A 72,089-nucleotide genomic window follows, 5' to 3' on the forward strand; every position below is an offset into this window, starting at 1 on the left:
GAGTGGCACTAGATGACCAATATGCAAACAAGTTTGCCCCTCTTGATAGTACGACCATCTATCCTAAACCCGATCACAAATACACACCTATGACCGATGAAATGAAATGCCCTAGGTTATACCTTTGCCTTGCGCATTCCATTCCATCTCCTCTAATGTCGATGCAACACATGCAACAACACGATCAACAATGATATGATCCACTTCATATCATCACGTGATCATATTGGTTCATCGATCTTGACTTCACTTGCTTTTCACCGTTTCCTTCGTCCATTGGCGCCAAGTCTTGCTCAAGCTTCACCGCCACGCGGTCCATTGCTCCAAAGCCTCTGACTTACCCTTCACGCTTGCAATCGATCCATCAAGCCAAGTCTTGTCTTGATCTTCTCCGCCTTGATCACATGACTCAATGTCATGTCTCATGTGCAATAAGCTCCTTCATCATCACATGTGTGAACTTTGCAACATCTCCAAACCATTTTCACCTTCACGGCATATGTTGCTCACACATATGTACCTGTGGACTAATCACCTGTGTATCTCATATAAACACAATTAGTCCACCTAGGTTTTCACTCAATTACCAAAACCACAAAAGGACCTTTCAGTCATGCTTCGCACGACGTTGTCTTGTAGGTTGGGCCTCCACTAGTGGCGTGACCCATGCATAGTTTTATGGGCTGGACCTCCCCTAGCGGCTCGACCTATGTACAACCCTGCTGGTATTGGGGGTTATACCCCCACAGCTAGTCCCCGAGCGCCTTGTATCCGTTGAGCAACACCGTCTTGAGCTTGTCCGAGCTGTTGAGCTTGCATCTGAGCTACTTAACATGTAGTCCAATCTGTTTGAGCATGCGTCCGAGCTGTTCGTCTAGTTGCTAGAGCCGAGCACACTCAAAGCTAAGGTTTGTCAGAATGATGTAAGGAGCTCAAGTAAAAAAATTCAAAGTCTCCATCTTTGGTGAAGTGTGCCCACTTAGGTTCTGGGCGTCGAAGTTGGTCGTGTGGCGTCCTTGACTTAGTTAGCATTAAAGAACTTAGCCGCTTTGAAGAGATCTAAGTCAAAGAAATAAGCACATTCACCGCATGGTGAAGTGTGCCCACTTAGTCCCCGAGCCTGGCACTAGGTGAAGTAGTCTCGTGGTGCTAGGGTCCAAAGTAGTAGTCTTCAGGTGCTGAATCAGTTCCCAACTTAGCTGAGAAAAATAGTACAATCATCGCTAGATGACATGTACACACATAGTCCCCGAGACTGCTAGAAGATTACAAAGAAAACTTGTAGTAGGGCCATAGAAACAAAATATCGTGTCGTACCAACGCTCAGCGTTGAATATCAATCCGCATTTGACACAGTTTGACGCGGCGGCCCACCAGGCCCACTCAGTGGACCAGCGGTGTGTGGAGATGTCGGGAGAGAATGTGGCACAGTGGGCGCGGTTTCCCAAACCTTGAGAAGCGGAGGGTCAGGGGTTGAACCGTTATAAGAGCGCCGCAACCCTGGCGCACATTCCCCACTTTCTCTCCGCCAGTTCATCTTCTTCCTCGTGCCCACACCGCTTTGCCCGACAACTGCAAGCGCGCAGTCTCCTCCAGGCCACGAATCTGTTAGATGGCGCCCAAAAGAAACCACGACGGTTCGAGTAGAGCATCACGCGAGCTCAATCGCGCCGAGGAATGGGTGGAGTTCGTCAGCAACGAGGCGGTGCTTAATCGGTTGGTGGAGGACGACGTGCTGCCCGATAGGGTGACGACAGGATGGTGTCTGGCCCACGGTGAGAGCTTTCTGACTCCTCGTGGCGATGAATTAGTAGTTTTTGAAGATTATTTCTATCGTGGATTTGGTGTTCCAATCCATCCATTCCTCCATGGATTGATTGACTATTATGAGATTAGTCTTTGCAATTTGGGGCCAAATTCCATCCTCCATGTCTGTGTCTTTATCCATTTCTATGAAGCTTATCTTGGCATTCTTTCGCATTTTGATCTCTTCCGCCACTTTTTTGTTTGAAAGCCCAAGGGGGATCTGGATCTAGGATCATAGGCAGCGTGTACTTGTAGCTTCGGTAGGGGATGGTTGGCCAATACATCGCCACCCCATTGAACACAAATGTGAAGTATTGGGCGCAGCGATGGTTCTACATGCCATAGGGGGAACACTATGTGGCATGCGACATTGATCACATTCCCGTGAGCAACGCCAAGTGGTCGGAGAGACCTGGTGTCAATGGGATGGAGCAAGTGACAGAGTTGTTGGCACTGATTGACCGAAGAAATTTAGTTTTCGGCGATGCTAGCCTAGCAAGAAGAGAGCACATCCCGGATATGGATTTTGAGGAGATACTGATGGGACCCGTGAGGTGCCCGAGCTGATTGACCTAGATGAAGTCATGCGGTGAATTGGATTGTTGTTTAACCTCGCGGGGCGTCGTAGGATCAACGATCAGTAGAGGGCCTTCAGTGTAGGGACCCTCCCACCATGGGTAAGAGTCTTATCTTTAGTTTTGCTTGATCCCTTATCTGTTGCAATATACTCATTCGTTTTCCTGAAGATTCATGGGCAGGATCGGGCGGTATACTTCTTAGTGGTGCCGTCAGCTGACTGGCCAAGGGGTGTTGATGCCCGTCCGAGCAGTCCTCAGCGTCAAACTAGCCCGGAGGTTGGTGGGGATAGCTCAGCCGATCTTGACGACAGAGATGAAGACGAGCTGACGTCGTATGTCCGCGAGAAGCTCTGGGGGAAGCGGCCAGCTGGTGAGGAGCCATCCCTGAAAAGAAGAAAAATAGCCAGAACGTCTCGCCATGAGGAGAGGCCGATAAGCATTGGAGCATCTGCCCAGCTTCGAAGACGACGGGTGGTGCTGTCGAGCTCGTCGGACGACAATGGACAAGCGGCCTCTCCTTCACCGAGGGTCGTGACGCCCCGCCGTCTGCACCGGCTGGGGTGGAGACGCACGAGAGGCGGCGGACGTGGGAGGCTGCAGCGACAATGCCCGACAGCACGCGGACGACACCAGCAACAGCAGCTCGGGTGGCGCCATCAACGACAGCCTGGATGGCTACCGCGGTCCCTGAGACCACGCGGACGACTCTAGCGGCGGTAGCGCAGGCGACCACCGCAATCCCCGAGACCATGCGGGTGACTCCGGTGGGGGCGATGGAGACGCCGGGCGGTTCGGCTGCTGGGCAGACCGGTTCTAGGCAGGGACGCAGGTTCCGAGCTATGTAGCGTCCTAGTTGTAAGAGCCTTATTTATTTGCCGTATTTCTTCGGCACAATGGTTTGCTTCTTGACGAATTTTTTGCTTGTTGTAGTGCGGAGTCGACGGAGGTCCTGCAGCCATCGGCTGCTGATGACGGAAGACACACGGAGGAGCCGGCAGCTCCCCCACGCCGAGCAAGTACAAGCAAGGGCGGATCCGGTTGCCCCCACTGTGGAGCAACCGATGGTTGCGGAACCGACTGCCCCTACTATGGAGGAGCCCTCAACAACTGGACCGACCTCGCCTGGTGGCGGATTGCATGACGAGGGCGATCCTGGTGTAGAGGAGGCATGGGATGCTGCAGCGACGTCGAGTGGCCTTGCCGAAGCAGGTACGGAGCCTGCGGTGGACGTGCCGAGCAGTGCGGCGTAAGGTCCACCCGTGGTTGCTGAACAAGCGTCATCTGCAGCGGCGTCAACGGCGGGAGTGGCCCTCGGATGCTCTATCCGAGCACGGCAGCAGCCAAGGAGGGCACCTTTGCCGGCGGCCGCCGTAGAGGTCGAAGAGATAGTACGGGAGCCCACCCCGCCTCCCCAACTCCTCCACACGGCCGTTCAGCGCGGCGAAGAGTTTGAGATGCTGGAGGAGGGGGAGGCGAGCTCGGAGATAAAGAAGCTGAGGGCTGATCTGACATCGATAATGGGCCGTATTGAGGTAAGCCTGAAGAGATCTTCTTTGTCCTTTAAAGGGCGCGGTCTGTTAATCTGAAACCTCAATCTATGCGTGCTTGGAAAAATAGAAGCATCCACGCGTAAAGATACGTTGGAGATGCATCTAATCCTTGGATTGCTCTGCTTTTTTACCTTAACCTCTTTGTGATTGTTATTAAGCTGCATGAGAAAGCAAGTGATGCTGCAAGCAAAGAATCTGACAAGTGATGACTATGCTTTGCAAAAAAGCAAATAAAGCAAACAGAGGAAGCAAGGAACGAAAACACACCTTGTAATGCATACGCTGCACCTGCACTCATTCTAGTGGCGCTTCTTCTACTATACACGCCAACCCATTTGTAAGCATGGCATAACTAATTCCAGATAGGCAGCACATGCATATGCTCTGTCCCAGAGCGAGCCTGTTTTCTCGTCGTGATCCAGGTAATTTACTAGTAAATTCTGTCTTCTTCTCCCATGCAAGTTCATGTGGTTAATTATAGTCATTACGTGTTTTTACTAAGCTTTGAACGCGAGGGAGATCAGGATTATAAAGGAATGCATGTTGTTGTCCAGCTTGAACTAGTACTCTGCATATCCAGGATTAATGTTAGTTTACTATTTCTGTCTGCTTCTCCAATGCAAGTTCATCTATCTATCTATCTATCTATCTATCTATCTATCTATCTATCTATCTATCTATCTATCTATCTATCTATCTATCCAGGACTGCTTACTTTGTATGAGTACTACTAGTATCGCGCAGAACTTTGTTGATTAAATTGCAACTTTGATCTATCAACACGGGCCAAAGCTGAATATATACTGTGTGCAGGAGATATCGATTTGCTGGAGTGAAGTCTGGAGGAGGAAATCTGGTGCTTCGATGCTGCTATGCATACATTTCTGACGTCAAAATCTAGAGCTGCAGATTCAGATGGAGCTCCTGGCCTAGCTTGTAGAGCTAGCTAGCCCAAGAGGCAGGCGACAGACCAATTCATAGTGCCAACAGAGGTAAATCAATAAGTGACTACTTCTCCACGTACATACTGGTGTCTTAATTTGCACCGATTAAATTCCTCTGTTTTTTGGGCAATTAGTTTTTGTATAGGTCATGTTCAGTTTTGACCAAAAATAAAATTTATTGATTTTAATTTTTCATGTGACATATATCAACAGTTATATTTATATCTTGTTTCTGAAATGGATTTAAGTGCAGCATGCGACTTTTTCCTGTACTACTGCAAAATTTAACACACATAGTGTACTATCCATCTCAAATTATAAGACATCTTTTCTACAATCTTGATTCCGGGTACGGGGTTGTATATAATATAGAGTTAAATGCACCAGAGGTCTATTAACTTGTGAGAGGTTTCGGTTAGGTCCATCAACTTTTAAAGTGGTTTTTTGAGTCCATAAACTTTGTATGCCGTATCACTTAGGTCCATATCCCGCCACGCGGGCTTTTCATGTTGACGTGGCCTGCTGACATGTCCTTCTGAAGCAGTTCTTGGCAATGCATTTTGTCAAACAGCGTGTGGACGACGGCGACAACTGACTATAGGCGCACGAGCAGGCACCGCCGTCGCTGCTGCGGGCGCGCTGGCGAGCCGCTGCCGTGCCCATGCGGGCCCAACCATCCGCTCGCTTATCAGCGCCCTCCTCCACCCGCCGCTCTTCCTCCTCGCCGTGACGCACCAGTGCGCGGCCGCGGCGCCCGCTGGCCGAAGCCGCCCGCGCCGCACTCCCGCGACCCCGTCGACGCCACCACCTGGAGCCCCCTCGTCCCCGTCAGGCCGCCGCACCGTCGGCTTCACCCGCAAGCTTGCGGCGGCCTCGTCACCAATCCATGCCGATAGGAGCCCGCGAGTCGTGATCTCGTCTCGGCTTTGCAAACACCGAAGATCGCGACGACGCAGCTACGGTCCCGCGTCACAGCCCCGAACCCCTTGTTGGGGTTTAGTCCCACATCGTGTAGCGATGGTGGGGGCACAACATATAAGGCGGGAGAACCTCCACCTATCAGGCTAGTCTTTTGGGTTGAGTAAGGCCCAAAGGCCTTATATGTCTGAGACCTGTGGCAGCGTAGGCTCGTGGTAACGAGCTGGGCCGGCTGTAAGCCAGCTCCAAGATCGTGAACTCGGTGGTCACCACTCATTCCAACAATTGGTATCAGAGACCATGGTAAAAAAAAACTAAACCCGATAAAAAAATCTCGAGCATCACATATGGCGGGGGCACCCCGGTGTGTGACTAAGGAGGAGATTGTTGGGGTTTAGTCCCACATCGTGTAGCGATGGTGGGAGAGCACAACATATAAGGCGGGAGAACCCCTACCTATCAGGCTAGTCTTTTGGGTTGAGTAAGGCCCAAAAGCCTTATATGTTGTAGCTCCGATGGACCTAGGACCTGTGGGAGTGCAGGCTCGTGGTAACGAGCCGTGCCGGCTGTAAGCCAGCTCCAAGATCGTGAACTCGATGGTCACCACCGGTTCCAACAATAGAACCCTCACCTAATTGTTGGGGTTTAGTCCCATATCGTGTAGCGATGGTGGGGGAGCACAACGTATAAGGCGGGAGAACCCCCACCTATCAGGCTAGTCTTTTGGGTTGAGTAAGGCCCAAAAGCCTTATATATTGTAGCTCCAATGGACCTGGGACCTATGGGAGTGCAGGCTCGTGGTAACGAGCCGGGCCGGCTGTAAGCCAGCTCCAAGATCATGAACTCGGTGGTCACCACTGGTTCCAACAATAGAACCCTCACCTAATTATTGGGGTTTAGTCCCATATCGTGTAGCGATGGTGAGGGAGCACAACATATAAGACGGGAGAACCCCCACCTATCAGGCTAGTCTTTTGGGTTGAGTAAGGCCCAAAAGCCTTATATGTTGTAGTTCCGGTGGACCTGTGATCTGTGGGAGTGCAGGCTCGTGATAACGAGCCGGGCCGGCTGTAAACCAGCTCCGAACTCGGTGGTCACCACCGGTTCAACACCCCTGGTGAGCGTTCTCCATCCAAAAGCTTCGGTCTTGTCCCCTGAACAACGCCCTTGCATACCTGACGGTCTTGGTGCCGATGCCTGCAGCCTCACCGACGGCCCCCACGTTCATCGAACCACCGTCGAAGTCGCCCTCGCCGGTACGCCTGTGACCATGGCCCATTCCTCGACACAACGGCGACCCCTACACAGCCTCGACCCCGCCTGCACCGCGTGCACTGGTAGAGAATAGAGCTTTACTCCTGGTGGGGAACCCCCTCTAGTCCCAGTTCCCCACCCGGGAGCAAGCATTTGGGACTAAAGAGGGGTCCTTTAGTCCCGGGTCAGGAACCGGGACTAAAGGAGGACCTTTAGTCCCGGTGGGTAACATTAACCGGGACTAAAGGTGCCTCCTGACATGCCACGATGGCCGGCACCTTTAGTCCCGGTTGGTAATACGAACCGGGACTAAAGGTTTTTTCCTTTTTTCTTTTCTTTTCATTTTTTTGTTTTCTTTTCAAAATAGGTTTTCGAAGTCGTATTGTACGCTGCTAATTATACATTTATACGCGCGTATAGTATGTTTCGGTTCAAGCACAATGAACGTATTAAATCACACAATTCAAGCATAGAAATATATATATATATATATATATATATATATATATATATATATATATATATATATATATATATATATATATATATATATACATGCATGCATGCATATGTGTATTTTACATTATATTATTTCATGTGCATATATTATAAAAGATTGCATTACAGTTATTGTGATATAACAATTTCCTCTCATCCTCTAGCTTGGCTTCAAAGGCAGTGTTGGGTCGAAGTAGAACTCGTCCTTGGAATCGATGACCTGCTCATTAAAAAATCCGACTATAGACTCTTCAATTGCTTTGATTTGGTCTTGCTGTATGACCTTTTCCTCCAACCATCGAGCCTACAGGTTTGAATTAAAGGAAAATAAATTAATATATAAAGACATAGTAACACAATCAATAATAATAATTAAATGAATATATAGTGTATTTTTAATGTACTTTGAGTCTCTCTGTAGGAGTTCTTTGGGAGATCACCTCGATAAACTTGCAAACATAGTAACCACAGTAGTTGTTCCCCTGTTCCTGCCTCAGACACCACTTTATGAGAAAAAGATTTGTCATCCAATCTGGTGATCCGGTGAAAGCTATATGTTTAATTAATAAAGATGATGCGATTTAGGGGACTTACTTTCAAAGGGATTACATTCAGTGGCGCTTTGTATTTTTCCATGTGTTGCTTCTTAATAAAGGTTTTCCAAACACTGTCCAATAAAAAAATTGCCACGTCATCAGATATAGTTAATCATCATATTTGTGTGTATATATAGTTGCTAGAGATACTAAAATTACCTCTGGATAATATCTATCATATCTTGGTAGTCTTGTTGTGGTTTTCTCATCAAGTCATAGATTATCAAGTGACTTTTCACCAGATCGATGTCCATCAATATCCAGTGATTGCTGCATGTGTTTATAGGATATAACGCATAACACTCATTAATTAACTAGAATCAACATATGAGCCATTATGGATGATCGATATTATTAACACTCACTTGAAGTTGTAGGGAAAGAGTATATCCTTCTTGTGGCGTTGGTTCACTAAGAAGTTCATGAGGTTACTCTCTGACTGAGACTTCCAATTAGTCTTTGGAGTAACTGGGTCTTTGAATACTATATGGGGATCAACAAAACCAATTTCATTGCAGCCTTCCTTTCTGAGCTCTATCATTGTAAATATGTATATATATAGTACTTGTTAGGATAATTTATATGCATATACACACATATGATGAGTTTAATAATAGATCGAAAGAATTATTACTTACAGGCAATAGCAGCTAATGATAACTTTGTCCAGAGAGGTCAGGTGGCATAGTTGATGAAATTCTACAAAGTCAACATACATAACATCATCGTCACGGAACCAATGTTCGTCTCTAATTCTGACACCAACGCAGAAGTCTTCACCGGTAGATGCCTGCATGTACCACTTGTTTAGTAGGTACATTTGTGTCCCCAGATCACATAAGGCTTGAGGGTTGTATAGACTCTAGCCTAGTACAAATTTTTTCTTCCAAATATCAACCTTCGCCGCACTCTCAATGTTTCCATCACCAAATATCTGGTAAAGGTCGAGACCAGTCTCCTGAATAAATTCACCAAGGTGATCCAAATCGACATCCGGAGGTATGTTTGCCTGATGCATTAATCCTAAATTCGAACCATATTCATTACCAACAACTAGTGCGGAGACTGATTGGTGCAATTGTTGTCCGAGTTGTGCAACTCCTTTCCCTGTCCGCTTCTTTTTCTGTGCCGCCTCAATTGACTTGGTGAGAGTGCGGTCATAGTCCGTTAACGTTGATTTGGATGGCTTACGAGATTCCCGCTGTTGTTGCTGGTAAGAAGCCATCTTTTTTTTAGAATATCTGGAGCTACAAAGAAGTACGGTTTCTCTGGGTTTCTCCTTGCTTCTTGACCCTTTTTAAGTTTGTCATAGAATCTGGACATATCTTTTTTATATGCATCAGTTACTTCTTCCTTCTCTTCAGAAACTATTTTGGGAATAGCCCTTGGTTTCACGGTGGCTTTCTTTGCCGGCTGGGACTGGTTCTTCGTTTGTGAGGCTGGCCTCTTGCTAGTACTTGGCTTCTTGGTAGGCGGGGGTGGGGGAGGCGTTGGAGACCTCCTTGGAGGTGGTGGCAGCGGCGTTGGAGACCTCCTTGGAGGTGGCGGCTGCGGTGTTGGAGACCTCCTTGGAGATGGTGTGGATGCAGCCTCACCTTCCAACACATTGTCATCGTACAGAGCACTATGATGATCTGGCGATTGAACAATTGGATTTAGGTTGGGGGAGGATCTGCTACAAAAAAAGGAATGACATATTATTATGAGCAGATTGTTAATTATTTAAGCCAATATAAATTAATGATGTAGTGTTTTCATCCGCACCTATGGTGAGGTAGTTTAGGAGGATGTGGAGCCGACATCCCGGGAATGATGATGTAGCACTTGCGCCATAGAATGAATGTCTTCTCTGCTTCTCCGAGAGTCTTCTCGCCATCACCTCCAGGAATGTCAAGAGGCAAATCACTAAAACCTTTTTTAGCTTTATCTACCGAGATGGTAGCATGTTGTTCTTGGATTATATTCCCATGAATCCTTGGTGTCTTGGTTCGGTCGATAGGATTAACAAGACCGATAGCCACCTTGATTGTGGAATTCCCCTTTGGAATGTGTAGCTCACACGATGTACAAGGTTCAGTGACGTCATCCACAGGGAAGCGTAGTCCTATGTCCCCTTGATTTGGTATCTCCATGGAAGCGTAGCTGCTTTTCAACTGAACAGATTGGCTAATGTTGATTCCTGGCTCTGATGCCTGCTTGCTTGCACTCACTGCTATTTACACTTGTCTTCTGATTTCCTCCTGCATTCTCGCTTCAAGGTTTTTTTCTCGCTCCTGTGCTTCACGCACCGCTTCCTCCAACCTCTAGAGCCGCTGTGCCTCTTCTTCCTTCTTTCTCTGGCAGCTTCTGTAGGAAGGTCTGTCTTGAGGGAATCCATGCTCCCATGAGACACTTCCTTTGCCTCTAGTTCGGCCACCATGTTCAATAGTCCCGATGGCGTATGTCAGTTCATCCTTCTCTCTGTTGGCCCTGAACACACCACTAGCAGTAGCACTCTGAGCATAAAACAATCTTTCTGCTACTTCTTGCAGTCTTGCGCCATAAACGCACTTTCCTGTCTCCTGGTCCAGTGTTCCCCCATGAGCGAAAAACCAATTCTTTGCACGCTCTCCCCACTCGAGTGAATCTGGTGTGATACCCTTGGCAAGAAGGCCTGCTTCCATTTTGTTCCACTTCTTAATGGCAGTCGGGTAGCCACCTGATCCCAAGTTATGGTGGTATGTTTTCTGTTGGGCATTACGTTGGTTCTTTATCACCCGACTCGCACCCTCTTCCGAATTCTTGTACTGTACAAACTCATCCCAATAGGGCCTCTGCTTTGAGATCGGGCTTGGGACAGTGAAATTTGGTGCTATGTTCTTCTTGACATATGTCGTGTATAGGTGTTTCTTCCAAGTCTAAAACTGGGTGGCCATCTTCTTCATTGCCCAATCCCTAACTCGCTCCTTCAATTCATCACCATCTATTATATCATCATAACCATCTGTTTGGAGCGTGAAATGTACCAAGACATCTTTCCAAATTAACGTCTTGTCACGATCGGAGACAAAACTGATATGAGGAGCATTGGTCTTCTTCTTCCATTCGTGGGTACTGATCGGGAGCCGATCCCGTACAAGGTAACCACAATGGTGCACGAATTTCGTTTTATTTGCCCCCCCCGGTTCGCCTGTATCCACATTGAACTCTGAGATGATGAAGCGGCCCTCCAATGGCTTTTTGGGACCTCGAACATTTTTACTCTTCGTTGTAGTTGTTGATGTCGATCCAGAGGGCTACAAAACATAAACATTATTTTTAATGTAATGAGCATACATAAGACATATGATAATATATATAGCTAATAATAAAAAATATATACTTGGCCAATATGTTGTTGCTCATTTTGTTCAAGAGCTAAGTATTGACTCCCGTCATCTGCATCCTCTTGCACGTTATTTTTAGCACCATCATCGCCGTCAACTTGAGTGCCAGTGTTGATCAAATTCATCATCAACTCCTCCTCATCCATGTTTCTCGGGTCGGCCATCTAGCTTCAAAAAATAAAACCAATATATAGTACGTCAAATCTTTGCTTACATGCGTAAAATCTACGAACAATATGCATTATTAAATCTTGCCCCTCGGTCACGGACGCAATTCGCCACACTAGGGCGAACTGCGTCGGTACTAGGGCGAATTAGGGCTATACATAAACGGTCGAGGGTGAATTGCGTTGGTGACTAGGGCGAACCACGTCGGTGACATCAACAATGCGGTTCGCCCTAGTCACCGACGCAATTCGCCCTGGTGTGATTGTTTAGCGTTAACGATAACGATAATACGAATGTTGATCGACTAGGCCGCGAGAGAGGGCGGTGTGACAAGAGTGGCGGTGCTCCACTCCGTCGTATATATGTTTGTACACATGGGTGAACGAGGGCGGCGGTGCTCCGCCGTATACATAGAAACGCATGGGCGAACGAGGGCGGCGGTGCTCCACGACGTATATATACATGCATATGAATACAAATGACGTATATATACGTGTCGGCGTGGTGGCCGGTGTGCTGACGACGACGACATGAGGCGGGTTGGCGTGCTGACGACGACGACGTGAGGCGGGCCAGGGCGGTGTCGGTGCGTGATGTTGTTATCCTATGTACCATGTGAACCATGTAGTCATTCATCATATATCTTAAACTAAACATAGTCACTTTATTAACTATAATATATCTTATGCCGACACTTAATACGAATGTTGATCGACTAGGCCGAGAGAGAGGGCGGTGTGATGAGAGTGGCGGTGCTCCACTCTGCCATATATATGTTTGTACACATGGGTGAACGAGGGCGGCGGTGCTCCGCCGTATACATAGAAACGCATAGGCGAACGAGGGCGGCGGTGCTCCGCGACGTATATATACATGCATATGAATACAAATGACGTATATATACGTGTTGGCGCGGTGGCCGGTGTGCTGACGATGACGACGTGAGGCGGGCCGGTGTGCTGATGACGACGACATGAGGCGGGCCAGGGCGGTGTCGTCGGTGCATGATGTCGTGATGTTGCAAGTTTCAGCTAGCTAAGTTACGTCTACCACTGCTTCGAACAAGACCTCGACATCCACCAGGGCTACGCCACACTGCCGGAACGCATTGTCCACGATGGCCGAGCCTTAGAGCTCCGCCGGAAGGCATCGCGAGATTCGCCACCGTGTGACTTCTGGAGACAACAAGGGCCGCTGGCCGGAGGTTCTGGGCGTACAGGTACCACATCCACTTGGACGGCAAGGCTGTTGACTTGCACGTGGCGTGCTTCAAGGAAATGATTTGCCGCAACCATGGCATGCCGTTGCCCCAAGACGCCATTGTTGAAACTGACAACCAAGGCATGCCCCGCCCCCCAAGACGACGGCAGCAGCTAATGGCTCCTCCGCTATGGACGACAAGTAGCAAAAGACCCCAACCATGCACGGGCCCTCACTGACGCCATTTCACCATGCACGACGAAAGCCGAGAGAACTCTCACCTCAGGCGGGCGCGGTGGAGGGGGCCATGGGCACGCGCGGTGGAGGCCGGGCCGCACGAGGTCGTCGGCGCGAGGTCGTCGGCAGTGGAGGGCCGCACGAGGCGAGGCGCGGGCTCCGGTGTCATGGGGGCGGGCTGATGCGAAGGGGAAGACGAATCGGCGGTGGCGCGAGGAAGAAGAGAAAGGGCGGCGGTGTTCGACGAGGAAGAAGAGGAGGGGATTGATCTGCGCCTGGTACTGGCGGTTATATACCTAGGAGATTTACTCCCGGTGCCAGCCACCAGCCGGGAGTAAAGGTCCCTTTACTCCCGGTGCGTATCACCAACCGGGAGTAAAGGTCCCTTTACTCCCGGTGCGTGTTACCAACCGGGAGTAACCTTTACTCCCGGTTGGTAACACGCACCGGGAGTAAAGGGTTTTTTTTGGCGGGCCACGAAACTGCAGCCCACCTTTACTCCCGGGTGGGCTTCCCACCCGGGAGTAAAGGTGGGCTGCAGTTTCGTTTCCCGCCTGTTTTGAGCAAATTTTTTTAATAGAAATATGGATTTTCTTGTTAAATACATAGTAAATTAAATAAAAGGCATAAAATTATTTTGTTAAAAATATGGATTTTCTTTTTCTTTATTGCACATAGGAAAAATCTATAACCTAACTTTTTTATTTTTTGTTATAATTATAAACATAATGTAACTAATATTTATTATTTTATTAATGCAAAAATGTAGTGTTTAATTAAAATTATTAAAACTATTGTTTTGGACAGGAAATTTGTTTTCACATTATTTTAACGTTAATATTTTAATTTTTCATCACTCAATATCCTAATTTAACTTTTCGAGAGAGAAATCCCACCAAATCAAACATTGATTTAATTTGAAACACGACATAATAAACATCTGAATTCACAATTATTACATAATATCTCAAACACACACTGCATTAAATCACTATATCATCAAGTGGGCACAGCAGTGAACTTCTTCTTTATGTATGTCCCTTGGTTATGATCGCGTCGTAACCATGGAGTGTCCTCATCATTTACCAAGATGCTAGGGTCTTTGTTCACCTTGAAGGGCGGAATTCAATTATACTTTTCATAATCTTCTGACATGTCTGACTTGTCCTCAATTCTCACGATGACTCTTTTCCCTGAAAGAACTATGTGGCGCTTTGGCTCTTTGGTTGAGTCATTATCGTTTTCCCTCTTTTTGGTTTGGTAGACATATCATTGACATAGAACACCTAATTCATATCCTTGGTAAGGACGAATGGTTCGTCTTTGTACCCAATATTACTAAGGTCTACTGTTGTCATTCCATACTCGTTGTCTACTATTACCCCACCTCCGATCACCTTGACCCATTGGCACTTGAACAATGGGATCTTCAAAGTAGGTGCATATTCTAGTTCCCATATTTCATCTATGCGGCCATAATATGTCTGCTTATTCCCATTCGGGTCTATGGCATCTATGCGGACACCACTATTTTGGTTGGTACTCCTTTTATCTTGGGCTATTGTGTAGAATATGTTCCCATTTATCTCGTACCCTTTGTATGTTACGATATGCCATGATGGTTGCATAGCCAATAAATATAGTTGCTCATGGATGCTCTCATCACCTTGACATTTTTTTTGCAACCAGCCGCCAAAAGTTTCCATGTGCTTACGCGTAATCCAAGCTTTAGTCTTCCCTGGAAACTTGGATCGTAAGAGATCCATGTGTGTCTCAATATACGGATCTACCAAAGAGGAGTTCTGTAGAACTGTGTAGTGCGCTTTATTGAAATAATCATCCTCCATACCAATATATGTTTTCCTCCCTAGTGTCCCCTTTCCGCTTAGTCTCCCCTCATGTCTCGATTCAGGAACACTAATCGAGTCAACGTCAGGAATAAAGTCAACACAGAACTCAATGACCTCTTCTGTTCCATAGCCCTTGGCGATGCTTCCTTCTGGGTGAGCACGGTTGTGAACATATTTCTTCAGGACTCCCATGAATCTCTCTAAGGGGAACATGTTGTGTAGGAACACAGGATCGAGAATGAAAATCTCCTTGACTAGGTGAACTAGGAGGTGTGTCATGATATCAAAGAAGGAAGGAGGGAACACCAATTCAAAGCTAACGAGACATTGAACCACATCATTCTGTAGTTTAGCTAGATCAGTTGGATCAATTGCCTTCTGAGAAATTGCATTGAGGAATGCACATAGCTTCACGGTGGCTAGACGTACATTTGGAGGTAGAATTCCTCTTAATGCAACTAGAAGTAATTACGTCATGAGAACGTGATAGTCATGGGACTTTAAGTTACAGAATTTCTTCTCTGGCACATTTATAATACCCTTTATATTCGAGGAGAATCCAGATGGTACCTTGATGTTGTTTAAGCATTCAAACATGATTTCCTTCTCCTCTTTGCTTAGAGTGTAGCTGGCAGGATGTAAGTAATGGCGTCCATCATCTATCTTTTCTGGATGCAGGTTGTCTCTTTCTCTCAAACAACGCAGGTTCTGTCGTGCTTCAAATGTGTCCTTAGGCTTTCCATACACACCCATGAAGCCTAGCAGGTTCACACAAAGATTCTTTGTCAGGTGCATCACATTGATCGAGCTGCGGACCTCTAGGACTTGCCAATAGGGTAGGTCCCAAAATATGGACTTCTTCTTCCACATGGGTGCGTGACCGTTAGCGTCGTTCGGAACAGGTTGGCTGCCATGTCCTTTTCCAAAGATGACTTTCACATCATTGACCATATCGAGTACATCCTCACCGGTTCGGTTGCGAGGCTTGGTCAGGTGGTCTGCCTTCCCTTTAAAATGCTTGCCTTTCTTTCTTACGGGGTGATTTGCAGGAAGAAATCGACGATGGCCAAGGTACATGACCTTTCGACATTTTTTCAAGAATACACCTCTAATATCACCGAAGCAGTGTGTGCATGCATTATATCCCTTGTTTGACTGTCCTGAAAGATTACTTAGAGCAGGCCAATCATTGATTGTTACGAACAACAATGCTCGCAGATCAAAGTGTTCCTGTTTATACTCATCCCACACACGTACACCTTCTTTATTCCACAAAATGAGAAGTTCGTCAATAAGTGGTCTCAGGTACACATTGATGTCATTGCCAGGTTGCTTCGGGCCTTGGATGAGCACAGGCATTATAATGAACTTTCGCTTTATGCATAACCAAGGAGGAAGGTTGTAGATACTTAGAGTAACAGGCCAAGTGCTATGACTACTGTTCTGCTCTCCAAAAGGATTGATACCATCTGTACTTAAAGCAAACCTTAAGTTTCTTGCGTCATTTGCAAACTCCGGGAATTCTCTGTCGATTGCTCTCCACTGGGACCCATCAGCAGGGTGTCTCAACATATTGTCTACCTTACGGTCTTCTTTGTGCCATCGCAACAATTTTGCATGTTCTTTGTTTCTGAATAGACGTTTCAAGCGTGGTATTATAGGAGCATACCACATAACCTTAGCAGGGATTTTCTTCCGCGGACGTTCGCCCTCAACATCATCAGGGTTATCTCGCCTGATCTTATACCGCGATGCATGGCATACCGGGCATGCATCCAATTTCTCGTACTCTTTGCCACGGTACAGGATGCAGTCATTAGGACATGCATGTATCTTCTCGATTTCTAGCCCCATAGGACAGACAACTTGTTTTGCTTCGTAGGTAGTGGCGGGCAATTCATTGTCCTTTGGAAGCATCTTCTTTTGGATTTTTAGTAACTCTCCAAATCCCTTGTCAGATACACCATTCTTTGCCTTCCATTGCAGCAATTCTAGTGTGGTTCCCAACTTTTTCTGCCCTGCATCACAAGTTGGGTACAACAATTTGTTGTGATCTTCTAGCATCCGCTCGAACTTGATCTTCTCCTTTTCACTTTCACATTCTCTTTGTGCATCACGAATGACCTGACAAAGATCATCAGCAGGCTCATCTTCTGTGGCTACCTCTTCTTCAGCTTCTCCCATTGCAGTATCATTGAAGCACGCACCATCGGGAATAATATCATTGTCGTCCCATTGTTCTTCTTCACCTTCTTCCATTACAACGCCGGTTTCTCCGTGCTTCGTCCAACAAATATAGTTTGGCATGAAACATGACTTGAACAAGTGTGAATGAAGAGTCCTTGAGCAAGGATATTCCACCGTATTCTTACATATGGCACATGGGCAGCACATGAAACCATCGTGTTTGTTTGCCTCGGCCGCACGTAACAAAGAATGCACGCCGTCAATGAACTCTTGGGAGCAGCGATCAGCATTGTACATCCAATGCCGGCTCATCTGCATTACATGACATAAATACCATATTAAAACCTAGATCATAATTAATTATTTATACAACATGTGTGCCACCACAAAAGGTACAAATTTATGAAAGCATCGCTACAATATAGACAATCCCAACTACCACTAAAAGAACTAAAGCTAAAATACATTTCAGGAGCACAAGGATTTCGCGACCAATCTTAACTAAAACAGATAGATCCCCCGATTGTGCAACATCTTTAGGCTTCTTCGCCTGGATCACTGCCTCATTAGCCGCCGTATCTGCCTGTTGTGCAAGATAATTTTGCATGAGTTCAACATACTCTTCCTCCCAGTAGAAGCCTGAACATCGTCCACTGCCATCCCACTGAAATTAAAACAAAAAAATTAGAACTTTAATCACAACCATCATGAAAATAGGTATAAACTAACCGTAATCATTAAATACGATAAAATAACTCACATTACGATCCGGACACTTGTAGAAGATACGATCCTTGTTGGGACCCTCCTTCTTCACTCGGTACTCCATCACAATCTTCGTCTCATCACGACACTTGCCATATGGAATGAGAGGGAGGTCCGGCCTAAGTCGCTTTGGAAACCCATGAGAGGCCGAGGACCCGGAAGCAGTTGCCATCTACTCTCTATACTCATTTTTTAATACACTATAAATTTCTTATTTTATAAACAAATAAAATTAAGAAACTATAAAATTATCTATATCTCTAAACAATGATATTTTTAATGGTCATTGTGTTCTCGTCTTTTACTGCGGCAGGTAAGTAATTCACATGATATTTCCGCAAATTAACAGAAGAATGGGAGTGTACACACATAACAATCGATTATTGTTCATATTTATATATATACTACGTTTGGGTACGGTGATTGACAGACTACTACGACGATATCGGGACATGTGAATAAATAACCATCAGTACTAGTTAATCTTGCTTACGTGATCATCTCGGCGAGCATTTCTCTACCGGACGGCACCGTACTTGGCCACGAAAGAGCTCCGATTCTACGAGGAAGGGAACACGGTCTTCCACGACCGTTGCCGCTCTCCCTCATAGAATCAAAGCTCCTCCTTGACGTCCGTTACCGCTCGGCAGAGAACATGCTCGCCGAGATGAACACGGTCCGCTAGTTCAACTAGCCACTTTAACCTTCCTTCATGTAAATATGCAAGCTTGAAGTGATTTTGAGCTCAAATTGCTTACAAATGAAAAAAACCACAATAAAGAACCATATATATATATAGTGAACAAAATGGGATAAGACAATGATGAAACATGAGAGTATGAAGTTGGTAACCTTTAGAACCGAAGAATCGACGGAGGAATCGAATAAATCAATGGAGGAATCGAAGAATGGATGGAGAAAGAGCAAGAACACTGCTTAAATTTGAACTTAAGCTCTCGGGCGGGCTCGGGAAGGAAGAAGACGGCCAGTAGGATTTATAGCTCAAAAACATGTTTTAATAAATAACCATCTGTACTAGTTGACCTTGCTTACGTGATCATATCGGCGAGCATTTCTCCACCGGACGGCACCGTACTTGGTCAAGGAAGAGCTCCGATTCTACGAGGAAGGGAACACGGTCTTCCACGACCGTTGCCGCTCTCTCTCGTAGAATCAAAGCTCCTCCTTGATGTCTGTTACCGCTCGGCAGAGAACATGCTCGCCGAGATGAACATGGTCCGCAAGTTCAACTAGTACGGATTTTCTATAATTTTCTAACTATTTTCTAAGTTTTTCATTTCATAAAAAGTTAAAATAAAATGTTTAGTCGCGGAGTCCATAGAAATGACCATATTTTGACCTAGCAACGCATTGTCAATTGTCATTGCGTTGCATTGCACCCTGGACCGGACTCCGAACAATAAAATACTATGGTCGATCGATGCCGTTCTTTGTCGTACAGTCGCACGGCGACGGCCGACGGACCCGTTCAACCACCAAATCTGTTAGGCCCGGCTATTCGGGCGTATCGTCAAAAGAGAACGGATTTGCTTTCTATTGCACGGCCTTGCATTACATCTGTCATACCAGTCAGAGGCACTAGTCCCTATACTCATTTTTAATACACTATAAATTTCTCATTTTATAAACAAATAAAATTAAAAAACTCTAAAATTCTCTATATCTCTAAACAATGAAGTGTGCTATGCATGCTACAAATGAACGGTGAATACTAGTTTTTAATAGCTACTTTAACCTTCCTTCATGTAAATATGCAAGCTTGAAGTGATTTTGAGCTCAAATTGCTTACAAATGAAAAAAACCACAATAAAGAACCATATATATATATACAGTGAACAAAATAAGATAAGACAATGGTGAAAAATGAGAGTATGAGATTGGTAACCTTTACAACTGAAGAATCGACGGAGGAATCGAAGAAATCGACGGAGGAATTGAAGAATGGATAGAGGAACAATGGAGGGAGGAAGAACACTAGTGCAGTGAGCTTCAAAATGTGCTGAGCTCGGGCTCGGGGAGGAAGAAGGAGACGGCCGATATATAAAGGGGGACTAAAGGTCCCTCCCAACGGCTCCTGCGGTGGCAGAGACCTTTAGTCCCGGTTGGAGCCACCAACCGGGAGTAAAAGTCTACCTTTAGTCCCGGTTGGTGGTTTCAACCGGGACTAAAGGTCCCTGCTACCTCTGTCTGGCGCAGTAACTGTTGGGAGAAAACTTTAGTCCCGATTGGATCCACCAACCAGGACTAAAGGTATCTCTAGTCCCGAGCGTAAAAAATACCAGGACTAGAGCCCATTTTAACCGAGGATCAAAGATCTGTTCTCTACTAGTGGTGGTCGTCCGCCAGCTAGCCGCCGGTGAGCACCCCAGCCTCAAAGCCCAACCTTTTGTGCGTTGCCTGTCCCGGTCATCGACACCGGCTGCTCTTGGGTGCTCGCATCGGTCACACGCCCCGCCTTGGCACCTGTGCGCCCGCAGTCGCGCAGCACGCTGCCACACGCTCATGCATCGCGGACTCGCTGCCCAGCTCCTTCGAGCTTTCGGACTCGCCACACGAACATGCACGCTGCCGTGGCCTTCGCTAACCTGTCCGGCCCGCTGCCGCCGGAGCTCGGCGAGCTCGCACGGCTCGAGAAGCTGTTCCTGTTCAAGAACCGGCTCGCCGGTGCCGTACCGCCGCGGTGGTCCCGCCTCTGCGCTCTGCAGGCTCTCGACCTGTTGGACAACCTGCTCGCCGGCGCCATCCCGTCGGGCTCGGGGATCTCGCCAACCTCACGACGCTGAACCTGTCGGGGGCTGCAGTGGCGCGAGGACGGGGGCTGCAGTGGCGCGAGGACAACCTGCAGTGGCGCCATCCCGTCGGGGTAGTCAGTAAGTATGTATACACCCGTGCTAGCTACTGCTACACCATATCGATCCTTATCCTCTAGCAAGGGTAGTCAGTATGTAGTCACGAGGCACGTGACAAGCGTATGCATGGCACCGCGCCCATATGCATGCCTGGCAGTTTAATTTGGCCAAGAGCACTCGTCGAGAAACTAACACCTAGACGCCTCCTTTATCTGGCAGCTACACTAACCATGCCATGCACGTAGGAGTAAGAGGGAGGAGGAGAAGATGGTGACTATCAGTGTCACAGCTACACTAACCATGCCATGCAATTTTACGTGTATAAGATGGGGGGACTGAGACGGTGAGACCTGTCCACCGTAGCCACAAAACTAAGCCTCCTCCTCCTAGGCTCTTGCTATTACCAGTACCAGTGTTGCTCGATCTCCACACTCGCTCCGCTACCTCACCGTACGTGCTAGAGACATGTCTCGTGCTGCTACGCTCGCTGCCGCTGCCGCTGCCGCTGCCGCGGTGGCCGTCGTCCTCATCTGCTTCTCCTCAACGGCTACCGCGGCGGACGGCAACGGCAACTCGAGGCAGCCGCCGCTGGCCTCGGGCCTGTCCTTCGACTTCTACAACCGGACCTGCCCCAAGGCGGAGTCCATCGTGCGGAGCTTCGTGCAGGACGCCGTGCGCAGGGACGTCGGCCTCGCCGCCGGCCTCCTGCGCCTCCACTTCCACGACTTCTTCGTCCAGGGCTGCGACGCCTCCGCCACCGGGCCGGGCGAGCAGCAGGCGCCGCCCAACCTCACGTTGCGCCCCACCGCGTTCAAGGCCATCAACGACATCCACGACCGCCTCCAGAAGGAGTGCGGCGGCGCCGTCGTCTCCTGCTCCGACGTCCTCGCGCTCGCCGCCCCGACTCCGTCGTCGTGGTAAGTCAACTACATACGCGTGCATGCATGCACAAAAAATTCTTTTGTTAACCACCCCACCACATACCTGCATGTATCCATATGCAGTCCGGCGGGCCCACCTACAAGGTGCCCCTGGGTCGTCGCGACAGCGTGAGCTTCGCGACGCAGCAGGACGTCCTGAGCGGGCCGCCGCCGCCGACGGCCGCGGTGCCGGCGCTGCTGGCCGTGCTGTCCAAGATCAACCTGGACGCGACCGACCTGGTGGCGCTGTCAGGCGGCCACACCATCGGGCTCGGCCACTGCACGTCCTTCGAGGACCGGCTGTTCCCGCGCCCGGACCCGACGCTGAACGCCACCTTCGCCAGCCATCTCCGGCGGACCTGCCCGGCGAGTCACGGCGAGGAGGAAGAGCGGCTGGAGGAGGACCGTGGCTGCGTCGTCGCGGTGTTCGGCGTTTGCAAAGCCGAGACGAGATCACGACTCGCGGGCTCCTATTGGCACGGATTGGTGACGAGGCCGCCGCGAGCTTGCGGGTGAAGCCGACGGTGCGGCGGCCTGATGGGGACGAGGGGGCTCCAGGTGGTGGCGTCGACGGGGTTGCGGGAGTGCGGCGTGGGCGGCTTCGGCCAGCGGGCACCGCGGCCGCGCACTGGCGCGCCACGGCGAGGAGGAAGAGCGGCGGCTGGAGGAGGGCGCTGGTAAGCGAGCGGCCGGTTGGGCACGCATGGGCACGACGGCCGCAGCAGCGACGGCGGTGCCTGCTCGTGCGCCTGTAGTCAGCTGTCGCCGTCGCCCACAAGCTGTTTGTCAAAATACGTTGTCAAGAGCTGCTTTAGAAGGACATGTCAGCAGGCCACGTCAGCATGAGAAGCCCGCGTGGCGGGATATGGACCTATGTGATACGGTATACAAAGTTTATGGATCCAAAAAGCCACTTTAAAAGTTGATGGACCTAACCAAAACCTCATCGCAAGTTAATAGACCTCTGGTGTATTTAACTCTATAATATAATATACTACATCCGGCCCCTTAGTAACATACAGAACAGTATACGCCAGGCTTTCTGAAATTAACCAGTAGTAATTATTGCAGAGGATCAGATTCATAGCGGATACCATAGATGACGCAGCAGAGCAGATCATTCATCTTTTGGAGGCTGCGGACAATCGAAGAGATGTAATATACTGCCAGGGCTGGTTTGGGTGGGGAGCATCTGCCGTACTCACAAACACTCCATAGACAAAGATGCACCTGATGGGTCCGCGGTCATAGTGAGAGGGAGAGAGGGTGCTGGAGAACGCTCCCACGGCGACCACGCGCCCCTGCGGTGCTGGAGCTTTGCCGGCCAGTGGGGAGGATCGCGCTATCATAGGGGACTCGAAATAATGCGTATGATGGTAACATCCAGCGCATATCAAATTGACTAATTTTCGACACCCAATAAATAAATCTATATAGTTTAAATATGGTTAAACAGCCAATAACCGTGTAGAGGAGCCAGCTTGGTATATAATCAATGTAACTATATAGTTTAATCCAGGGGGAAATAACTGATTTAAGGACCCTCCATATCCCTAGATATGGGATCCCGGGCGAACTATCTCCTCCACCACCGTCCCCTCCCCAATTCAATAGGGCAATTATGGTTTCATACCAATCTTTGATTTTACTCGTACCCCTAGTATTGCTAATTTTATCCTTTGCTTCCTCCCGATCTATCGGACCTTGAGTGCTTGATTGATCTGAATCCGTGCTTGATTGATCACTATCTGTGCTTGATAGATCACTATCTGAGCTTGATTGATCATCACCTACTTCAAATATTATATCAGCCATGAGAAAAGGATCTTGTTCGAAAGATTTATGAATTTGTTTGATGGTCTCATGGAAACCATTCAAATGCTCTGCATTATCGCTAATACGTCTCTTAAGATTGGTAAAGAAGTGAGTAGCCTGTGTGAGACTAATGTGGAAATTCATATTCATGATAATATATTTATTCTTATATAGTTAGTATTTCGGCGAATGTCGGGATTTTATTCAAAAGTTGCCTTTACCCGTGTGGTATGAGCCACCCTCTATGCAATTGCGAAGAGGCAGACAACGTTGTGCTAATTTATTAGCATTCTATGATGTTTAATGTATAAAATATTAGTAGCATTATATGTCTCGCCCCTTTAAGGGAAAAACAAAATAAAGGTGCCAGCTTTTTATGCATCCCTTAGGTTAGTGCAAGGTTGAGTGTTTCCTCCCCTTAAGATTGTTCACTTACGTGGGTGTCCCCCACCTCAGTAGTGAGCATATGCGTATAAATTAGCACAACATTGTCTGCCTCTTCGCAATTGCATAGAGGGTGGCTCATACCACACGGGTAAAGGCAACTTTTGAATAAAATCCCGACATTCGCCGAAATACTAACTATATAAGAATAAATATATTATCATGAATATGAATATCCACATTAGCCTCACACAGGCTACTCACTTCTTTACCAATCTTAAGAGACGTATTAGCGATAATGCAGAGCATTTGAATGGTTTCCATGAGACCATCAAACAAATTCATAAATCTTTCGAACAAGATCCTTTTCGATTGGCGTTTTCACCAATTTGGAATCAAGATTTTGGCTTTGGTAGCATTGAATCTGTTCCTACTACACAACTTATCAGGAATCTTTTTCCTAAGGAGGGGTATATAAAACTATTGTAAGTCCAGACAAATTAGAGATAATATCGAATAAATCATTTTTTTACAATCCACGAACCGGTACTTTGGATGGGGGCATTCCAATGGTTGAAGTCAGCCCAGCTATTATGGAAAATCATTCCATGATGATGGAATTTATAAATAGAAATTTGGGGATTACTCCCATGAGTAATGAGCTAATAAGTTCACAAGGAACTATGTGGAAAGCCCTAAACAATGCGGCGGAATCACTAATTAATGGGTTCATGACAGAATTAGGAGGACTCGAGGCCCACTGCGCTGGAATCATAGGCTATGATGCCTCAGATTGTGTGTTACATATACTCATGTCCCAATAAACCCCTGACAGCATAAGCTTCATTTATGGCAATCTATTTACCATTGTGAAATTAGGTGGTTCGTTTAGAAAACTATGGATGAATTACCATATTTGGGATGGTTTGTCTGTGTTTTTACATACTAGTGTGGTACCAGACTCCATACAGGATTTGGTAAAGGGACTTTATGAATTGGATAAAATAGAAGGTCATCATATCATTAAGTTCCGTGAGGCTCTCAGGTATGAGTTTCAATCCTCTAGCATCTTTCAGTCGTCTGACATCCTTGAACGGGTGGGCCCGACCGCCCTAGGCCTAAAGGGAATAGTTCCAAATCCGGTAGGAGGGGTAATATGATGTATACTGATAGAATGATGGGCTTTCTTATTAGAACAATAACTATTTATCGGATATTTTCAACAGGTAAAACAACACCGTTAACGACCTCATGTAATGATGGAAATAAGTTGATGCTTTTATCAGCAATTGAGTCTATCTATAACGATGAATGGAGGGAAAGAGGGGTGCTACCTTTCAGGATGGAGCGTTTGCAAACGGAATTGCTTGTAAAAGACAACTTCCTTTTAAGTCCAATTGATTATTATCAATATAGGAAATCGGAAATTCCTTCTTTCCTCTATGATATGCTTTTCACGCAAGCATCACTGGGGTATTTATGGATGAATGAATGGGTTCAGGATGGAGATGAAATGATCGGGGTGTATCAGTGTAGAGAACCAACTGATTTATTCCTAATGACGGCGTTATCCCGGGTATTAATAAGAAGAATAGGTTCAGAAAATATTTCACCTATTACCACTAACGTTGAAACATTGAATGATGTCAAGTGCATGCACTACGCTTTCTTGAATAGACAGCAAAATGTCGACAAACTAGTCTTGATAGACTTGTCACCTTGTATGAATCAAGCAAGGAACTCTCGTATATTGAAATGTTTTGATAATGTAACGAGCAAAGGGGTCGTTTTGAATTTACTTAAACAGATTCTCTTTCTATCAATCTATGATATGAATAGTAAGAAGATTATACCGTTCAATCTAATCCCTCCAATAGGTGAAATCACCAATGTGATTTTCCATCTTTTCTATCAAAGAAAGTTCGATACAGTGATAGAGGAGAAGTATCCTGGAATAACATATACCCGATGGGGTCATGAAGTGATTATAGCAATCAAGAAGAATGATTCATTTACATTCGAAGATGAGACTGTTATTACTCTATTAGATGAAATCGATCTAGATGGGGATTTTGAGTTCTTATCTTCAGAAGACTATGGCTGCTTGCCGGCATGTAACGGAGAAAAGGCGATATTACTACACGAGGATGGGCGTGTTTCGGTATGGAGATACGAGGATTTGTAATCCAATTTGACAACTCAACGGTTGGTCCACGTTGTGCCCGTCCCTATTTTATCCGGGGAGCTCCCCCATTGAGAAGGGCGCATAAGTGTTTTGACAGGTTTTGTCCTTATGAAGGAGAAAGTATGGAGGGGCACCTCGAGCTGCTTTCGAGCTAAAGTTTCGTCCGCTAGCCCTCTTCCGGATTCAAATCAAAAGAGCATCGATAGGAAATACTTACCCGATAGGAAAAACTTATCTGCTTGTAAATTCATTGTGTAAAATAACTCGTAAATTCATTGTGCAAGAAATGGCGACAGTTCTCTTAGGCCACAACTGATCGCGGGGATTCGGCCCCCACGATTTATCCCTAAACTCCACACAGTTGTTCTGGACTTTCTACAGTCCTAACTTATAGGTGTTTACTATGGTTTCTTCTCCCCGGTGTTATTCTCGGTATCCCCCGGTGTCATATCACCCTGTTTGGCGGTGTTATGACCAACACTGCTAGAATTGATATTTCTTAATTCACTAATTAGTCACTTGTTTTCTTCCAAAACAGCGGTTATAGCCAGATGGGGGGTAGGCCCCAAGTTTTTGAACTCATCTGTACCAACATGTATTGGTTTTGTTCCTACTAACCGACCCTCACTGTTAAGGATATGTCTCCGCTTCTTACTGTTTAGTCCAATAGTGATTTGGAAATCTCTACATTGAACTAATAGTTCAGGCCAATTTCGATGGAACTTTTTTTCATAAATGAATGTCTTTTTCAGCTCTGGGGCCTCCAGCATGGATTCGAACCAATTCTGAGTAGCCATTGCTTTACCCAATCCCTTATGCTTGATAATTTCTGCTTCACTAGCACTCGGGTAAACATAATACGCTTTAGGCGCCAAAAAGATACCTTTCGGAACAAACTTCTCTAGTTTGAACTTCCCAATCTCCGTAGGAGAGACATCTTCCTCTGGAAGAGGGGATTTGATGATGATACTATCAGTATCCGTGTAGTAGCAATCCTCCCTGCTAATATATGGATACATTTGAATTCGGGCATAGGCTGTTATAGCTGCCGATATATGAACAGCGGAATTGGATGGGGGTTTCCATTCTCCATCCTGAGATGGTTTTGACTTGTACGATATAGTGCATTTTTTATTCCCGAGAATTTCATAGTTTATGAATCCTGGCATCGTCATAGACGCCTTGATGGCTTCATCCTCTGAAACAATTTTGCTTATGGTGCTTTCCGGAGATATACCGAAACGACCAAAAAGACTATTCATGCTCGTTTTGAGAATGAAAGCTTTAGCATTCTCCCCCTTTTTCTTGGCCTCAAGCCTTTTTTGGTATATATCACTCACAAATCCCTTGAAGGGGGTTTCCATTCTAGTAAAGAGATACCCAGAGAGGGGGTAGACCCTGTACCCTAAGGAAACAGCATACTTCAACTCCTCGCTAAAGTAGACCCCGTCAAACGTTCCCGTAGGGAAAAAGAGAGTTTTCTCATCCCCTCTATAAGGTAGAAATGGCCTTTGCATGTCGTCAGGACATACAACCAAGGCTTTAATGAAGCCAAACATTTCATGTAATTTCATCCCAGATGTCTTTTCAGAGAGATCACTATGCCAAAGGGGTTCGCCACCCGGCATATCATTAGATTCCATGACACTCGGATAAAGTGAGTTAATGTCGTAGATGTACAAACCCTCCCCATAGGGAATATACATATCGGCATGCCCTCCGTAGAACCCACAACGAATGAAATTGTCAGCGTTTTCATTCGGAATGAAAATTCGATGATTGAGGTCATCATAATAATTTGTTCTAAATATGGTCATAGCAAATGAGGATATTGTCATCATACTGACTATATCAATGTTGTACTCTGCAATATTAATTGACTGAGCCTTTTGCATAATATGGCCTAGTAATAGTATATCTTGATCCATATATTCAAGATATTCTTCCCTCTTTTTACCCAGCGTGTCAAGAGTGACACTATCGTGTTCGATCTTCCCCTTTCCTTTTTCATTTGGGCAAAAGCTAACAGCGAGTTCCTCTAAAGTTCCAGGCAAAACCATGCAGGAATCTAGGATTCTGATCATCAGTCTCTTTCTCTGTTTCACTCCAGATATGGAATAGATTGAAATCTCGTATATCCTAGAGTTTTTGCATATCTGTTCAATATGCAGATCATTATGAAATAAGGCCAAATGGCGCAATAGTACTATACCATCGAACTTTGCCATGTTATGGAAGTATAGGGTTATAGAGCTACGATGCTTTCTTCTATAAGATAAGATGCTTTCTATCATATCTGATAGGAGCTTCCCGCTCTTTTCCAGTGGATCAAGCAAAATGGGTTTATAGTCTTCGGCGTAGTACCGATTTATGTCCCCCTTAACAGGTTTTCGACCAGGTGTAACAACCATATAGCCTGCAGCATAAGCTAGATGGGAGTCTATCCCGTCTTTCCCCATTGGATAGCGTAAGGTCTCAATATCGCCAACCATGAAGACATTGAATTTCTTATTATTTCGTGGTGGCTTTCTCTTTTTTATGTAAGGGGCCTTCCCCAGTTTATCACTCGAAGGGGTACATTTCATGTTCTGGATAGAATTATATCTAAGGATAATATCAAAAAGTGATTGATCAGACTCATCCAATGATGGTCTTTCCACCTCACCAGGTGGTTTGAAATTGGTGCTAAACGCTCTTATAGTAACTCCAGTTATAACAGCTATTTTGTAATTTTCCATAAAAACATTGATTATATCTATTATTTCCTTATAAACGATCTCCTTTGGTTCTAGTAAAGGCGTTTCCTCCCCATAAGGGTCATATGTTAATTTAACAGCATGCGATATTGCTATAGTGAGAGAAGCCCCTTCAAAGATGCATTCTACAATAGGGGTGAATTTAGTGAAGCCTGTTATTACTGGATATACACCCTGTATCAATAGATCCAAGCTCTCAAATTTTACAAATTTTGCGATTGTAAAATTTGGTGATGGAATTCTATGCGCAGAATTCCTAATGGCCTTATCCTGGATTTCCTATTCCCTCCTCTCCTTCTCAAACCAATGCTTTACTAGGAAATCCATACCTTCTTTCCCCCCCTATACCTATAGTATAGGGAGCTTCCCGGTATGGAGCCAGCGTCGTCGTAGGTATACCTCGCCCCCCTGCCCAGTTGCTAATTGTTAGGGTCCTTTCGAACCCTGGCCAGGCACCCTCCCGGTAGTGCCAGGGGACAACCACTTCTAATGGGTCTCATCTGTGAGTGGGAATCCCATTAGTAGCAGCTGGTGACCGCCTTCTTGTCGCCCATCTCTTAAACTCTTGTAGTAAACCTCGGGCTAATGGCTTCTCGGTCTTCCCTCCTAAGTAGAGTCCAATGTCCGCAATTTCTTAGGAAGTAGGACCTGCCCTCCGTTTGATCCAAGAGCTGATTTCTTTATTTCACCCGTCTGCCTGTCCTGATATTCTCCTTAGTAAACTGTCCGAAACCAAGTTCTCAATCTACCTTCCCCCTCGCTTCAGCTCTAGCTAACGTCCGATAGTCTGTTCTCACCTGCCCGGCGGGGATATCCCCAAAAGTCGACAGACTAGCCGTGGTGTGGACGTGCAACCCAACCTATCTCTAGGTTGGGCTTGAAGTACCCTCTTCCTTCAAAGAGCCAGTGCCCATCTTCCCTTCCATCAGGGCTGACTCAGCTCAGACAGTATCTGGCTAGTCACTTTAGTGATCACACTTTAGAAAGCATCCTTTGGGCAAAGATCGTTGAATGTGGGTCAAGCACCAGCTTACGTGATCCCATCATATACTTGGAAGTATCATTGCTCAACACTGCCTTTGCCATCCTAATACCCGAGACTGCAAGGATAATAGGTTATGGTGCCGTCGTCCCCTGGGGCGCCTGGCTGGTAGGCAAGTATTAGGAAAAGCAATGCTAAACAATGAAAGCTACGGGTAGCAGCTTCCAAGTACCCAATCATTTGTCTTAAATTCTGCTTATCCTAGGTTGTGATCGTAGATATTTACCCTGGTAGAAGCAACGTCCCCCGACGTACTATTGGCTTCCGATTAGATTTATCGAATACCTTTTGAGCTGGCTCCCATCGCCAAGAAATCTAGTTCGTAAGTCTAGTTTCCGCATTCGATTGAAATAGAGATTTCCAATGGGTGATCTCGATCACCATTATATGTAATATCCGATGGATATCTTTTTTTATAAACCTCCCAATCTTGATACCTGCCAATCAACTTATTTAGGGTTGACCGAAGGGAATAACCTAAAGAAGAAGATAAAATAGTATCCGACCAAAGGGAGAAATTCCAATTAATAGGAAAGCAATAGGAAGGACCCAACCTGCCAGGTTGGGAAGAGATAAGGGAGATCTTCCCCTTGGGAAGACGACCGACCTTAGGGAAAGTAAACCCTGCCTAAGCGCTACCCTGAGATTGGACTCGAAGGGTAGTAAGACAACCATCTCTCCAGGAGGTGAAGTTAGTAAATATAAATAATAGTATAGACAGGGATCTATACTTTTATTTATATGGGTTATACCCTAACCTAAATTCTATTTAGTTATAAATAAACAATAGAATTATATGCCCATCCTCTGCTTCACCTCCCGGGAAGGTATGGAAATCCGAAAAAGCAATGGAGTGAACGGAGAAGAACCTTCCTCGATTTACCCGAGAGGGGGGTTCGGCGAAGAGAGCGGGATCGAGTCCCCGTTTCTAGGGAAGGAGTAGGCTTGTCTTTTCCGTTAAGGGAGCGGTTTATCAGTTGTGACCTATGTTTATCCCTTAACGGAGTAGGCTATTTATGTCATAGTAGTGCACCTAACCACTGAATTAAATCAGATAAAGATAGGTGCACTGTTCCATCTATTTTTGGAAAGGGGGTTCAGGGGAAAACCTTTTATAAGGGGTTTGCCCGAATCACCTTTCCAAGCTCTCAAATTTTACAAATTTTGTGATTGTAAAATTTGGTGATGGAATTCTATGCGCATAATTCCTAATGGCCTTAGCCTGGATTTCCTATTCCCTCCTCTCCTTCTCAAACCAATGCTTTACTAGGAAATCCATACCTTCTTTCCCCCCCTATACCTATAGTATAGGGAGCTTCCTGGTATGGAGCCAGCGTCATCGTAGGTATACCTCGCCCCCCCTGCCCAGTTGCTAACTATTAGGGTCCTTTCGAACCCCGGCCAGGCACCCTCCCGGTAGTGCCAGGGGACAACCACTTCTAATGGGTCTCATCTGTGAGTGGGAATCCCATTAGTAGTAGCTGGTGACCGCCTTCTTGTCGCCCATCTCTTAAACTCTTGTAGTAAACCTCGGGCTAATGGCTTCTTGGTCTTCCCTCCTAAGTAGAGTCCAATGTCCGTAATTTCTTAGGAGCTGATTTCTTTATTTCACCCGTTTGCATGTCCTGATATTCTCCTTGGTAAACTGTCTGAAACCAAGTTCTCAATATACCTTCCCCCTCACTTCAGCTCTAGCTAACGTCCGATAGTCTGTTCTCACCTGCCCGGCGGGGATATCCCCAAAAGTTGACAGACTAGCCGTGGTGTGGACGCGCAACCCAACCTATCTCTAGGTTGGGCTTGAAGTACCCTCTTCCTTCAAAGAGCCAGTGCCCATCTTCCCTTCCATAAGGGCTGACTCAGCTCAGACAGTATATGCCATGATGCCGTGGTCTGGGAAATTACCACAGCCAAGGGAGTCGCCGACGATGACCCTTGGGGATTGTGCAGTAAAGATCAAGCGTGGAAAACATCAGGTGATGAGGGGTACGTTGTCTGCAGTTCTTCGTTCTTCGCCGCTACCGGTGTCGTTGAAGATGGTAGAGTCCCACGGGATCACGCGATTGGTGATTCAAAATCAATTTGCAGGCGATCCGGTTTCCACGTTCTGATCCATTTCAACCGCACTGGCCGGTGGGCCTTCCGATGGGGTCCAAAGTGGGCCTTGCAGACCGATCGAAATTAGATGAAGGAGGTGTCACTTAGGGAAACTTGCGCCGTGGTTTCTGCTCCACACCTGCGATCTTGACGCAATCAACAAAAGAACCCTAGCCGCCACTCCCTATTCGTTTTCTCCTTCGTACGTCTAGGCGGTACGTGGAGGCATGGCAGCGGCGGGTGCGGGTGGTGCGGGGGGCAACATCATCGGCAATAAGGGTGCTGGCACTGGAGGAAGGGCGTATGGAGCGGGTCGCGGTGGTGGACGCAGTGGCGGCGCGCGTGGTGGTCGTCATGGCTACGGTACCGGCTATGGAGCTAGATACGGCTACAATCATCACGAGGACGACGGCGCTCTCTTCAACAGTCAGCACTTCAATCCTAACCTCAGGATTCATCCACCTAATTATGGCCTCGGGTGGGAGTATGAGCAAGGACAATGAGGTAGGCACGGAGGCAATGGAGCTCGTAGATGGAATGGCGGGTACCGACAGAGTCGCGGTTATCAACGGCAGCGGGTGCCACCTCAAGGACTGCCGCAGCAAGTGCTGGCTCCCCACCAGGTACCGATTCAGCAACGACAGACTCATGGGCAAACGCATTAGCATGGACAACAACAACAACATGTGATGCAGCAAGGACAACAACGACAGCAGATATCGACTCATGGGCAACCGCAGCAGCATGGACAACCGCAACAACATGTGATGCATCATGGGCTGATTCAGAATCAATAGCAGCATATACCTCAGATCCAACCAGTAGCTTCAGGGATGATGGTTCAGTCTTCAGTGCCACAACCAGGGCTGGATTTACAGGAGCAGCAAGCCATCAATGTCGATCAGCAGCAACTACCAAGGAAAGGGGCAGCAGGGACTGAACATAGTGTGGTTAGAACTGAAAACATACAAGAATCTCAAATTTTGCAGGGCTCCTCGTCGGCTGCAGGAATAGGTGAGGTACATGTTGAGAACTCGGTGATTGGTATGACTACTGCTGGTGCTACGGGTGTGATCCAGAGGACAACCACTACTAAAATGTGCAGACGGTGTGGAGTGAAGGGACACCTAATGTTCGATTGCACGGCGTCAATGTTTTGTGATATTTGCAGAAGCACTGAGCATGCCATGAGTCGGTGCCCGATTCTCAAACAACCGAAACCGGTAGCCCAGTTGGTTGGTCAGTTTGCTAATGCACTTGCCGGTTTTCATATTCCGCATTCACCAATTCAACCAACAAAGAGAGATTCTAGAATGGCTTTAATTTTGACTTCTAGCAAAAATTTAACAGAAGAGGATGTTGCCGCATTCTTGCGTGTGTTGGTTTCTGACACTTTTGCTTGGGAAGTGAAACGGCACAGTAGTTCTGATTTCAAGGCTCTTTTTCCAACAAAAGGAGATCTTACAAAGATGACGAGGCTTAATGCAGAAATGAAAGAAGGGGTGACTCTCAAGTTTCAAGAGTTTAAGGAAGAAGAAGAGTATTTTGGACACGCTCTACCAGTGGTCTAGATGCGTGTTATGAACCTCCCAACAATTTTAAAGGAATATGTCATTCTATGGGAACTAGGAACTCTTTTTGGTGTCACTCAGGAAGTGGATATGGTGGCTACCAGAGCGAGTAGGTTTGGGCGGTTCACAATGGCTGTGCTAGAACCTGAGACAATTCCGACCAAACTAGATGTTATTATTGGCAATAGATATTTCCAATTGATCTTTTGGGTTGAACCTTACTTGCCAAATATTGGGTTGCGGAGCATTTGGAGCACCCAAGATGATGGGAACGGTGATCTTGCCAATGGGGCAGCAAAGGACACTAAAATGAGAGAGCCACAAAATAATGGAGGTAATCTTACTTCGGATGCAAGTGGGGGAACTATAGGGAATAATAGCATAAAAGGAAAAGAAGTCAATGTCCCTGAGGCACAGATGGATATAGATTTCTCTGAGGATGATTTGTTAGGCGTGGAGAATGAACTAAGTGAGGCGGCACACGATTTGGTAGGAGTGAAAAGGGGTCACTCGGTGAATGTGAAGAGTGCTACATCTGTGGCAGGCCATTTTGCGCCAGGACGCTTACTGCAGCGGCCTTCATAGTTAGTCAGGCCGAGTGGGCAGCAGGGCATGGTGGATCAACTGAAGGTGCAGGAGAAGGGGTAGACTTCAGGCAGTGCAATGGGCCAAAAGCAGCAGCCTACAGAGGAGTTCATGGCATAGAATGCAGGTGCAACCGTGGGTGCAGCCCTTAACTCACAACAAAGTCTCAAGCAGCCGTCTTTCATGATTGAGGAACAAGTGCATGTTTCAGTGGGACAGTCTGATGGGGGCAGCAGGAGGGATTGCAGATGGTGCTCAACACCTTGGGGCCCTTCTTGACGCCATGTTAGAAGCGGAGTCTCAGCTGATGGTGGGGAAACAAAAGAATTGGGGAGTGTCATGACATTGGCAATTCTATCAGATGGTGAGCTTACCCCAGTGCGGCACAGCAAGCGGAATGCGGACGTGGCTGATGTTGACTCTCTTGAGAAAGCAGAAGAAAGGGTTGCCATTAAGAACCTTGAGGAAAATGAAGGTAATGCAAAAATAAAGTCATTTTGTTCTTTTTCTAACATTCGTATTGAGCAAAACTTAAAGAGAGTGGGGATCAGTTTAGGTGACAATGAAAATTTAACTCAGGTCTGTAATGTTAATCAAAGAGGTAGAAAAAGAAAGGATGAAATCTTCTAATCTCTTAATTACACATGACAACGAAATTGATTCTGAGGAGGATGAGATTGATCCTGACACCTCCACTATCAGTCCACTCTGTGGTGACTTAACGGAGGAGGTGATGGACAATAATAGTGCGGGCCTTGATGGAGTACTTGTTGATGTACCCCATCAAAGTGGCAAAGAGTAAGAAGAAAAAGAAACTCCTCAATAAGAAGGTTGCTGCAAAGAAAAAATATTCCAATGAAAGGTGTGTTTTGGAATTGTAGAGGGTTGCGTGACTTGGCTAAATATACCTTTTTACATGATGTGGTCGAAGATAATAAACTTGATTTTATAGTTCTATCAGAAATCAACAGAAATAGTTTCTCGACTCAGTGTCTGAAAAATTTCTATGCAGGGGCTGATTTTGTTTGGCATTGGTGGTGCCCCGGGGGTATATCCGGGGGATGCTAATGGGGATAAATCAAGGATGTTTTGAAGTTGAAAATATTATCAATGGTGACTACCATCTCAAGTTTGTCTTAAAAAACAAAGTAGATGGTTTTCGATGGGCCCTCTTGTTTGTATATGGCGCAGCTCAAGAGGAGCACAAAGAACACTTTCTATCAGAACTAGCACGAGCGTGTACTAGCTGTGGAGATCTACCTTTCTTAGTAGGGGGGATTTTAATATAATCAGGAACCCGTCAGAAAAAAACAACTCAAGATATAATAACAAGTGGCCACTTTTGTTTAATGCTATTATTGAAACATTGAATTTAAAAGAATTAGAGATGACATGTAGAAAATACACGTGGGCTAATTATGCGGAGGTTCCAACTTATGAAAAGCTGGACCGTATCTTGGTAACAACAGAGTGGGAACAAAAATTTCCACTTGCTTCTATTCAGGCACTCACCCAGGAAATCTCAGATCACACACCGCTTTTGCTAGATGGAGGGGAACCATCTCATAGAGGCAATGTTAGAAATTTTAAATTTGAGTTAGGGTGGTTGTCAAGGGATGGTTTCTTTGAATTAGTGAAGGAGGTTTAGGAGTCTAAAAATAGGGGTAGATCACCCATGGAACGGTGGCTAAATAAGAGTTGGAGATTGCGACGGTTCCTTAGAGGTTGGGCTAGAAATTTGGCTCACCAGAACAAAAGGCTCAAATCAGATCTGTTGGCTAAGATAGATGCGTTTGACAGAAAGGCAGATACTAATTTGTTGTCACATCAAGAGGGGGAACTTAGACGTCATCTTAAAGAGCAATTAACTAAGTTGCTCAGAGAGGAGGAGATATATTGGCTCCAACGATCAAAAGCAACAAAGTTATTGCAAGGGGATGATAATACTAAGTATTTCCATATGGTGGCAAATGAGAGACACAGGAAAACAAAAATTGTATAGCTAGAACAGGAAGAAGGAATTATTGTAGGGGACGCGAACTTGAAAGATTATATAACTGAGTACTATAAAGGGCTGTTTGGACCTCATGTACAGAATTCTTTCTCAATGGACGAGACTTTGAGGCACGACATACCTCAAGTGTCGGTGGAGGAGAATGAAGTATTGGTGGCTCTATTCAGTGAGGAGGAGGTTAAAGTGGCAGTCTTTGATATGGAACATAACAAGGCATCTGGTCTGGATGGCTTTCCCGCTGAATTTTATCAATTCTTTTGGGAGGTTGTGAAGACGGATTTGATGAGCCTCTTTTTTGAATTCTATGCTGGTAGATTGCCTATTCATAGTTTAAACTTTGGGGTAATTACTTTATTGCCTAAGATCTCTGATGCAATTCGGATACAACAATATAGGCCTATTTGTCTCTTAAATGTGGGCTTTAAGATTTTCACGAAATTGCTAAATAATAGAATTTTGAAAGTGGCTGACAAGCTGATAGAACCGTCTCAGATGGCCTTTATTCTGGGTCGCTATATAATGGAAGGAGTTGTGATTTTATATGAAAATATTCATGAGTTGTATAGGAAAAAACAAAATGGTGTCATCTTAAAGCTAGACTTTGAGAAAGCATATGATAAGCTAAAGTGGCCTTTCATACAGCAAGTCCTCAGGATGAAAGGATTCTCATTAACTTGGTGTGAATGGATTTCAAAAGTCATGTCTAGAGGGAGTGTTGCAATAAAGGTCAATGATAATTTAGGCTATTATTTCCAAACAAGGAAAGGAGTGTGTCAGGGAGATCAGTTATCTCCAATCCTTTTTAATACAGTGGTTGATATGCTAGCTATCCTTATTTCTTGAGCAAAAGAAGCTGAACAAATTGAAGGGGTTGTTCTGCATCTGGTGGAGGACAGACTCTCGGTCCTTTAGTACATAGATAACACTATTATATTTATGGATAATGATATAGAGAGGGTCAAAAACATGAAGCTCTTGCTTTGTGCTTTTGAACAGTTATCAGGGCTAAAGATCAACTTTCATAAAAGTGAATTATTTTGCTTTAGAGCAGCTAAAGCTAATCAAAATGAGTATACTCAAATCTTTGGGTGTAATGCAGGGTCGTTACCCTTTAGATACCTAGGAATTTCTATGCACCATAGAAAGCTCATGAATAGGGACTGGAAACATGTTGAGAAAAGATTTCAAAAGAGACTAAGCTGTTGGAGGAGTAAGATGTCGGTAGGTGGGAGGCTTGTCCTAATTAACTCTGTTCTAAGCAGTATTCCCATGTTCATTATGTCCTTTTTTTAAATACCTAGAGGGGTTTTGAAAAAGTTAGACTATTTTAGATCTCGGTTTTTTTGGCAGAGTGATGAACACAAGAAAAAATATAGATTGACGAAATGGGAGGTAGTTTGTACACCCAAAGACCAAGGAGGGTTGGGAGTCTTAAATTTAGATGTTCACAATAAGTGTCTCCTAAGCAAATGACTTTTTAAACTAATTAATGAAGACGGGGTCTGACAGCAATTACTTACGAATAAATATTTAAGGGACAAAACCTGAACACAGGTTCAATACAAGCCCAGGGATTCTTAGTTTTGGGCTGGCCTCATGAAGGTCAAGGAGGAGTTCCTCTCGATGGGTAAGTTTGATCTAGGTGATGGGTCTCAAGTGCGTTTTTAGGAGGATTCGTGAATAAGACCGTGCCCTCTAAAATCGCTCTTCCCTACACTATATAACATTGTGAGAAGAAAAAGTGCGGCTGTAAGGTCAGTGTTGGCTACAATGCCATTAAATGTAGCCTTCAAGAGATCTCTGATGGGTGCGAATTTGCGAGCATGGCACAAAGTGGTGGCCACGGTTGTAGATGTACAACTAACGATCCAGAGATCGCTTTGTGTGAGGGCTACATCACAATGGGCTGTACTCAGTCAACTCCATGTACAGAACTTTGTTAGGAACACAAGCTGTACCGTATAGTACTTTAATCTGGAAACTTAAACTACATCTCAAAATCAAAGTTTTCATGTGGTACTTCTACAAGGGAGTAATTTTAACAAAAGATAATTTGGCGAGGCGACAGTGGCAAGGAGATAGGAGGTGTTGTTTCTGTTCTTCAAATGAGTCCATACAACATTTACTCTTTGATTGTCATTATGCTAAATTCATGTGAAGAATTGTTTCGGTTTCCTTTAATCTAATACCTCCAACTAGTGTACACAATTTATTTACAGGTTGGTTGGATGGGGTAAATAGGAAACTAAAATCTCAAATTCTTGTGGGTGCAAGTACTATATGTTGGGCAATTTGGTTAACTCGTAATGACATTGTGTTTGACAAGATCCTAGCACCATCTTATTTGCAGGTTATCTTCAGGGGGACTTACTGGGCCAGGTCTTGGTCCCTACTACAGAAGGAGGAGGATCACCATTCGATGAAGATGGGATGTAGATCTATTGAGACAATTGCGATGGAGATGTTTGCTAGATACGGCTGACGATTCAGCAACAGACTTGCTTTTTAGTTGTGTTTTTTTGGAAAAGCTTGTGTTTTCGCTATGGCTCAAAACTTTGTTTTTTTAGATTCCTTGGACCGTTTTATTCTTGTCTATAATAAGGAACAACTATATGCATTGATCGATGCAGAAGCTGGGATATTAATATATTCTCTTTTCTAAAAAAAAAAGCTGTCGTAAAAAAACTAAGATCATCATCTGGGTTGGCTGACACGGGGACAGCAAGGGACTTGGGAAAGATCATCCACGTCGATGTCTCACAGTGGAAGAGCAAGAGAGCCCTACTGAAGGTGATTGCAGAGGAAATTGAGCTACCCCCGCAGGTGATGGCACTCTTTGACCAGCATGATGAGGAGGAGGATTTTGATGGGGTGGAGCAGGACGATAGAGCTGTGATTCCTTATGTCAGAGCAGCCATCATGAATGAACTTATGGCTCGCAGATTCCTTGTGGTTTTGCACAATGGGAGTGGCAGCTATATCGATCTGTGGGAGGCCGGTGTCCCTGTAATGGGGCAATTGGGCAGGAGGGTGTTGTGGACATCCCGAGACAGGTTGTGGCATCATGCCAAAGATGGGCATGGAGACCTTTTTTAGTTGAATAATGTGGAGTCAGCTAAATGGAGCCATGCAGCTGTATGTGTTATTCCATCACCATTTCTTGAGGGAGATGAAGTTGCTATGTATCAAGTCATTAGGCATGCTCTATATGCAGAGACCGAGGAGGTTGGTAAGTACACAGGTGTCCCTGAACCTGACATGAGCCCAAAAATTGTCATTGAATGCATCTTGTATAGGGCACTGAAACACAATGTGAGCATCAACTGGGAGTCCCATGGCTCTAACTATTGGGTATGTGATGGGACTATATAGGAAGGCACTGATGGTGGTAGGTCAGCATGGGAGATCAGCGGTGCTTTGCAGAGGAACATGAGCCTGGACTTTTGTAGTGAGTGTACTGAAGGAATCTGTGAAGCGCTGGGTGGTGAACAGAAGAGGTGTATCAAACGCTGGGTTTCAGTTACCAACCAGAATTCAACGGAAGTCCAATTGACATCTCAGGCAACATCCTTCTTCTGTAGAACAAGTGGACCATCAAATGATCACAACAGAACCCGGCGGGTTCTAGAAGCAGGCATGTTTGAGCATTCAGATAGAACGACCAATCTGCGTGTGATTCATCTCTCTCACTGCACCTTCAGTTTTTTATCTCCTCCCTTCGCGAGTTGCAGCAACCAAAGATTCCTCCTGCTTGACCACTGCAAAAACAATGACGCACAAGACCTTGGTGAAGAAAAGGAATGGCATCATCATAGAGACTATAGTCAACAAAACGGCGGAGCATGGTTCCAGAATCTATGGGTGCTAGAACTGAGTTATACGGACTGGTACTGGCTGCTATCGAAAGACATGTTGGATCTGATGGTTGACCTCAGGGAGTTGAATGTGAAAGGAGCTGGTAACCAGAGCATGATGCATCTACATCGTTGCAGTGGTCCCGGAAGCAACAGACGTAGGCTAATCAAGCTTCGAGTGGTGGCCGATATTCCAAATGAGGCTGCTCCGGACAATGATGATGATGATGATGGTACTAGTGGTAAAAGAAATCAGCAAGTATCTCCACCAGTGGTAGCATCATCGTTTTTCCCAGACCTGTCAAGTTGGCACATCCTTACGACAGTCATCCTTGATGGTTGTAGTGACCTGGAGCTAATTGACTGCAACGCCCTACCCCTGGCACTAGAGTCATTTACTTTGATCAGCAGTGTCAATACCAGTAATAAGATAAAGAGGATCTCCTTCCAGGGGCACACTAGATTGAAGAGCCTATTATTGAGAGCGTTGTTTGGTAGGCTTGTGGAGCTGGACATGTCTGGTACAGCAATTAGAACTCTTGACCTTAGTGCAAAGCAAGCCTGGGGCCTCAGGCGACTCTGCTTGTTAGGATGTGAGAAGCTGTGCGCGATATTATGGCCACAGGAGATATGGTTGGAGATTTTGCGCATCGACACCACCACTACCACCTATGCAGCATTGGACAGGGAAGAAGGAAAATCCAACAAACAAGAGGCTACTGCTAGTGACGGTTCAAGTATTAGTATAGGGTCATCATCAGCAACGGTGTGTGGCAAGGACGACCGAACATTCATCGACTCGGATTCGTATATTTCCATTAGGGATCCAATGCTTTTTCGTTCACTTGAAAGCTAGAGACATGGAAAATGGTTGCACGTGGAGATTTCATCTACTGGACCAGCAGGTCATAAAGGTACTGATCAAGGAATTAATACTAGTGGTGGTTATGGCACTGCTGCTGTAAATGTGCACAAACCAGGTGGAAGCTTGTACGCTGATGACATCATCATCATTTCCACATCTAACGGCAGCAACTCGCAAGCTGATGATGATGCCAATAGAGATGTCTTTAAGGCCGCCTTAGTGATGAGGAGGAGCAAGTGGTTATGGGGTTGCCCGCCTATTCCTGAGGATTCTGATTGGGCTCACTGCTACATTAGCAGACAAGATGAGCCACAGACCGAACAGTTAATAAATAGAGCCACAACTCTACCAGCACTTGTGAGCAGGGATGCTAAGACCTTGCACTTGCATGATAGCCTGTTCATCACATGTCTCCCAGGGCCTGCACCTACTTCTGCTGAAGCAAATTTGAATTGGGATGTACTAAAATGGTGCTGATTCGTGAGATGCCCCAACTTGGAAGGCGTTGTTTTCACTACAAGCCAGACAGGACGCAATATTTTCGGGCTTTTTACATATTTACCATTATTACGATCGTCACTTACAGGAATCGCACTCTTAGAATGACGCTTATAAATTTAGCCGTTTTAGTTCGCGTTCCTTTCATTTTTACCACTTTCGCCTATGTGGCACGCCAGCTCGTGCTGACATGCTGGCACCGGCACGGGAAATGACCCCGCTGCCCCCGGCCATCTTTCAATTAGACGCGCCGTTGCCCTCTCCCTTTTCCCCCTCCCCATTTCGTTCGCCGCCGCCTCCTTCCTCTGCCTGCCCGCCGCCCCCATCCTACTCGTCTCCACCGCCACGGCCACCACGGACGACAACCATGTCGCATAGGGCGGAGTCATCCAGCTCGAGTAGGCCGACGAGGAGGCTGAGTTCCGCGGTCGCTAGGTTTGTGGCTATCCGGTTGGTACGGAAACAGGGCTCCCCTTGATTGTCTGCCCCGATTGCAAGCTCGCTCGTGTGATTGAGCTTCGCGTGGTGCAGGACACTCGAAACAAGGGCCGCATCTTCTTCAAATGCCCTAGAAACGGGGTGAGTTTTGGTGATTTTCCTTTTTTCTTCATTCTAGCCCTAGCTTGTCTTATTTATTTCTTTTTTTTGCACAATCCGCAGCTCTGTAGCTTCTATAGGTTCCAGAAGGCTTATTTCGATGAATTGGTCGACAAGAAGATCATCAGGATCTGCTGCGAGGAGATTGAGGAACTGGTGGAGGAGGGAGGAGAAGAGCACAGTGAAGGCGCCCATCTGGGGGTGGAGGGCTTGAAGGACCTGAAGACTGAGGCACTGGAGAAGAAGCTTGAGAAGATGATGTCAAAAATGAACTATGTCATTGTTTGTCTTGTGGTTGTTGTGTTTGGAGTAGTTTTCAAATCTATGATGAGCTGATGTAGTGACTTTGTATGACAATGAACCCTTTTATTTCAATGAAATTGGTTGTCCAGTATGCTTGAATGAATGAGCAGTTGGAATTGTGCATTCTCAGTTTCAAATGAATGAGCAGTTGGAGCTGTTTTCAGTGAATGAGCAGTTACAACCAACTTGTAATGAAAAAGAGCAACTGCAAGCTGACATTGAAATAGGGGTTAATTGTTTGCCATTACATTACATAAATAAGATGTTCTTGACATTCAAATAGGGGCTGGTTTGCCATCACATAACTGAGATGTTCTTCACTACCAAAATAAGGGCACCATGCTTACTGTTTCTGTGCCCATTTAAGTATATAACATAAATTACATGCCATTGAACACAAAAGTTACAGATCATTGCATAAAAGACCATCCATGGTCACTTGGCCTTGGCCTTGCCCTTCCCCTTGTCCTTCTCTCCATTCTTCTTAGGTGGTGGAGTTTTCTTCACTTTAGTTGCTAACTGCTTCCTCCTTGGTATAATTTTCTTCATAGGCTTAGGTTGGACTTCATCTTGTGCAAACAGTGCTCTAATTGGTGTTTCTGGTAGAACAGCTTCCAAAGCCATTAGTTCCAGGCCTCCTCCTTCTTCCCTTGCTGCTGCAAATTCATTTCTTGTAGCTTCCATTTCCTCCCTTGCTGCTGCTTCTGCTAGTTCCCTTGCTGCTTCTGCCTTCATTTGTGCTTCCAGGGCCTCCATCTTAGCTTTTGCTGATGCTTCTCTTGCCAATGCTGCTCTTGTTCTTGGAGTTAGTGCTTCATCCCCACCAGATGTCTTGGCCTTCTTCCTCCCAACCTTGGCTGGTTTCTTCTTACTTGCTCTCTTCCTACAAAGTGTAGGGTCAGTGGTTACAATTTACAAAAAAACAAAAACAAGTAAATCACAGTTAGAAGGCACCTTTTCTTTGTTCCAGTGTGGGGACACTTCCAGCTACTAGCCCTGTGACCATACTCTTTACAGTTTGGGCACCTGACTTGCCTAATTGCTTTGCTTCCTGTCTCCCTTGCTGGTTTCATCTTATTTTTCCTCAATCTTCCAGGCTCTTTCTTTTTCTATAGTGGAGGGTGGACTTTGTACCCCTTGGCCACCTCAGGCCATTGATTCCTATCAGTGATGCTTGGAATTATACCTGCATATGCTGCTTGAAACTTGGCCACAGAATAATAGTTGTCCACAAAGGATCCCATGTCAGGGTTCCTCATGCTGGTGATAACTGTCAGTGCATGTGGACATGGTTTACCAGTTAGTTGCCACTGCCTACAAGTGCAAATTTTCTGAGGTAAGTACACAACATGCCTTCTAACTTCTTCATCTTTGTACACCTCAGTGACCTCAACTTCAGTAGGGTGGCCTTTGGAAACATGCATGTGACCTAGTCCCCTGGAGGCAGCATTGAGCTGATAGATGATAGCCCGCAATATACCAGGAGGCAATGCTATAGAAATCTTCCTTCTTTTGGCAAACAAGATCATTATCTGCTCTCTAATGGCATCTACCATGCAGTGCATAGGCAGGTCTTTGTGCTCTTTGATCCAAGCATTCCAAGATTCTGCTAGATTGTTGTTTATGTAGTCACACTTGATATCAGCAGAGAACTTGCTTCTTGCCCAAAGAAATGGATGGTGCTCATCAAGCCATTTCTGCACCTCTGGACTAGCTGCCAACACTTTGTCAAAGAAGTACTTGAACTTATGTGGGGAATATGCTCTAGCTGCAGGCCACATATTCTTGCCATACACATCACTTGTGTAGTACTTCTTCATATTCTCCATCAAATGCCTAAAGCATTCTCTCCACTCTGCATCTAGAAACACACTTTTTACAGCTGACTCCAAACCCTTGCATGCATCTGTGCAGATTGCTAAGTGCTCCATGGGTCCAATTGCTTTCCTAAGTTGTTCCATAAACCAAACCCAATTGTCTTTTGTCTCAGAGTCAAAGAAGCCAAATGCTAAAGGAAACAACCAGTTATGGCCATCTAGAGCTAAGGCTGCTGGCATGTGGCCATTCTAGGACCCATTCAGAGCAGTGGAGTCTACACTGATATAAGGCCTACAGCCATTCAAAAAACCATCTATACTTGCTTTGAATGCACAGAAGAATCTGCTAAACCTAACTTTGCCTTCATCATCTGTGATAGTGTCTATCTCTACCACACTACCAGGTGATCTTAGTTCTATCTCAGCCTTTATCCTATACAACTAATCGAAAGAATCATTCCAGTTACCAAAAAGCTTTTCAGATGCTCTCCTAGTCCCATTGTACACTGTCTGGTAGGGGATGTCAATACCATATTTGAATTTCAACTCCTTTTTCATCTCTATAGCCCCCATTGATGACTTCTTCTTTAAGAATTGAACTGCTCTCTCTGCCACCCATTTTATTAAGGCCATAGTGTTAGCCTCAACCCTTTGTGTAGATGCACACTTATGATCTTGTTTATTTATTTGAATCTGCATGTACAAAAAAAGCCATACATAAGTATAATTGAAAGGCTTCAAACCACCAGTTCAATGGAGAAGATGCAATGCAAACAAAAACTACAACAAACATGTGTATAAAATTAGAAAATGTACCTTGACAGTGCCATCATGTTGGGTTCTGGCTCTAAGTTTCCATGGGCAGCCTAGAGCACCACAACAGACCCTGTATCTTTCTTTGTCTGAATGCTCAGTAACAAGCTCAAACTCCCTTTTTATAGCATATTGTTTAATTGCTAGCCTAAGCTCCTCCATGTTGGGATACACAGTGCCTACACTCATATCAGAATTGTCCCTGTCCCATTCATACAGTGGCTCTTCATGAGCAATGTCATCAACATCAACAGCTGCTGCATTCATGTCTTCATGCATCTATGCTGACATAGCTGGAATTCGCACCTCTTGTGTACCATGTTCTTCCTCTCTTGCCTCAGCTTCCTTGAATCCCATAGCCTCATATATCTGATCCTCATCAACAAGCTGTGTAGCAGTACCATCATCTTTAGGGTTCTCTTGAATGGTTAGAATGCTCCAATCAACTACTACTATAGGTTGTTCATCATGGGGGGGTGCTACAAGTATCACCACAGCCTTCAACATCATTAGGCTCTGCACTATGTTCATTAGTCACACCAGAGACACATCTAGCTCTAGAAGCAGCTGAACTAGCATTGTCATTACACACACATTTCTTGACAACATCAACTATAAGAAAAGCCACCCTCTCATCCCAGTGGTCCTTAATCATTTGCTGCACATGTTCATCCCTCCTAAGCTTCCACTCAGAGCCAGTCTCTTGGTCTACAACCCAGACTGCAAGTGTTTGAGAAGACCCCCGGATAGTCTTTGTTGATAAATCATCATGGAATTTAGCAAGAGAATACTGATCGTTCCTATCAAACCAGATGTCATGCTGCTGCTCTGCCATGACCACTGGACCATATTCATGAGCAACATATGGACCAACCTTAACAACTAGCCTAAATGCACTGTCAGGATCGATCCTGGCATCATCATAGACATGGAAAAACATGAGCAAGTACAGACTAAGTACTACAAACCTACTGTGGTAAAGTGCTTACCAAGAAGGGCAATCACCAGTGGCCATTGCGACACGGATCAGATGAAGACGTACTACATCAATCGCCTATGAAGAAAATAGCAGAGCAAGACGAAATCAGCGAACATTAACCTAATCCCTAACCCTACTCGGCGCGGGCTCTGTGTCCCAGTTACAAAGTAGGGCACGTACCTTCGATCCGTCGATGATGGATGTGCCGAAGAACACCAAGGTTGCCGTCCGTGGTGGCCGTGGCGGTGGCGACGTGTAGGATGGGGGCGGCGGGCGGGCAGAGGAAGGAGGCGGCGGCGAACGAAATGGGGAGGGTGAAAAGGGATAGGGCAACGGCGCATCTAATTGAAAGAAGGCCGGGGGCAGCGGGGTCATTTCCCGTGCCGGTGCCAGCGTGTCAGCACGAGCTGGTGTGCCACATAGGCGAAAGTGGTAAAAATGAAAGGAGCGCGAACTAAAACGGCTAAATTTGTAAGTGTCATTCTAAGATTGCGATTCCTGTAAGTGGCGATCGTAATAATGGTAAATATGTAAAAATCCCAATATTTTCTAGTATCTGGAGACATTCTGGGCATCCCAACTCCCAAAGGCACGCTACATCTGGGACTGAAGCACAACATCCCGGCTTCGTCCTGGACAAAGTTCCTTTGAGCATCTTTCATCCTTACACCTAGATTACTGTCCCAGGCTCACAGAAAATACCAACGGATGCCGTAGCTTGGAAACCCTTGAGATCGTGTGTTGCGGGGACCTCAGGGAGGTCTTCCCATCTATTTCAAAATCACAGCAGCAGGAAGAACCAAGAGAATTCCCTAGCCTGAAGCGCATCCACCTGTATGAGCTACCCAAGCTGCAGCGCATCTGTGGACGCAGGATGTTGGCGCCCAATCTCAAGACTGTCAAGATCAGGGGATGCTGGGGCCTCAAGCGCCTACCAGCTGTTGGGCGCTGCCGAGGCGCGCTGCCAGTGGTGGATTGTGAGAAGGACTGGTGGGATGGCCTTGAGTGGGACGGGGAATCGGCTGGTCACCACCCTTCCCACTACGAGCCCAGCTATTCATCAGCGTACTACAAGAAGAAGCAGCTCCGAACCTCCGTGCTCAGGTAACTAAGTCATCCATCCATCATACTGCACATTAATTAACCTGTCCTTCCTGTAACAACGTTATTGTCAATCCTACGGATGTCATGTGTGTACCTGATATATATGGTCTGCTTTTAGTGATGGATCACACCTGTATTCTTCTTTTCTTCATGTAGGTAGGTAGCAATCCCTTCCATGAAAGCTTCATCACGCACAGGAGAAGATCGAGATATGCTATGCTTGGATTGCTCTGCTTCCGTCGAGTCTTCAACGACTCTGTTTTATTTGCTTGTGTCATTGTGTGTATGTGTGTGTGTAGGAGGCACTGGTGTGTCGCTCTTCATTTGCCAGGTATTGATGACTCGCCTGATCGATGTTAGGCACTCGTCCGCTGCTTTTGCTTGATATTTCGTGTGGCAGAGATGCTGGTTTGCGTGTGATCGGCATCTGCTTCGCTGCTTCCGATCCATTACATTGCATTGCATGGATCTTGTTTGGTTTTAATTTCGTGAGCGAGCTTACTATGACTGTACGTGAGAGGAAGAATAAATAAACAAGCAGAGGAGATCATCAGTCATCAGCTTGAGCAGCAGCATGAGCTAGCGGATCATCAACTAGTGGGTCTGGGTGGGTGTACACCTCTGCTTGCTCGAGATCCTCTCCTCATGCAGTCTCTCGTTGCTGCTGCTGTGCTCCCGTGTGGTGTGGTCTGCTTTGTGTGTTGTCTGTGAGATTTGTTGGAGTTGTTCCAAATTCACTCCAGGATATAGGTCGGGCTTCTGACGGAGCGAAGCGGAGGCTAGCGGAGTCTGAAGCCGGCCCATCAGGTCTCGCCCCTGTGCTCGGGGGTGCGGGGGGCGGAGCCCTCCGCGGTACGGTACGGTATATACACCCTTGCTAGGGTTTCGTGGAGACTTGATTCTCTTGTAAGCCGCCATAGGCGTGTAACCCAAAACTCTTGAGATAGTGAGATTGTTGCTGGCTGGTGCCCGTGGTTTTTCCCCTTCACATCGGAGGGGTTTTCCACGTTAAATCGTGTGTCTCCTCTGTGGCTTGATTCTTTACTTCATATTCCTATACGTCGTTCATAACAAGTGGTACCGGAGCTTTGGTTGCTGTTAGGGTTCATGACGACGTCGATAAAGTTCGATCTTCCGCTGCTGAACTACGACACGCGGTTCTCGCTATGGCAAGTCAAGATGCGGGGGATTCTGGCGCAGACTCATGACTATGATGAGGCGCTGGATAGTTTCGGAAAGAGGAAGGCCGAGTGGACTCCAGAAGAGATCCGCAAGGATCAGAAGGCGCTCGCCCTAATTCAGTTGCATCTTCATAATGATATTTTGCAGGAGTGTCTGAAAGAGAAAACTGCTGCAGAACTATGGCTGAAACTGGAATCGATCTGTATGTCCAAGGATCTAACTAGTAAGATGCAGATGAAGATGAAGCTATTCACCCTGAAGATGAAGGAGGAGGATTCAGTGATGAGTCACATCGCTGAATTCAAGAAGATCGTCGCCGACCTAGTGTCGATGGAGGTGAAGTATGATGATGAGGACTTAGGTCTTTTACTGCTATGTTCTTTGCCAAATTCGTATGCAAATTTTCGTGACACCATACTTTTGAGTCGTGATGAATTAATCCTAAAGGAAGTTTATGAGGCTCTCTAGTCTAGGGAGAAGATGAGAGGCATGGTGCAGAATGACGGGACGTCGTCCTCCAAGGGCGATGCTTTGCATGTGAGAGGCAGAACTGAAAACAGATCCTCCAATGATGGCAATGATGGTAGAAAGAACTATGAAAGGAGAGGCCGTTCAAAGTCCAAGCCGCATGGTAATAAAAAATTCTGTGTTTATTGCAAGCTGACAAATCATAATGTTGAGGATTGCAGAAAAGTACAGAATAAGGAGAAGAGGAAAAACAAGTCGGCTGGTAAGGTCTCTGTTACTGCTGCTGCGTCTGATGATGATTCTGGAGATTGTCTGGTAGTATTTGCTGGTTGTGTTGCTGGTCATGATGAATGGATTATCGATTCCGCATGTTCATTTCATATTTGCACTAACAGAAATTGGTTTAGCTCGTATAAGCCTGTGTAGAAAGGGGATGTTGTGCGGATGGGAGATGATAACCCGTGTGACATTGTGGGGATTGGATCAGTTCAGATCAAGACTGATGATGGCATGACACGCACGCTGAAAAACATCAGGTATATACCAGGGATGTCCAGAAATCTTATCTCATTGAGCACGCTTGATGCAGAAGGTTACAAATATTCCGGTTCAGATGGCGTTCTGAAGGTATCAAAATGTTCTCTTATTTGCTTGAAAGGTGATCTTAATTCTGCAAAGTTATATGTCCTTAGAGGGTGTACTTTACCTGGTTCTGATTCCGCTGTTGCTGCTGTTACTAATGATGAACCTAGTAAAACTAACCTTTGGCATATGCGTTTGGGACATATGAGTCACCATGGTATGGCAGAATTGATGAAGAGAAATCTGCTGGATGGCTGCACTTCGAGTAAAATAAAGTTTTGTGAGCATTGTATTTTCGGGAAGCATAAAAGGGTACATTTCAACGCTTCTGTTCACACCACTAAAGGTACTCTTGATTATGTTCATGCTGATTTATGGGGTCCTTCCCGTAAGTCCTCACTTGGTGGTGCTCGTTACATGCTTACAATTATTGATGATTACTCTAGAAGGGCTTGGCCTTATTTTCTGAAACAGAAAGATGATACTTTTGCTGTTTTTAAGGACTGGAAAGTAATGATAGAAAGACAAATTGAAAGGAAGGTAAAATTGCTTCGTACTGATAATGGTGGAGAATTTTGTTCGCGTGAATTTAATGATTATTACAGATCGGAAGGCATTGTTAGGCATCACACCATACCCCATACTCCACAACAGAATGGTGTGGCCGAACGCATAAACAGAACCATCATGTCCAAGGCCCGTTGCATGCTATCAAATGCCAGGATGAGCAAGCATTTTTGGGCTGAAGCTGCTAATACTGCCTGTTACTTGATAAACAGGTCGCCTTCTATTCCACTAAATAAAAGAACTCCCATTGAGGTATGGTCTGGTACGCCTGCTGATTATTCACAGTTGAAAGTTTTTGGATGCACTGCTTATGCTCATGTTGATAATGGAAAATTAGAGCCTAGAGCTGTTAAGTGTCTTTTCCTTGGTTATAGTTCGGGAGTCAAAGGCTATAAATTATGAAATCCTAAAACAGGAAAGACTTTTATGAGCAGGAGTGTTGTTTTCAATGAATCTGTGATGTTTACTGACAGTTTGCCCTCAGATCATGTTCCAGAAAAAGAGCTGCAGCGTATGCGCATGCAGGTGGAGCATGTTGATGATGATACAGGTGTGCAGGTGGAGCCTGTTGATGAGCATGGTGACCATAATAATGATGTTGCTGAGGATGATGCTCATGATGATGTTCAGCAAACTCCTCCTATTTTGCAGTTAGAGGAGGATTTACCTATTGCTCAACGCAAGTCAAAAAGGACAATTGCACCTCCTAAGCGTCTTATTGAAGAGTGTAATTTGTCTTACTATGCTTTGAGTTGTGCTGAACAGGTGGAGAATGTTCATGAGCCAGCAACCTATAAAGAAGTTATTCGTTGTGGTGATACTGAGAATTGGATTTCTGCTATACATGAGGAGATGCAGTCTCTTGAGAAGAACAGTACATGGGAGATTGTACCTTTGCCTAAGAATAAGAAGACCATCCGCTGCAAATGGATCTTCAAGAGAAAAGAGGGTTTATCTCCAAGCGAGCCTCCAAAGTATAAGGCAAGGTTAGTTGCTAAAGGCTACAGTCAAATTCCGGGTGTTGACTACAATGATGTGTTTTCTCCAGTGGTAAAACACAGTTCAATTCGTACTTTCCTTAGTATTGTTGCTTCACATGATCTTGAGCTTGAGCAGTTAGATGTGAAGACTACGTTTTTGCATGGAGAGCTTGAGGAGGACATATACATGGACCAACCAGAAGGGTTCATAGTGCCTGACAAGGAAAAATATGTGTGCAAGTTGAAGAGATCCTTGTATGGTTTGAAACAGTCCCCTCGTCAGTGGAACAAGAGGTTTGATTCATTTATGTTAGCACACAGTTTTAAAAGATCTAAGTATGATAGCTGTGTTTACATCAAGCATGTTAATGGATCACCTATATATTTGTTGTTATATGTTGATGATATGCTGATTGCTGCCAAGAGTAAGATTGAAATCACTAAGTTAAAGAAGCTATTGAGTAGTGGTTTTGATATGAAAGATCTTGGTAGTGCTAAGAAAATTCTTGGTATGGAAATTAGTAGAGACAGAAAATCTGGTTTGCTATTTCTTAGTCAACAAAATTATATTAAGAAAGTTCTTCAGCGTTTTAACATGCAAAATGCTAAGGCTGTTAATACCCCTATTGCACCTCACTTTAAGTTGTCAGCTGCTCAGTGTCCTAGTACAGATGCAGAGATTGAATACATGTCAAGGGTTCCTTATTCTAGTGCTGTTGGGTCTTTGATGTATGCCATGGTTTGCTCTCGTCCGGATTTGTCATATGCTATGAGTCTTGTTAGTAGATATATGTCTAATCCTGGCAAAGAACATTGGAGGGCAGTTCAGTGGATTTTCAGGTACCTCAGAGGCACAGCAGATTCCTATTTAAAGTTTGGAAGAACTGATAAGGGTCTTATTGGCTATGTGGATTCGGATTATGCTGCTGATCTGGACAGGCGAAGATCACTTACAGGTTATGTGTTTACTGTTGGCAGTTGTGCTGTGAGTTGAAGAGCTACTTTACAGTCAGTTGTTGCTTTGTCTACTACTGAAGCAGAATATATGGCTATTTATGAAGCGTGCAAAAAATTAATTTGGCTGAAAGGTTTGTACGCTGAGCTTTGTGGAGTTGAATCTTGCATAAGTTTGCACTGTGACAGTCAAAGTGCAATTTACCTCACTAAAGATCAGATGTTCCATGAGAGAACTAAGCACATAGATATCAAGTATCATTTTGTGCGTGATGTGATTGAAGAAGGTAAGCTGAAGGTATGCAAGATTAGTACTCATGATAATCCTGCTGATATGATGACAAAGCATGTTCCTGTTGCTAAGTTTGAGCTGTGGTCAAGCTTAGTTGGTTTAATTGGATAGTCCAAGAGACTATTGTTGGCACCAGTGGTTTTCTATCTTTGTTATGTTCAGGATGAAGGGTTGATTTTATGATACAAGATGAATTTGTCTTAAGGTGGAGTTTGTTGGAGTTGTTCCAAATTCACTCCAGGATATAGGCCGGGCTTCTGACGGAGCGAAGCGGAGTCTGAAGCCGGCCCATCAGGTCTCGCGCCTGTGCTCGGGGGGTGCGGGGGGCGGAGCCCCCCGCGGTATGGTACGGTATATATACCCTTGCTAGGGTTTCGTGGAGACTTGATTCTCTTGTAAGCCGCCATAGGCGTGTAACCCAAAACTCTTGAGATAGTGAGATTGTTGCTGGCTGGTGCCCGTGGTTTTTCCCCTTCACATCAGAGGGGTTTTCCACGTTAAATCGTGTGTCTCCTCTGTGGCTTGATTCTTTACTTCATATTTCTATACGTCGTTCATAACAAGATTTGCCACCTATGCATTATATATTGACAAATAACTATTGTTGCTACACTGCTACTAAATGTTGAGAACCATGATGAATATTGCTTTTATCTTTCATTTCATCGGAGCAGATCAGTGGATATGGCTTATATAGTAGTATTTAGCAACTGATACTACTATTTCGTATGTTACTTATTATTTTGGAGGCACCAGTGCATCGTATATATTTTGTTCTACTTTGTTGGCGAGCGTGTATGGCTGCCTGTCTTTTCACTCTTTGCAGACATATGTAAACGACAAGTGAAACTAGGGTCTCAAATCCCTTCCTCTGGGTGTTGGCTGCCCTGCACAAGCTTCATTCTCAGTTGCTGCCACCAATCACAATTGCTCGCTTGTTGCTTGTGTGTTAGAGATTATCACGACCACTGATGTCCCACTAAATTTGGCTTGTGTGTAAGAGCAAGAGCGCAGTAGGTGATCACAAGATTCAGGCTCTTGATGACACAAGGGCCATTCTTTGAACCCTCCCTCATGGCATTGGTGCCCAAGTTTTCCAGATGCAGGTATTCTGCGACTGCAGACGCTATCACTCATTGTCTGAAAGAACCCACTGATTTCCCTAGCTTGATGCCAGTTCTCGGTCAAACTCTGCCTGTTGCCAACTTGTACAGTAACTCTTGACTGCCGTTGCCAACTTGTACAGTAACTGAAGCTCTGAGAAAATCCTGAATCAACGAACTTCAGGTTCAGGCTGAAGGGGCAGCTCTGCTGTTGCGCCCTATCACCGTCGGTTTTTTTTTCTTTGCAACCATAACCAATGTGTCTGGAGGGCAAACCCCGTGGCCGTGAGTTCTGTTTAAGCCAGCCATTCCGAGCACTGTGAGGTCTTTCTTGTCTGACGAGAAACAGGAGTGGGCCAGGAGACCATGCATCCCTCTCTAACGGACTAGTCCTTTCTGGCCCAAAGGAATCCATAGATGTGGCTTCAATTCTCGTGTAAATTGGGATGGCAGCCGTGAGTATGATTTGACCCAATTGATTTGTTATCCTCCGTGTGTGAAAAAAGAAAAATCAAAACAAGAAGAAAACCAGAAGTCTACAGTGTGTGACTGTGTCGTTTCTTGTTTTCAACACCAATAATTTTATTTAAGGTCTAGGGGGGATTTCTAATCCCCACCTGATTTTATTTCATTATCTGTGGGTTGACATTCCCAATACAGAGTTTCATAGAGAAGATTTTACACAACGGGGAGGATGAGAGGATCTCTACTCCAATAACAGAGGCAGCCACATGGGAACTAGGATCGATCATCTATCAGCATCCATCGTGTGATAACCTTGTTGCTAGGGAATTTGTTTTTCTTTTTTTTTTGAAAAATAGTTTTGTGCTCAATCAATATGTTGACGCCGATTATGGTCACACGCTATCTAGGGCTAGCACATCCGAGGCCACACATGGCCTAGCATGCAGCAAAGATATGATCCATCAAGATAGCAAGGCCGACCAGCAAAACGGCCACACAAACCTGATGCATTATCTTCTCCTGAAAAGCTCATGCACATCTCTCGGGAAGACTCGTCGGGAAGAGGCGGCACAACGAGGTTGTTCTAGGATTGGCAAGGCTACCTAAAACGCCGCCAAACCTCATCAAGAGATGCATTGAACAGCAGGTGGGGCAGGAGAGAGGATACTATATTGATTTTTGATCGATTGTGTAGTTGGATACCTCAATGACCGTGCTCCTCCAATATATTGAATTACTTGGTGCTCCCTTTTCCTCCCTTTTTCTTTCCCTTTTCTTTTCCCTTTCCCTTTTATCTTTATCATCTACAAGACAAGAATTTGACTATGGATGCTGCATGCAACATGTTACTGACTTATCGATATGCAGAAAAGCAAATAAAGCAAAAGGAAGGAATGAATACACCAAGTAATTCAAAAGCTGCACGAATTCTATTGTGCTTGCGTGATGAAGGTATATAAATCACTCATCAGTTAGTTGTTTTTTAGTTGCGAAGGAAAATTATAGCTGTGATCATATAGCCAATAAGCCAGCCTCATTCTCTACAAATATTAGTTTTGTGAAAATGATATGGCGTGACACTTCAAATTGGGGCTGTCTTATATATGTGTGTGTGTGTGTGTGTGTGTGTGTGTGTGTGTGTGTGTGATAGTCTCTTAGTTCCAAATTATAAGTCATTCCGACTTTCTTAGAGAGTCGAAACATTTCAAGTTTGATCAAAATTATAGAGAGAATTACAAAGATTTATGACATCAAATAGGTATACTATGAAATTATAATTAATGAAGAATCTAATGATACTTATTTGGTAGCATAAATGTTATTGTTTTATTATATAAATTTGGTCAAACTAGAGATGTTTTGACTATACAAGAAAGTTAAAATGACTTATAATTTAACCACTAATTTTAGATCTGCTGAGAGGTACAGCAGGCATGGGTGTGGCATGGGTGATGACAAAAAAAAAAGATCTTCGAATAGTCCTATTTTTTTATCTTTTTAGGAATAAATTATTAAAAGCTGTTGGTAGTAGGGTTATTATTTTTCTTTTCATTATTTGTCGTAAAGGTTTTTAAACCTGATTTATATGATATTTTTTAGATACTGTTGGCGATGCAATCCTTGGTCCTTCGGACTGACAGACAAAGCTTATTTCAATAGCTTTTTATTATACCTTAACCTCTTTGTGATTGTTATTGAGCTTCGTGAGAAAACAAGTGATGCTGCAAGCAAAGAATCTGACGAGTGATGATTATGCTTTGCAAAAAAGCAAATAAAGCAAGCAGGAAGCAAGGAACGAAAACACACCGTGTAATGCAAACGCTGCACCTGCACTGCACCCAGTCTAGTGGCGCATCTTCTACTATACACGCCAACCCATTTGTAAGCATGGCATAACTAATTCCAGATAGGCGACATATATGCTCCGTCCAGAGCCTGTTTCCTCGTCGTGATCCAGGTTTGCAAGTTCATCTATATATCCAGGACTGCTTTGTCAGTATGTTCGTTTGGTCGTATTTGGCTTATAAGTCATGGTTTATCAGCCAATGAACAATATTTTTCTCTCACACCAAACCAGCCAACAGTACTTTCAGGCTTATAAGCCAAACAAGCCCAAACAAACAGGGCGAAGTACTACTAGTATGACGCAGAGCTTTGTTGATTAAATTTGAAACTTTGTTCTATCAACTAGGGTCAAAGCTGAAACATTAATGGTCCATAATATATGTGTACATTATTGCATCTATATAATGCATACGTATTTGCTTGCATACACTGTATGTCTGTATGTGCAGGAGAGAGATTGATTTACTGGAGTGAAGTCTGGAGGAGGAAATCTGGTGTGCTTCAGTGCTGCAGTGCTGCTTTGCATACATTTCGTTCTGACGGCAGAATCTAGAAGAGCTGCAGATTCAGATGGAGCTGCTGGCCTAGCTTGTAGAGTTAATTAGCTCAAGAGGCAGGCGACAGACCAGTTCATCATGCCAACAGAGGTAAATCAATAAGTCTCCACGTAGACTCCGTTCGCTGGTCTGAAACTTGGCTGAAAAACACTGTTTCGACTGGTTTGTTGTGAGAGAAAAACACTGTTCGGCTGGTTTGATGAACAGTAGATTGTGAGGGGAATTCAGCCGGCTGGCTGATCGCCTCAGACCAGCGAACGGCCCGGTACTGGTGCGCTTTAATTTGCACGGATTAAATTCCTCTGTTTTTTGAGAAATTCGTTTTTGTAGTACCATGAACATGCTCAATTTTGATAAAAAATAAAATTTATTAATTTTATTTTTCACGTGACAAATTTTTTTTTAGAATTACACAGTAGACGACCACAATACGCACGCACACTCACTGTCGACGAAATACGTCCGGCAGTCTACCGAGAGGTAATGCCCATAGTAGTAGATAGATCGGTGGAGGTGCGCGTGAGGGAACCGGACGGTGATATAGAACGCAAGAGACGACGATTAGGCAGGTTCAGGCCGTCGACTTGGCGTAATACCCTACGTCCTGTGTCTTTGGGTGGGTTGTATTGCATATGATCAGATGAAAATGAGGGGGTCCCTACCTGCCTTATATAGCCCAGAGGGTAGGGTTACAGATCAGTTGTTTCTATCCTGATCGGTTTTACAAGAGATATGAAGTTACAGATATTACGGGATCTAGCATATCCGAGCAGGTTTTCTAGATCACCGAAGATCTTCAGGCAGTCTTGCGAGGTACGCCGACATGTGTCGTGCTTCGCACGGCATCGTCTTGTAGGATGGGCCTCCATTAGTGGCGTGGCCTATGCACAGTCTTGTGGGCTAGACCTCCTCTAGCGGCTCGGACCATGTACAACCCTGCTGGTATCAGGGGTTATACCCCCACAGCTAGTCCCGAGCGTCTTGCATCCGTTGAGCAACACCGTCTTGAGCTTGTCCGAGCTATTGAGCATGCATCCGAGCTGCTGAAGATGCCGTTCGAGCTGTTTGAACATGCGCCCGAGCTATGAGCATGCGTCCGAGCTGTTCGTTTGGTTGCTGGAGCCGAGCACACTCGAAACCAAGGTTTGTTAGAAGGATGTAAGGAGTTCAAGTAAAAAATTTTCAAAGTCTCCATCTTAGGTGAAGTGTGCCCACTTAGGTTCTAGGCGTCGAAGTTGGTCGCGTGGTGTCCTTGACTTAGTTAGCGCGGAAAAACTTAACCGCTTTGAAGATATCTAAGTCAAAGAAATAAGCACATTCACCACAAGGTCAAGTGTGCCCACTTAGTCCCCGAGCCTGGCACTAGGTGAAGTAGTCTCGTGGTGCTAGGGTCCAAAGTAGTAGTCTTCAGGTGCTGAACCAATTCCTAGATTAGCTGAGAAAAACAATACATTCATCGCTAGATGACATATACACACGTAGTCCCCGAGCCTGCTGGAAGATTATGAAGAAATCTTGTAGTAGGGTCAGAGAAAGAAAATATCGTGTCGTAGCAACACTCAGCATTGAATATCAATCCGCGTTTGACACAGTTTGATGCGGCGGCCCACCAGGCCCACTCAGCGGCCCAGCAGCGCACGAAGATGTTGGGAGAGAATGTGGCGTGGCAGGCGCGGTTTCCCATAAAACCTGGAAGGCGGAGGGTCAGGGGTCGAACCGTTATAAGAGCGCCGCGACCTTGGCGCACATTCCCCGCTTTCTCTCTGCCACTTCGTCTTCTTCCTCGCGCCCACACCACTTCGGCTGGCAACTGCTCCGCCACTAGAGCAACCGCAAGCGCACAGTCTCCTCCAGGCCACGGATCTGTTAGATGGCGCCCAAAAGAAACAACGACGGTTCGAGTAGAGCATCACGTGAGCTCAATCGCGCCGAGGAATGGGTGGAGTCTGTCAGCAACGAGGCGGTGCTCAATCAGTTGGTGGTGGATGGCGTGCTGCCCGATAGGGTGATGGCGGGATGGCGTCCGGCTCGCGGTGAGAGCTTTCTGACTCCTCGTGGCGATGAATTAGTAGTTTTTGAAGATTATTTCTATCACGGATTTGGTGTTCCTATCCATCCGTTCCTCCGTGGATTGATTGACTATTACGAGATTAGTCTTTGCAATCTGTGCCCGAATTCCATCCTTCATGTCTCTATCTTCATCCATTTCTGCGAAGCTTATCTTAGCATTTTTCCATATTTTGATCTCTTTCGTCACTTCTTCTGTTTGAAAGTCTAGGGGGATTTGGATCTAGTATCGTAGGCAGCGTGTACTTGTAGCTTTGAGATGTGATGGTTGGCCAATACATCGCCACCCCGGTGAACACAAATTTGAAGTATTGGGCGCAGCGATGGTTCTACATGCCACGGGGAGAACACTATGTGGCATACGACATTAATCAGATTCCTGTGAGCAACGCCAAGTGGTCGGAGAGACCTGGTGCCAATGGGATGGAGCAAGTGACGGAGCTGTTGGCACTGATCGACCAAAGAAAGGTGGATGGGGTCATAGTAGCGACGAACTTCACTTTTCGGCGATGCCAGCCCAGCAAGGAGAGAGCACATCCCAGATATGAATTCTGGGGAGATACTAATGGGACCTGTGAGGTGCCGAGCCGATTGATCGAGACGAAGTCATGCGGCGAATTGGATTGTTGTTTAACCTCGCGGGGCGTCGTAGGATCGACGATCAGCAGAGGGCCTTCAGTGTAGGGACCCTCCCACCACGGGTAAGAGTCTTCTTTTTAGTTTTGCTTGATCCCTTATCTGTTGCAATATACTCATTTGTTTTCCTGAAGATTCATGGGCAGGATCGGGTGGTATACTTCTCGGTGGTGCCATCAGCTGACTAATCGAGGAGTGTTGATGCTCGGCCGAGCAGTCCTCAGCGTCGAACCAGCCCGAAGGCTGGTTGGGGTAGCTCGACCGACCTTGACGATGGAGATGAAGATGAGCGGACGATATATGTCTGTGAGAAGCTCTGGGGAAGCGACCAGCTCATGATGAGCCATCCTCGAAAATAAGAAAAATAGTCAGATCGTCTCGTCGTGAGGAGAGGTCGGTAAGCATTGGAGCGTTCGCCCAGCCTCAAAGACGGTGGGTGGTGCTGTCGAGCTCATCGAATGACGATGGACAAGTGGCGCCTCCTTCACCGAGGGCCTTGATGCCCCCGCCGTCTACGTCGGCTAGGGCGGAGATGCGCGAGAGGCGACAGACATGGGAGGCTACAGCGACAATGCTCGACAGCACGCGGGCAGCACCAACAGCAGCAGCTCGAGTGGTGCCATCAATGACAGCTCGTACGGCTACCATAGTCCCCAAGACCACGTGGGCGACTCCAGTGGCAGTAGCGCATGCGACCACTGTAGTCCCTAAGACCACACGGGCGACTCCAGTGGCGGCGGTGGAGACGTCGAGTGGTTCGGCTACTGGGTAGACTGGTTCTAGGCGAGGACGTAGGTTCCGAGCTGTGTAGCGGGAGTCCTAGTTGTAAGTGCCTTATTTATTTGCCGTATTTCTTTGGCATGGTGGTTTGCTTGTTGTAGTGCGGAGTCGACGGAGGTCTTGCAGCCATCGGCTACTGATGATGGAAGGCACATGGAGGAGCCGACAGCTCCCCACACCGAGCAAGCACAAGCAAGGGCAGATCCGATGGCCCCCACCGTGGAGCAGCCAATGGTTGCCGAACCGACCGCCCCTACTATGGAGGAGCCCTCAATAAGTGGACCGGCCTCACCTAGTGGCGGATTGCATGACTAGGGTGATCCTAGCGTAGAGGAGGAGTGGGATGCTATGACAACATCGAGTGTCCTTGCTAGATCAGGTACGGAGCCTATGGGGGACACACCGAACAGTGCGGCGCAAGGTCCACTCACGATTGCTGAACAAGCGTCATCTACAGCGGCATCAATGATAGGAGTGGTGCTTAGACGCTCTGTCTGAGCACGGCAGCAGCCAAGGAGGGCACCTTTGCCAGCGACCACCGTTGAGATCGAAGAGATAGTGCGGGAGCCCACCCGGCCTCCCTGACTCCTGCACATAGTCATTCAACACGGTGAAGAGTTTGAGATGCTGGAGGAGGGGGAGGCTAGCGCAGAGACAAAGAAGTTGATGGCTAATCTGACATCGATGATGGGCCGTATTGAGGTAAGCTTGAAGAGATCTTCTTTGTCCTTTAAAGAGCGCAGTCTGTTAATACGTTTGCCCGCTGCAGAATGTGATGAAGGTGTTCGAGAGCGCCGGCGGCAGCTGGAGGAGATGACTCTAGTACTAGAGGAGAACAAGAGTCTGCAAGCGTCGATGAAAGATCTCTAGGCATGCCTGCTCTAAGAGCGCCACCGCATGGAGGACCTAGAGGTGAAGGTTCTAGCATTGGAGAAGGAGCTCCAACAAATGGAGGTGGAGGGCCAGTCGATGGTCGAGCAGCTTAGCCATAGCACTGATCGGTAGAAAGGTAGGTCTCAGAATTTTTCTTTGCTGGTATTCAGCATTGTGAGATGTCTGACTGTTATACATAGCACTGGAGATGGAGCTTCGCCTTTCCTAGGAGGCCTTCAGCCAGCTTCAGGGGGCGAAGGATAAAGTGGAGGAGAAGGCTGAGAAAGTCACTAAAGATCTACAACGTGAGTGTTTTTCACGCTATTTTGACTTGTGCGGCATTAAGCGCATGCTTAGCATATGGTTGTCTTGTTTGTAGAGTATCGACACCAAGCCCAGGTGTAGTTCTAGGTGCTCATGGAACAAGTGAAAGCCTGTGATGACAAGCTAGAGACAATAATCATGGGAATCCAGCCCATGCTAGACTGCATCAGTCTTGAGCAACTCGAGGGGGCACGGCTACCCAGCGACGGGCCATACCGGTCGATCGTGGATCATTGTCGGACAGCATGGGCGGACTTCAAGGAGTTCACATGCAGTGCCGCCCATGGAGCCATTGTCCATGCACTCGCACAACTATGGTCACACTACCCTTCAATGGATCTCCGATGGGTGGCGACCAGGTACGTGCAGGGCACGGACGCAGAGAAGATCGCCAAGCTAGAAGACGATGCGAAAGAGCTAGCGAAGAGGTTGGCCAAAGATGTCGAGCTGTTCGGTGAAGGGGGGAGCAGTGCTCCATAGATTAGAAAAAACTCATGTTGAATCGTTGTACAAAAGTGCTTAGCAACTTTTGTTGAACACTTGTTGTTATGGTATGTTTGTGTTTATATTTGATCTAAACCATATGATTAGTAGTATATAGCTGAGTCCCTAGCCCTAGCTAGCCTATTAACCGTAACACGGGGCATTGGCGCCATGTGCGTGTGGGAAGAATAGGGCATCGCTATGGAACCACTACCGACCACCCATGACGCAGAGGGTGGACGCTCATGCACATGCAGGGAGAAATAGGAGATAGGGTCGTCTTTGGAGGCGTCTGAGCGTCAACGTGTCTGTTCGGGCATTTGCCTTAGGCCTAGTTGGCGTGTCATCTTGAAGATGTACGCAGAAATAGAATCACTTAGAAAAAAACACGAAGATAACAATATGGAGAAACATTAGAACAAAAACTTTATTGAATACTCAAATATGAATGGTACATATCTTTGAAAGGAGACCCTTCAAGGGTAGAAATGCCTAAGAAGATTGATGTGCCAAGAATTTGGGACATCTCTTTCATCCATGTCGCATAGCCTATAGGAACCTGGTCGGGTGACCACCTTGACGACGAAGGGGCCCTCCCAGGGTGAAGATAGCTTGTGCATCCTGTTGGTCTTCTACTTCTTGTGGAGCACTAGGTCTCCAACCACGAAGAATCGATCATTGACGTTGTGATTGTAGTATCTTTGCATGCTGTCAAGGTACTTTGCTGTCTAAACACACGAAACCAGGCGCTCCTACTCTAGGATGTCCAACTCAATGAGCCAGGCTTGGTTGGAGTTTTCTTCGTTGTAGTTCTCCACTCTAGGTGCTCAAAAAGCGATGTTGGCTGGTAAAACGGCCTCGGAGCCAAAAACCATGAAGTATGGGGTGACGCCAGTGTTGCAACTGGGTTGGGTCCTTAGTCCCTAGACCACACTTGGCAATTCCTTGAGCCACTTGCTGGGGTGCTTCTGCTCATTCTTGTAGAGCCTCTTCTTCAACATGTTGAGAATCATGCAATTGGCGTGCTCAACTTGGCCATTAGCCCTGGGGTGCATGACCGAGACATACTTAACTAAGTGCACCTTTCGTCGTAGAAGTCCTAGAAATCGGCACCAGTGAACATGGACCCCAAGTCGGTTATGATGTTGTTCGACAGGCCAAACCGGTGAATGATGTCGTCAAGCAGCACGACTGCCTTCTTTGCTATAGCTTGGACCAAGGGTTTGTATTCGATCCACTTGGTGAATTTATCGATGCAGACGTAGACCCAGCGGAAACCTCCTGGCAGGCTTGAAGGGCCCGATCATAAACAGCCCCCAGCATGCGAAGGGCCAAGACACAGGAATCATTTGCAAGGACTGAGCCAGGATGTGGATTTGCTTAGCAAAAAACTGACAATTCTCACACTGGTGAACGAATGCCTCAGCCTCGGCAACCGCTAAAGGCCAATAGAAATCATCTCGGAAGGCTTTGCCGACTAGTGTTCTAGAGGCTACATGATTGCCGCAAGTGCTGGCGTGGATCTCCTTGAGTATCTTCTCGCCCTCTTCCACGGAAATGCACTTATGGGGTAGCTCTCCCTTAGCGTTCTTACGATATAACTTTTCTTCGACTAGGATGTAATGCTTGCTGCGGCGAGTGAGGCATTCTCTCTCTATGTTGTCACCCAGGATGTCTGTAGTGGTAAGGTATGTGATGAAAGGTTCCCTCCAATCACTGCTCAGGCCAGGGACCGATGCGAGTAACAACTCAGTAGGTGGCTTTTCTTCAATGCCTTCTTGCCCCAACTTGATGGATGGCATCACCAGGTCCTGGATGAACACTCTGGCTAGAACTTTGGCCTAGGTTGACCCTAACTTTGATAGCTCATCGGCTGCTTGGTTGTCAGCTCAGACCACATGGTGGTACTCGATGTTGTAGAACTTGTCTTCTAACTTTTTTATCGCGATGCAGTAAGCATCCATCTTCTCATTGGTGCAATTCCAATCCTTGTTGAGCTGATTGATTAGGAGTGTGGAGTCACTGTACACCTAGAGGCATTTAACACTGAGCTCGATAGCTATACGGAGTCCATGAAGTGACGCCTCATATTCAGCGGTATTATTGGATGCTCGGAAGTGTAGGCGAAGGACATAGCAAAGCTTATCCCTCGATGGTGAGATGAAATATACACCTACCCCAACGCCATTGTGGTTGAGAGACCCGTCGATGTACATGGTCCAGTGCTTGGGGTGGTCGACCGGGACAGGAGTCTGCATATCCGTCCACTCGGCGATGAAGTCGGCGAGCGCCTGCGACTTGATCATGTGGCAAGGCCTAAAGTTGATGGTATAGGTGCCAAGCTTAACCGCCCATTTAATGATGAGGCCGCTGGCTTTCTTGTTATGGAGGATGTCGCCAAGTGGGTACTCAGTGACTATCGCTATGTGGTAGGCGTCAAAGTAGTGATAGAGCTTTCGGGATGTGATCCGGATGGCGTACAATAGCTTTTGGACCTAGGGGTAGTGAGTCTTGGACTCGTTTAGGACCTCGCTGATGAAGTAGGTTGGGCGTTGGACTTTGTATGCATGTCCGGCCTCTTCTCGTTCAACAACGATGGCGGTGCTGACTACCCGGTTGGTCGCTACGATATAGATTAGTAGGGTTTCATCATTTTGGTGGGGGCTATCATGATTGGAGGTATGGTGAGGAACCACTTAAGCTTGACAAATGCCTTGTCAACGTCCTTCGACCAGACAAATTTATCTTGAGCCTTGAGTAGCTTAAAGAAGGGGAGTCCCTTTTCGCCTAGATGGGATATGAAACAACTTAAAGCCACCATGCACCCCGTTAGCTTCTGGACATCCTTGACATAGGTTAGTGGCTTCATGTTGATCACCGCTGCTATCTTCTCTAGGTTGGCTTCAATGCCACGATGACTGACGATGCTGCCTAGCAGGATACCGAATGAAACACCAAAAATGCACTTAGTGGGATTCAACTTCCATCGGTACACTTTCTAGGCTTTGAAAACTTTGGTTAGGCCGATGATGAGGGTGTCAACAGTCTTAGACATAACCACCACATAATCAATGTAAGCCTCGACATTCTTCTCAATCTAGTCCTTGAGGCAGCGCTGGATGGCTCTTTGATAAGTCGCACACGCGTTCTTGAGCCTGAAGGACATGGTCATGTAGTAGTAGGCGCCGAAGGGCGTAATGAACGACATCTTGATCTTGTCTTCTTCCTTCAGCGTGATCTAGTGATAACCAGAGTAGCAATCTAAAAAGCATAGGAGCTCATAACCGGCTATAGAATCTATGACCTCGTCAATGCAAGGTAAGCCAAAGGGGTCTTTAGGGCAGTGTTTGTTGAGATCAGTGTAATAAACGCACATTCTCCATTTTTTCTTTTTTCTTACAAGAACTGGGTTGGCTAACCACTCTGGATGATACACCTCTTTGATAAAATTAGCAACTAAGAGTTGGGTTATTTCTACCCTAATGACCTCCTTTTTGTCCTATGCGAATCATCGAAGCTTCTGCTTGATCGGCTTGGTGGTCGCCGAGACATTTAAAGAGTGCTCGATCAGCTCTCAAGGCATGCCGAGCATGTCCATTGATTTCCATGCGAACACATCAACATGCTCCCTTAGGAAGCCGAAGAGCGCATCTTCCTATTTGGGATTGAGGTCGGCCCTGATCTGAGCAATCTTAGACTGGTCACTAGGGACGAGGACCACTTCCTTCACCTCCTTGGACTTGGTTGACGCTCGGGCGGCCTCCATGGTTGGGATCTCTAGGCCCTATGGGGAAATCTGTTGTGAAGACACGAGGCAGTCCTGCATGTGGATGGAGATGTCAGTAGCCTCGGTGAGCCCAAAGCTTTCCTTCTCGCGGGAGTAGGCGACGTCGAGGTTGGCGCGTAGGGAGAGGACCCCCTGCTCTGTCGACATCTTCAACACTAGGTACATGTAGTGTGGCATGGCCATAAACTTGGCGAGAGCTAGTCGATCAAGGATGGCATGGTATGCCTTGTTGAAGTCAGCAACCTAGAAGTTAACATAGTCGATGCAGAAGTGCTTGTCGGTTCTGAATTGTATCAGTAGTGTAATTTGTCCTAGAGACAGGGATGCTTTTCTAGGAATGATCCCCCAGAATAGAGAGTCCATGGGGGTAATGTCTTCTTTCTTGATCCCTAGCTCCTCTAGGGACCCAACAAATAGGATGTAGAGGGCGCTCCCTCCGTCGATGAGGACCTTCTAGAAGCGCACGTCCTTGATGATGGGATCCAGAATGAGTGGGAAACACCCTGGGTATGGGATATCCGACCACTGGTCAGCCCTAGAGATGGTGATCGGGTGCTCCGACCAGTCGAGGTACTTGGGATCAGTGATAGGGCCATCATATGTAGTGACCGACATGACACATCAGGCTACAAGCTCCTGCTCCTGCTTGTCTTTAGAGATAGCTCTCCCACCAAAGATGGTGGTGACGATCTTGGTGGGGTCCTGGTAGGTTGGGCCCTAGTTCTTGCCTCATTCTCTGCCTTGACCGTCTTTGGTCTCATCGTCGTCACGCCATTGCTTCTTTGATGATTCACCACCAAGCGCTGTCTTTAGGCCTCTGCACTCTCACATGGTGTGCTTGGCATCCTTATGGATAGGGCATGGACCATTTAGCAGCTTGCCAAAATCAGCGTCGTAGGTGCGCTTGGCATGGGCATTAACAGTGTTGATGGAGTTATTAGGCCAGTAATGGTGGCCTTGTCTGCCTCTCAAGCTATCCAAGCGGTCGTCATGCTAGGGCTCACGGTCATCTTGGTGGCGGTCGTAGTTGTCATGGTGCTCTTGGTCATCACGGTGGTAGTCGCGATCGTCGTAGCGGCTGTCTTCATGATGGTCATCGTCGTGGCATTGGTGGTGAGCGGAGCGGGCAACCCATTTGTCTTCTTTGGCGTTGGCATATCCATTTGTTGTTTGTATCAGTTCACTGATGGTTATGGACCTCTTGCGGTAGAGCTTGCGATGGAGTTGCTCGTGCTGAAGCCCTTTGGTGAAAGCGGCGATGGCCTCGGCGTCAGTGATGTTGGGAACGAAATTTCTTGTCTTCAAGAAGCGCCTGATGAAGTCGCGTAGGGACTCCTCGGAGAATTGATGAAGCTTCTCCAGGTCATACTTGGTGCTGGGCTGCTCGCACGTAGATATGTAATTATCGGTGAAGACTTTCTTGAGGTTATCCCAAGATCGGATGGAATTCTCTCGCAGGCTGAGGAGCTAGTTGTTCGCAGATTGGTTAAGCATGACGGGTAGATAGTTCACCATGATGTCTTTGTCTCCACCTATGGCTCTCACGATGATCTCGTATAGAGTTAGCCACTGAGCAAGGTTGTCCTTTCCATCATAGGTGTTAACACCAAGAGCCTTGAAACCCATAGGCCACCGGACGGCTCAGAGCCTTTCCGTGAAGGGGCAAAGTTCTGATGCACCGGCAGGAAGGGGCGCTTGATGGGCAGCAAATCCCTCATGTTTGGTGTCGAATTGCTGGCGACGCTCCATCTCTGCTTCGTAGCGTGCGGATTTCCTGTTTTCGTTGCGGCCACGAACATCTACGTCGGTGTTGATGTGGTCACGAAGGTCACAAGGGAGGGGTTGATTGACCTCCTGGTTATGGTTGCCACCCTAACCTCTCTAGGGGCACGGTGGACAACCGTCGTGGCGTGAATGAGCTTCATTGTTGCCTCTAGATCCTCTATAGAGGTAGGGACCTCCAGCCTGAGGTCGGGGGCCCTCGGCACCGTGAACTGGCCTCCTCTATCACGGCGAGAGCGGTGGCTATGAGCTGATGCGGTGGAATAAGATGGGGCGTTGTTCTGGAACTCATTGACTTGGACATGCACTGCTATGATATATGCTCGAACCTTCTTGACCTCTAGAGTGTGAGAGAGTTTGGCGAGCTCATTGAAAGCAATGGCTAGATTGGCGCTTGGAGTCTGGTAGACTGGCTGGTCGCCCACCATGTCAAATGCCTCCTCCAGATTAAGTTAATGGTGGGGCGGGCTGTGACCATCCTCCTCGGCCCCTTGGGCTGCTTCTACATCTCAATGACATTGGTGATCGATGTTCTTCGCTAGACGAGCTTCACGCTCTTCAGTGGTTTCACCATCCTTGGTGACACTGTCGTAGCTGACGTGGAAAATCATGCCCCCGAACCCTAGAGTAAAAGTAGGGTAGCTTGATACGGTCTTGGTTGAGCCCTTGGAATAATCGTCGGGGCTCTCGTGTAGAACGTTATGGAGAGATTCAATCAAAAGAGAGGGATTATTCGAGAGCTAGTGAACAGCCACCATGTTGACCACGGGTGCGGGCTGACCGGAGTCAATCGGGTCAATCATGTAGAGGTCGGTGACATGGTCGTGCTCGATGTGGTCAACAAAGAGGTGGTGGATGGCGTTCTGGTACGCAGATCCCACACCCTCTAGCCCAAAGGGATAGTGCTTCGACAGGTCCTCCATTGGGGCCTCATAGTCGGCCAAACGTAGGCTGGTAGCGGGAAGTGGTCGATGCCGCGCCGTGCACCCCTCTAGAGCGACCGTGATCACCAAATCAAAATCTAGCCACCTTAAATGATGTGGCCGAGCAGGTCGCTTGGTTGCAGTGGCTTGGTGATCTTGGAGTATGAAAAATTCGTTGCTCGCTCTAGATTGATCTAAGACTGAATCCACGAGGAGCTGACATTCTGCTAAGCCATATGTGACCTGATCGATGGATGCGATCAGATCATCATTGCTGATGGATCTCCTATCCTAGCAGCGGTGCTTTGGGATCGGAGATGTCGTTGTAGGTGTTGGCGCGATCGGCATAAAGTGATCCTGCACCGCCTCCACGATCTCCCCGTTGCCGTCGGGGCTGATGACCCAGGTCATGGATTCGACCGTGAAGATCTGGCCCAGATCGGGAAAGGCCATGGAGCTTGGGAAGGTGACCATCTGGTTTGCCATGAATTCAGCATGCACACCCCCTACCTGGCGCGCCACTGTCGACGAAATACGTCCGGCAGTCTACCGAGGGCTATGCCCATGGCAGTAGATGAATTGGTGGAGGTGCGTGTGAGGAAACCGAATGGTGACATAGAACGCAAGATACAACGATTAGATAGGTTCAGGCCACTGACTTGGCGTAATACCCTACGTCCTATGTCTTTCGGTGGGTTGTATTGTGTATGATCAGATAAAAACGAGGAAGTCTCTACCAACTTTATATAGCCCGGGGAGTAGGGTTACAGATAGGTTATTTCTATCCTAATCGGTTTTACAAGATAGAAAGTTACAGATATTATGGGATCTAGCATATCCGAATAGATTTTCTAGATCACCGAAGATCTTCACGTAGTCCTTCGAGGTACGTCGACCTGTGTCGTGCTTCGCACAACGTCGTCTTGTAGGCTGGGCCACCACTAGTGGTGTGGCCCATGCACAGTCTTGTGAGTTTAACCTCCCCTAACAGCTTGGCCCATGTACAGCTCTACTGGTATCGGGGGTTATACCCCTACAGTATGGATATTTTAATTATGTTTGTATGCAAGTTAATTATGTTCATTAGTTTATTTGTATGGATATTATAATTAAGTTTGTATGGATTGAAATTTAACTCGTGTAGGATTGAAATGCATATACAAATAAAAAAAATCTGAGAAACAACCAATATAAAAGTTGTAGGTCTTGAAAAGTTATACAACTTTGTGGTAGACAACTTTTCTATTTGAAGTCATCTTATCAAGAAAAAATATGTTCGAATTTCTCAAATTTAAAATTTAAATTTTTAAAATGACTTAAAATGGAGAAACAACCAATACGAAAGTTGTAGATCTCGAAAAGTTATGCAACTTTGTAGTTGATAACTTTTTCATTTGGAATCATCTACTATTTCAAAATTCTATTTAAAATTAAATTTTTAAAGAAGTTTCATTTCTCTTTTTAATCTCAGGCTAAAACTTGTAACGAGTATTTCTCCGTGATACAAACTTCAAATTTGATGATTTTTTTTCTAAAATTTTCTAAATTCATAAACATAAAAGTCGTAGAACTAATCAAGATCTACAACTTTTATTTTGGTCATTTTTTCATCCGACAAAGTGGTAGTATACACTGTTCACAAATTTATACTTATAGTTAACTATAAGTATAAATTTATAAATTGTGTATACTACCACTTTGTTAGATAAAGAAATGACAAAAATAAAAGTTGTAGATCTCGAAAAGTTACACAACTGTGTAGTTGACAAATTTTTTATTTAAAATTATTTTGTCAAGAAAAACTATGTTTGAATTTCTAAAATTTGAAATTTGGATTTTTAAAATGTCCTCAAATGAAGAAATGACCAAAACAAAAGTTGTAGATCTCGAAAAGTTATGCAACTTTGTAGTTGACAACTTTTTTATTTGAAATCATCTTGTCGAGGAAAACTATGTTTGAATTTCTTAGATTTGAAATTTGAATTTTTAAAATCTAATTATAATTTATAGCATATATTATTAAACATTTAAAGGATACGAAAGCAATTTTGTATTGCAATTTTTTGAGCTATATTTTTTTACTAAGCAATTTTTAATTTTTAGCCTATTTATGTTAAAGGATATGTTAAAAACTGTTGCATGGGTGGGAAACAAAACTACCGGGTAGGCAGCAGTTTCGCCGCGCACCAAAATCTGGCTTTAGTCCCGGTTGGTAGCCCAACCTGGGACGATAGGGTTCTACCGTATATATACGAGTGTTCTTTCTTCTTCCTCCCTGAAATTTCACTTACCACCGCCACCACGCCATGCTTCTTCAATCCCCCAGGCCTTCATACGCACCCGCGCCCTCGCCGTCGTCCGTGCCCGCTCCTCCGTCCTCATCAGCGCCTCGTCATCGTCCTCGCCTGCGCCGTCGTCCTTGCCCTCATCTTCGGCCTCGCCCTCATCTCTAGTGGTGCCTTCGTCTCTGGCCTCACCTTAGTCTTCGGCCTCACGCGCCCTCGCTGCTGCCACCGGTGAGCAGTGCCAACCACATCGATCTCATCCCTTCTTGCTGTGTGAAACCGAGCACTCAACCATGAAATATGTATATATATTGATATAAATTTGCTTTAGTGATATATATTTTGATATATCAATTTTGATATATATATGTGGAAAGATGCTGAATTTTGGTATATATAGACTTAGAAAAAAATTGACTTAAGTGATATACATATATGAATGTTGATATATGATAAATATTGACTACAGTGATTTGAATTGAGATATAGGGTTTAGTGATGTGAATTTTGATATTTGTAGAGTTATGAAAAAAAATGACTTTAGTGATATGCATTTTGGTATATGATAAATATTGACTACAGTAATATGATTTTTGATATAAAGGGTTTAGTGATGTGAATTTTGATATTTGTAGACTTATGAAAAAAAATTAACTTTAGTGATATGCATTTTCGTGTATGAAAAATATTATCTCCAGTGTTATGATTTTTTATATATTGACTTTAGTGAAAATAGATGGCTAGACGTCATCTCCCTCTGCCAGAAGTCATAGGTTTCAGCGGCCATGTAAAGTGGATGGAATTCAATTCAGTGTTGCCGAATGTACCGTTTAATCATCCAAGCATAGTAAGTAACTCTATATGTTTTCAATAAATTAATGTGTCAAATACGCTTGTATAAATATATTTCCTAATATGTATATATATGTGATTCTTAAATGTACCGTAGGTAATTGACCCAATCATTTAGCTTAAAGAGACACTCAAATTTTGGGGTTCAGGAAGTGGTTGTTCAGACCTTTCATGTAGATAATGGTCCATTAATCCAATGTTGAATTGGCTTTTCCATCACCGCTAGGAGGGGTAGAGGTGTTGTACAAATCTCAGAGATGGGAATAAAGGCACCTCAACAGACTGTTGCATAAAAATATACTGTCATTGCATGTGTAACTAAGCTCGTGAATATTGGGTACACCCTGCCTACACTATCCTCCGTATTGATACAAGCTATAAATGCGGACATGCACCATGATGTTGAGGGCTTTTGAACAAGCATTGCTCGGAACAACCAAAATGATGTGGTAAAGTCAAAGTTGAACTCATAGCTTATATCTGGATTTATTGTTATATGTTACAAAACTTGGTTCTCATAACCTTTTTTCTGTGAACACTTACAGGTTCAGGACTATGATTTAACCTACAAATGATACAGTTTTGAAGCCATTCTAAATCAGGCAATGTATCAATTGGGTTATGATTGAAAATATGCTCATGAATGGCCAACACTCACTACGGAAGGATTTCAGGCAAAGGTGCTTGCGACTAAGAGGGGAGACCCACCGACTTCTCGAGCACCGTTAAACGTCCTTAGTAGACCCTGTGCTCGTAGTTGTGAAGCAAGGGAGAGCGCACTAGTTAATGCGTTGGTCATCATCATTGATATTTTTGGCCACATCGATGACCTGCACTTCACCTAATTGAAAATACGAGAAAGTCAACTTCATTAGGTAGTAGTGGTGACATACTATGTTTGCATGAACTTTGAGGAATACTTGGACATGTAGTGTGTAATGACTTGTTTAAATTTATTATGGTTTGTATAAAATTTGATTGTGGGATGGATGATCATTGTAATATACAACATCTTACTTAATTAGTTTCACTCTTAATATGTGCATACAATATTCAATGCAAAGAAACTATAAAAGAAAAGAAAAGAAAAAAAGAGACATTCAGTCCCGGTTGGTATGACAGTGCCTGGGGCTTGGGCTGGAGCCGCCTTTACTCCGGTTGGTATTACCAACCGGGACTCAAAGTCCCAAATCAATCCCTGTTGAGAGGACTGGGACTAAAGCCAGGTCTTTAATCCCGGATTGGTAGTCCCGGTTGGGAAACGGGGACTAGAGGGGTTTCCCAACCGGGACTGAAACCCACTCCTACACTAGTGTA

The 72,089-nt window shown here is 45.8% G+C and overlaps 3 pseudogenes; 2 read left to right on the top strand and 1 right to left on the bottom strand.

Annotated features, from left to right (window-relative positions):
* The first annotated feature begins 21,251 nt into the window (after nt 1-21,251).
* On the top strand, nt 21,252-22,070 carry LOC136459663 (cationic peroxidase SPC4-like; annotated as a pseudogene).
* A 339-nt stretch (nt 22,071-22,409) lies between these two features.
* On the top strand, nt 22,410-46,989 carry LOC136461260 (uncharacterized; annotated as a pseudogene).
* On the bottom strand, nt 42,578-44,423 carry LOC136459664 (uncharacterized; annotated as a pseudogene).
* Nucleotides 46,990-72,089: the final 25,100 nt, after the last annotated feature.

This window comes from Miscanthus floridulus, chromosome 6 (genome assembly GCF_019320115.1).
Source record: "Miscanthus floridulus cultivar M001 chromosome 6, ASM1932011v1, whole genome shotgun sequence".
Taxonomy (NCBI): Eukaryota; Viridiplantae; Streptophyta; class Magnoliopsida; order Poales; family Poaceae; genus Miscanthus; species Miscanthus floridulus.